At 46.8% G+C, this 72,089-nt stretch overlaps 1 long non-coding RNA gene across 1 annotated transcript; it reads left to right on the top strand.

Moving 5' to 3' along the window:
- Positions 1 to 44,270: 44,270 nt before the first annotated feature.
- Positions 44,271 to 53,242, top strand: LOC309621239. The gene is made up of 2 exons (XR_014239846.1): positions 44,271 to 44,342; positions 53,189 to 53,242. It is a non-coding gene; the product is annotated as an uncharacterized lncRNA (long non-coding RNA).
- Positions 53,243 to 72,089: the final 18,847 nt, after the last annotated feature.

Here is a 72,089-nt window from a genome sequence, read left to right as displayed (position 1 = left end):
ATCTTATCCTAGTGTCTAAACTCTTCTCCATGGCTGGACCCCCAAATAATATTCCTTTACGTGCTAAGGGGTATCTAGAGAGTGGGATAGGTTTAATAACTACCCTAACTCTAACGCGTACCCTAACCCTAACCCCTACCCTAACCCTAACACGTACCCTAATCCGAACCCGTAACCTAAACCGAGCCAAAACCCTAACACTAACCCTAACCCTATCCCTAACCCATACCCTACGCCGTACCCGCACCCCTCCCCGAACCCATACCCTAAGCCGTACCCTAAGCCTATCCCTAAGCCTAACCCTAACCCTAGACTACCCTTGACTGCTTCTGCCTCCAATAGAGTTCCTAAGCACTAGTGTTTGAAGAAACAGCTTAAAAAGAGAATCCTAATGTGATTTCTTTATAATGGGTGTGTTCCTTATTTATCCTAGTGTCTAAACTCTTCTCCATGGCTGGACCCCCAAATAATATTCCTTTACGTGCTAAGGGGTATCTAGAGAGTGGGATAGGTTTAATAACTACCCTAACCCTAATGCGTACCCTAACCCTAACCCCTACCCTAACCCTAACACGTACCCTAATCCTAACCCGTACCCTAAACCAAGCCCTAACCGTAACACTAACCCTAACCCTAACCCTAACCCATACCCTACGCCGTACCCTCACCCCTCCCCGAACCCGTACCCTAAGGCGTACCCTAAGCACAACCCTAAGCCTAACCCTAACCCTAGGCTACCCTTGACTGCTTCTGCCTCCAATTGATTTCCTAAGGAGTAGTGTTTTTAGGAACAGCTTAAAAAGAGAATCCTAATGTGATTTCTTTATAATGGGTGTGTTCCTTATCTTATCCTAGTGTCTAAACTCTTCTCCATGGGTGGACCCCCAAATAATATTCCTTTACGTGCTAAGGGGTACCTAGAGAGTGGGATAGGTTTACTAACTACCCTAGCCCTAACGCGTACCCTAACCCTAACCCCTACCCTAACCCTAACACGTAACCTAATCCTAACCCGTACACTAAACCGAGCCCTAACCCTAAAACTAACCCTAACCCTAACCCTAACCCATACCCTACGCCGTACCCGCACCCCTCCCCGAACCCGTACCCTAAGCCGTACCCTAAGCCTAACCCTAAGCCTAACCCTAACCCTAGGCTACCCTTGACTGCTTCTGCCTCCAATAGATTTCCTAAGCACTAGTGTTTTAAGGAACAGCTTAAAAAGACAATCCTAATGTGATTTCTTTATAATGGGTGTGTTCCTTATTTATCCTAGTGTCTAAACTCTTCTCCATGGCTGGACCCCCAAATAATATTCCTTTACGTGCTAAGGGGTACCTAGAGAGTGGGATAGGTTTACTAACTACCCTAGCCCTAACGCGTACCCTAACCCTAACCCCTACCCTAACCCTAACATGTACCCTAATCCTAACCCGTACCCTAAACCGAGCCCTAACCCTAAAACTAACCCTAAGCCTAACCCTAACCCATACGCTACGCCATACACGAACCCCTCCCCGAACCCGTACCCTAAGCCGTACCCTAAGCCTAACCCTAAGCCTAACCCTAACCCTAGGCTACCCTTGACTGCTTCTGCCTCCAATAGATTTCCTAAGCACTAGTGTTTTATGGAACAGCTTAAAAAGAGAATCCTAATGTGATTTCTTTATAATGGGTGTGTTCCTTATTTATCCTAGTGTCTAAACTCTTCTCCATGGCTGGACCCCCAAATAATATTCTTTACGTGCTAAGGGGTCTCTAGAGAGTGGGATAGGTTTAATAACTACCCTCACCCTAACGCGTACCCTAACCCTAACCCCTACCCTAACCCTAACACGTACCCTAATCCTAACCCGTACCCTAAACCGAGCCCTAACCCTAACACTAACACTAACCCTAACCCTAACCCATACCCTACGCCGAACCCGCACCCCTCCCCGAACCCGAACCCTAAGCCGTACACTAAGCCTAACCCTAACCCTAGGCTACCCTTGACTGCTTCTGCCTCCAATAGATTTCCTAAGCACTAGTGTTTTAAGGAACAGCTTAAAAAGAGAATCCTAATGTGATTTCTTTATAATGGGTGTGTTCCTTATCTTATCCTAGTGTCTAAGCTCTTCTCCATGGCTGGACCCCCAAATAATATTCCTGTACTTTCTAAGGGGTATCTAGAGAGTGGGATAGGTTTAATAACTACCCTAACCCTAACGCGTACCCTAAACCTAACCCCTACCCTAACCCTAACACGTACCCTAATCCTAACCCGTACCTAAACCGAGCCCTAACACTAACACTAACCCTAACCCTAACCCTAACCCATACCCTACGCCGTACCCGAACCCCTCCCCGAACCCGTACCCTAAGCCGTACCCTAACCCTAACCCTAAGCCTAACCCTATCCCTAGGCTACCCTTGACTGCTTCTGCCTCCAATAGATTTCCTAAGCACTAGTGTTTGAAGGAACAGCTTAAAAAGAGAATCCTAATGTGATTTCTTTATAATGGGTGTGTTCCTTATTTATCCTAGTGTCTAAACTCTTCTCCATGGCTGGACCCCCAAATAATATTCCTTTACGTGCTAAGGGGTATCTAGAGAGTGGGATAGGTTTAATAACTACCCTAACCCTAACGCGTACCCTAACCCTAACACCTAACCTAACCCTAACACGTACCCTAATCCTAACCCGTAACCTAAACCAAGCCCTAACCCTAACACTAACCCTAACCCTAACCCTAAACCATACCCTACGCCGTACCCACACCCCTCCCCGAACCCGTACCCTAAGGTGTACCCTAAGCCTAACCCTAAGCCTAACCCTAACCCTAGGCTACCCTTGACTGCTTCTGCCTCCAGTAGATTTCCTAAGCACTAGTGTTTTAAGGAACAGCTTAAAAAGAGAATCCTAATGTGATTTCTTTATAATGGGTGTGTTCCTTATCTTATCCTAGTGTCTAGACTCTTCTCCATGGCTGGACCCCCAAATAATATTCCTTTACGTGCTAAGGGGTATCTAGAGAGTGGGATAGGTTTAATAACTACCCTAACTCTAACGCGTACCCTAACCCTAACCCCTACCCTAACCCTAACACGTACCCTAATCCGAACCCGTAACCTAAACCGAGCCAAAACCCTAACACTAACCCTAACCCTATCCCTAACCCATACCCTACGCCGTACCCGCACCCCTCCCCGAACCCATACCCTAAGCCGTACCCTAAGCCTATCCCTAAGCCTAACCCTAACCCTAGGCTATCCTTGACTTCTTCTGCCTCCAATAGATTTCCTAAGCACTAGTGTTTTAAGAAACAGCTTAAAAAGAGAATCCTAATGTGATTTCTTTATAATGGGTGTGTTCCTTATTTATCCTAGTGTCTAAACTCTTCTCCATGGCTGGACCCCCAAATAATATTCCTTTACGTGCTAAGGGGTATCTAGAGAGTGGGATAGGTTTAATAACTACCCTAACCCTAACGCGTACCCTAACCCTAACCCCTACCCTAACCCTATCACGTACCCTAATCCTAACCCATACCCTAAACCGAGCCCTAACCCTAACACTAACCCTAACCCTAACCCTAACACTAACCCATACCCTACGCCGTACCCGAACCCCTCCCCGAACCCGTACCCTAAGCCGTACCCTAACCCTAACCCTAAGCCTAACCCTAACCCTAGGCTACCCTTGACTGCTTCTGCCTCCAATAGATTTCCTAAGCACTAGTGTTTTAAGGACCAGCATAAAAAGAGAATCGTAATGTGATTTCTTTATAATGGGTGTGTTCCTTATCTTATCCTAGTGTCTAGACTCTTCTCTATGGCTGGACCCCCAAATAATATTCCTTTACGTGCTAAGGGGTATCTAGAGAGTGGGATAGGTTTAATAACTACCCTAACTCTAACGCGTACCCTAACCCTAACCCCTACCCTAACCCTAACACGTACCCTAATCCGAACCCGTAACCTAAACCGAGCCAAAACCCTAACACTAACCCTAACCCTATCCCTAACCCATACCCTACGCCGTACCCGCGCCCCTCCCCGAACCCATACCCTAAGCCGTACCCTAAGCCTATCCCTGAGCCTAACCCTAACCCTAGGCTACCCTTGACTGCTTCTGCCTCCAATAGATTTCCTAAGCACTAGTGTTTTAAGGAACAGCTTAAAAAGAGAATCCTAATGTGATTTCTTTATAATGGGTGTGTTCCTTATTTATCCTAGTGTCTAAACTCTTCTCCATGGCTGGACCCCCAAATAATATTCCTTTACGTGCTAAGGGGTATCTAGAGAGTGGGATAGGTTTAATAACTACCCTAACCCTAACGCGTACCCTAACCCTAACCCCTACCCTAACCCTATCACGTACCCTACTCCTAACCCATACCCTAAACCGAGCCCTAACCCTAACACTAACCCTAACCCTAACCCTAACACTAACCCATACCCTACGCTGTACCCGAACCCCTCCCCGAACCCGTACCCTAAGCCGTACCCTAACCCTAACCCTAAGCCTAACCCTAACCCTAGGCTACCCTTGACTGCTTCTGCCTCCAATAGATTTCCTAAGCACTAGTGTTTTAAGGAACAGCTTAAAAAGAGAATCCTAATGTGATTTCTTTATAATGGGTGTGTTCCTTATCTTATCCTAGTGTCTAAACTCTTCTCCATGGCTGGACCCCCATGTAATATTCCTTTACGTGCTAAGGGGTATCTAGAGAGTGGGATAGGTTTACTAACTACCCTAGCCCTAACGCGTACCCTAACCCTAACCCCTACCCTAACCCTAACACGTACCCTAATCCTAACCCGTACCCTAAACCGAGCCCTAACCCTAAAACTAACCCTAAGCCTAAGCCTAACCCATACCCTATGCCGTACCCGCACCCCTCCCCGAACCCGTACCCTAAGCCGTACCCTAAGCCTAACCCTAAGCCTAACCCTAACCCTAGGCTACCCTTGACTGCTTCTGCCTCCAATAGATTTCCGAAGCACTAGTGTTTTAAGGAACAGCTTAAAAAGAGAATCCTAATGTGATTTCTTTATAATGGGAGTGTTCCTTATTTATCCTAGTGTCTAAACTCTTCTCCATGGCTGGACCACCAAATAATATTCCTTTACGTGCTAAGGGGTATCTAGAGAGTTGGATAGGTTTAATAACTACCCTAACCCTAATGCGTACCCTAACCCTAACCCCTACCCTAACCCTAACACGTACCCTAATCCTAACCCGTACCCTAAACCGAGCCCTAACCCTAACACTAACCCTAACCCTAACCCTAACCCATACCCTACGCCGTACCCGCACCCCTCCCCGAACCCGTACCCTAAGCCGTACCCTAAGCCTAACCCTAAGCCTAACCCTAACCCTAGGCTACCCTTGACTGCTTCTGCCTCCAATAGATTTCCTAAGCACTAGTGTTTTAAGGAACAGCTTAAAAAGAGAATCCTAATGTGATTTCTTTATAATGGGTGTGTTCCTTATCTTATCCTAGTGTCTAATCTCTTCTCCATGGCTGGACCCCAAATAATATTCCTTTACGTGCTAAGGGGTATCTAGAGAGTGGGATAGGTTTAATAACTACCCTAACCCTAACGCGTACCCTAACCCTAACCCCTACCCTAACCCTAATACGTACCCTAATCCTAACCCGTACCCTAAACCGAGCCCTAACCCTAACACTAACCCTAACCCTAACCCTAACCCATACCCTACGCCGTACCCGAACCCCTCCCTGAACCCGTACCCTACGCCGTACCCTAACCCTAACCCTAAGCCTAACCCTATTCCTAGGCTACCCTTGACTGCTTCTGCCTCCATTAGAGTTCCTAAGCACTAGTGTTTGAAGGAACAGCTGAAAAAGAGAATCCTAATGTGATTTCTTTATAATGGGTGTGTTCCTTATCTTATCCTAGTGTCTAAACTCTTCTCCATGGCTGGACCCCCAAATAATATTCCTTTACGTGCTAAGGGGTATCTAGAGAGTGGGATAGGTTTAATAACTACCCTAACCCTAATGCGTACCCCAACCCTAACCCCTACCCTAACCCTAACACGTACCCTAATCCTAACCCGTAACCTAAACCAAGCCCTAACCCTAACACTAACCCTAACCCTAACCCTAACCCATACCCTACGCCGTACCCTCACCCCTCCCCGAACCCGTACCCTAAGGCGTACCCTAAGCACAACCCTAAGCCTAACCCTAACCCTAGGCTACCCTTGACTGCTTCTGCCTCCAATTGATTTCCTAAGGAGTAGTGTTTTAAGGAACAGCTTAAAAAGAGAATCCTAATGTGATTTCTTTATAATGGGTGTGTTCCTTATCTTATCCTAGTGTCTAAACTCTTCTCCATGGGTGGACCCCCAAATAATATTCCTTTACGTGCTAAGGGGTTCCTAGAGAGTGGGATAGGTTTACTAACTACCCTAGCCCTAACGCGTACCCTAACCCTAACCCCTACCCTAACCCTAACACGTACCCTAATCCTAACCCGTACCCTAAACCGAGCCCTAACCCTAAAACTAACCCTAACCCTAACCCTAACCCATACCCTACGCCGTACCCGCACCCCTCCCCGAACCCGTACCCTAAGCCGTACCCTAAGCCTAACCCTAAGCCTAACCCTAAACCTAGGCTACCCTTGACTGCTTCTGCCTCCAATAGATTTCCTAAGCACTAGTGTTTTAAGGAACAGCTTAAAAAGACAATCCTAATGTGATTTCTTTATAATGGGTGTGTTCCTTATTTATCCTAGTGTCTAAACTCTTCTCCATGGCTGGACCCCCAAATAATACTCCTTTACGTGCTAAGGGGTATCTAGAGAGTGGGATAGGTTTACTAACTACCCTAGCCCTAACGCGTACCCTAACCCTAACCCCTACCCTAACCCTAACATGTACCCTAATCCTAACCCGTACCCTAAACCGAGCCCTAACCCTAAAACTAACCCTAAGCCTAACCCTAACCCATACGCTACGCCATACACGAACCCCTCCCCGAACCCGTACCCTAAGCCGTACCCTAAGCCTAACCCTAAGGCTAACCCTAACCCTAGGCTACCCTTGACTGCTTCTGCCTCCAATAGATTTCCTAAGCACTAGTGTTTTAAGGAACAGCTTAAAAAGAGAATCCTAATGTGATTTCTTTATAATGGGTGTGTTCCTTATTTATCCTAGTGTCTAAACTCTTCTCCATGGCTGGACCCCCAAATAATATTCTTTACGTGCTAAGGGGTATCTAGAGAGTGGGATAGGTTTAATAACTACCCTAACCCTAACGCGTACCCTAACCCTAACCCCTACCCTAACCCTAACACGTACCCTAATCCTAACCCGTACCCTAAACCGAGCCCTAACCCTAACACTAACCCTAACCCTAACCCTAACCCATACCCTACGCCGTACCCGAACCCCTCCCTGAACCCGTACCCTACGCCGTACCCTAACCCTAACCCTAAGCCTAACCCTATTCCTAGGCTACCCTTGACTGCTTCTGCCTCCAATAGAGTTCCTAAGCACTAGTGTTTGAAGGAACAGCTTAAAAAGAGAATCCTAATGTGATTTCTTTATAATGGGTGTGTTCCTTATTTATCCTAGTGTCTAAACTCTTCTCCATGGCTGGACCCCCAAATAATATTCTTTACGTGCTAAGGGGTATCTAGAGAGTGGGATAGGTTTAATAACTACCCTAACCCTAACGCGTACCCTAACCCTAACCCCTACCCTAACCCTAACACGTACCCTAATCCTAACCCGTACCCTAAACCGAGCCCTAACCCTAACACTAACCCTAACCCTAACCCTAACCCATACCCTACGCCGTACCCGAACCCCTCCCTGAACCCGTACCCTACGCCGTACCCTAACCCTAACCCTAAGCCTAACCCTATTCCTAGGCTACCCTTGACTGCTTCTGCCTCCAATAGAGTTCCTAAGCACTAGTGTTTGAAGGAACAGCTTAAAAAGAGAATCCTAATGTGATTTCTTTATAATGGGTGTGTTCCTTATTTATCCTAGTGTCTAAACTCTTCTCCATGGCTGGACCCCCAAATAATATTCCTTTACGTGCTAAGGGGTATCTAGAGAGTGGGATAGGTTTAATAACTACCCTAACCCTAATGCGTACCCTAACCCTAACCCCTACCCTAACCCTAACACGTACCCTAATCCTAACCCGTAACCTAAACCAAGCCCTAACCCTAACACTAACCCTAACCCTAACCCTAACCCATACCCTACGCCGTACCCTCACCCCTCCCCGAACCCGTACCCTAAGGCGTACCCTAAGCACAACCCTAAGCCTAACCCTAACCCTAGGCTACCCTTGACTGCTTCTGCCTCCAATTGATTTCCTAAGGAGTAGTGTTTTAAGGAACAGCTTAAAAAGAGAATCCTAATGTGATTTCTTTATAATGGGTGTGTTCCTTATCTTATCCTAGTGTCTAAACTCTTCTCCATGGGTGGACCCCCAAATAATATTCCTTTACGTGCTAAGGGGTTCCTAGAGAGTGGGATAGGTTTACTAACTACCCTAGCCCTAACGCGTACCCTAACCCTAACCCCTACCCTAACCCTAACACGTACCCTAATCCTAACCCGTACCCTAAACCGAGCCCTAACCCTAAAACTAACCCTAACCCTAACCCTAACCCATACCCTACGCCGTACCCACACCCCTCCCCGAACCCGTACCCTAAGCCGTACCCTAAGCCTAACCCTAAGCCTAACCCTAACCCTAGGCTACCCTTGACTGCTTCTGCCTCCAATAGATTTCCTAAGCACTAGTGTTTTAAGGAACAGCTTAAAAAGACAATCCTAATGTGATTTCTTTATAATGGGTGTGTTCCTTATTTATCCTAGTGTCTAAACTCTTCTCCATGGCTGGACCCCCAAATAATACTCCTTTACGTGCTAAGGGGTATCTAGAGAGTGGGATAGGTTTACTAACTACCCTAGCCCTAACGCGTACCCTAACCCTAACCCCTACCCTAACCCTAACATGTACCCTAATCCTAACCCGTACCCTAAACCGAGCCCTAACCCTAAAACTAACCCTAAGCCTAACCCTAACCCATACGCTACGCCATACACGAACCCCTCCCCGAACCCGTACCCTAAGCCGTACCCTAAGCCTAACCCTAAGCCTAACCCTAACCCTAGGCTACCCTTGACTGCTTCTGCCTCCAGTAGATTTCCTAAGCACTAGTGTTTTAAGGAACAGCTTAAAAAGAGAATCCTAATGTGATTTCTTTATAATGGGTGTGTTCCTTATTTATCCTAGTGTCTAAACTCTTCTCCATGGCTGGACCCCCAAATAATATTCTTTACGTGCTAAGGGGTATCTAGAGAGTGGGATAGGTTTAATAACTACCCTAACCCTAACGCGTACCCTAACCCTAACCCCTACCCTAACCCTAACACGTACCCTAATCCTAACCCGTACCCTAAACCGAGCCCTAACCCTAACACTAACCCTAACCCTAACCCTAACCCATACCCTACGCCGTACCCGAACCCCTCCCCGAACCCGTACCCTAAGCCGTACCCTAACCCTAACCCTAAGCCTAACCCTAACCCTAGGCTACCCTTGACTGCTTCTGCCTCCAATAGATTTCCTAAGCACTAGTGTTTTAAGGAACAGCTTAAAAAGAGAATCCTAATGTGATTTCTTTATAATGGGTGTGTTCCTTATCTTATCCTAGTGTCTAGAGTCTTCTCCATGGCTGGACCCCCAAATAATATTCCTTTACGTGCTAAGGGGTATCTAGAGAGTGGGATAGGTTTAATAACTACCCTAACTCTAACGCGTACCCTAACCCTAACCCCTACCCTAACCCTAACACGTACCCTAATCCGAACCCGTAACCTAAACCGAGCCAAAACCCTAACACTAACCCTAACCCTATCCCTAACCCATACCCTACGCCGTACCCGCACCCCTCCCCGAACCCATACCCTAAGCCGTACCCTAAGCCTATCCCTAAGCCTAACCCTAACCCTAGACTACCCTTGACTGCTTCTGCCTCCAATAGAGTTCCTAAGCACTAGTGTTTGAAGAAACAGCTTAAAAAGAGAATCCTAATGTGATTTCTTTATAATGGGTGTGTTCCTTATTTATCCTAGTGTCTAAACTCTTCTCCATGGCTGGACCCCCAAATAATATTCCTTTACGTGCTAAGGGGTATCTAGAGAGTGGGATAGGTTTAATAACTACCCTAACCCTAATGCGTACCCTAACCCTAACCCCTACCCTAACCCTAACACGTACCCTAATCCTAACCCGTACCCTAAACCAAGCCCTAACCGTAACACTAACCCTAACCCTAACCCTAACCCATACCCTACGCCGTACCCTCACCCCTCCCCGAACCCGTACTCTAAGGCGTACCCTAAGCACAACCCTAAGCCTAACCCTAACCCTAGGCTACCCTTGACTGCTTCTGCCTCCAATTGATTTCCTAAGGAGTAGTGTTTTAAGGAACAGCTTAAAAAGAGAATCCTAATGTGATTTCTTTATAATGGGTGTGTTCCTTATCTTATCCTAGTGTCTAAACTCTTCTCCATGGCTGGACCCCCAAATAATATTCCTTTACGTGCTAAGGGGTATCTAGAGAGTGGGATAGGTTTAATAACTACCCTAACTCTAACGCGTACCCTAACCCTAACCCCTACCCTAACCCTAACACGTACCCTAATCCGAACCCGTAACCTAAACCGAGCCAAAACCCTAACACTAACCCTAACCCTATCCCTAACCCATACCCTACGCCGTACCCGCACCCCTCCCCGAACCCATACCCAAAGCCGTACCCTAAGCCTATCCCTAAGCCTAACCCTAACCCTAGACTACCCTTGACTGCTTCTGCCTCCAATTGATTTCCTAAGCACTAGTGTTTTAAGGAACAGCTTAAAAAGAGAATCCTAATGTGATTTCTTTATAATGGGTGTGTTCCTTATCTTATCCTAGTGTCTAAGCTCTTCTCCATGGCTGGACCCCCAAATAATATTCCTGTACTTTCTAAGGGGTATCTAGAGAGTGGGATAGGTTTAATAACTACCCTAACCCTAACGCGTACCCTAAACCTAACCCCTACCCTAACCCTAACACGTACCCTAATCCTAACCCGTACCTAAACCGAGCCCTAACACTAACACTAACCCTAACCCTAACCCTAACCCATACCCTACGCCGTACCCGAACCCCTCCCCGAACCCGTACCCTAAGCCGTACCCTAACCCTAACCCTAAGCCTAACCCTATCCCTAGGCTACCCTTGACTGCTTCTGCCTCCAATAGATTTCCTAAGCACTAGTGTTTGAAGGAACAGCTTAAAAAGAGAATCCTAATGTGATTTCTTTATAATGGGTGTGTTCCTTATTTATCCTAGTGTCTAAACTCTTCTCCATGGCTGGACCCCCAAATAATATTCCTTTACGTGCTAAGGGGTATCTAGAGAGTGGGATAGGTTTAATAACTACCCTAACCCTAACGCGTACCCTAACCCTAACACCTAACCTAACCCTAACACGTACCCTAATCCTAACCCGTAACCTAAACCAAGCCCTAACCCTAACACTAACCCTAACCCTAACCCTAAACCATACCCTACGCCGTACCCACACCCCTCCCCGAACCCGTACCCTAAGGTGTACCCTAAGCCTAACCCTAAGCCTAACCCTAACCCTAGGCTACCCTTGACTGCTTCTGCCTCCAGTAGATTTCCTAAGCACTAGTGTTTTAAGGAACAGCTTAAAAAGAGAATCCTAATGTGATTTCTTTATAATGGGTGTGTTCCTTATCTTATCCTAGTGTCTAGACTCTTCTCCATGGCTGGACCCCCAAATAATATTCCTTTACGTGCTAAGGGGTATCTAGAGAGTGGGATAGGTTTAATAACTACCCTAACTCTAACGCGTACCCTAACCCTAACCCCTACCCTAACCCTAACACGTACCCTAATCCGAACCCGTAACCTAAACCGAGCCAAAACCCTAACACTAACCCTAACCCTATCCCTAACCCATACCCTACGCCGTACCCGCACCCCTCCCCGAACCCATACCCTAAGCCGTACCCTAAGCCTATCCCTAAGCCTAACCCTAACCCTAGGCTATCCTTGACTTCTTCTGCCTCCAATAGATTTCCTAAGCACTAGTGTTTTAAGAAACAGCTTAAAAAGAGAATCCTAATGTGATTTCTTTATAATGGGTGTGTTCCTTATTTATCCTAGTGTCTAAACTCTTCTCCATGGCTGGACCCCCAAATAATATTCCTTTACGTGCTAAGGGGTATCTAGAGAGTGGGATAGGTTTAATAACTACCCTAACCCTAACGCGTACCCTAACCCTAACCCCTACCCTAACCCTATCACGTACCCTAATCCTAACCCATACCCTAAACCGAGCCCTAACCCTAACACTAACCCTAACCCTAACCCTAACACTAACCCATACCCTACGCCGTACCCGAACCCCTCCCCGAACCCGTACCCTAAGCCGTACCCTAACCCTAACCCTAAGCCTAACCCTAACCCTAGGCTACCCTTGACTGCTTCTGCCTCCAATAGATTTCCTAAGCACTAGTGTTTTAAGGAACAGCTTAAAAAGAGAATCCTAATGTGATTTCTTTATAATGGGTGTGTTCCTTATCTTATCCTAGTGTCTAGACTCTTCTCTATGGCTGGACCCCCAAATAATATTCCTTTACGTGCTAAGGGGTATCTAGAGAGTGGGATAGGTTTAATAACTACCCTAACTCTAACGCGTACCCTAACCCTAACCCCTACCCTAACCCTAACACGTACCCTAATCCGAACCCGTAACCTAAACCGAGCCAAAACCCTAACACTAACCCTAACCCTATCCCTAACCCATACCCTACGCCGTACCCGCGCCCCTCCCCGAACCCATACCCTAAGCCGTACCCTAAGCCTATCCCTGAGCCTAACCCTAACCCTAGGCTACCCTTGACTGCTTCTGCCTCCAATAGATTTCCTAAGCACTAGTGTTTTAAGGAACAGCTTAAAAAGAGAATCCTAATGTGATTTCTTTATAATGGGTGTGTTCCTTATTTATCCTAGTGTCTAAACTCTTCTCCATGGCTGGACCCCCAAATAATATTCCTTTACGTGCTAAGGGGTATCTAGAGAGTGGGATAGGTTTAATAACTACCCTAACCCTAACGCGTACCCTAACCCTAACCCCTACCCTAACCCTATCACGTACCCTACTCCTAACCCATACCCTAAACCGAGCCCTAACCCTAACACTAACCCTAACCCTAACCCTAACACTAACCCATACCCTACGCTGTACCCGAACCCCTCCCCGAACCCGTACCCTAAGCCGTACCCTAACCCTAACCCTAAGCCTAACCCTAACCCTAGGCTACCCTTGACTGCTTCTGCCTCCAATAGATTTCCTAAGCACTAGTGTTTTAAGGAACAGCTTAAAAAGAGAATCCTAATGTGATTTCTTTATAATGGGTGTGTTCCTTATCTTATCCTAGTGTCTAAACTCTTCTCCATGGCTGGACCCCCATGTAATATTCCTTTACGTGCTAAGGGGTATCTAGAGAGTGGGATAGGTGTACTAACTACCCTAGCCCTAACGCGTACCCTAACCCTAACCCCTACCCTAACCCTAACACGTACCCTAATCCTAACCCGTACCCTAAACCGAGCCCTAACCCTAAAACTAACCCTAAGCCTAAGCCTAACCCATACCCTATGCCGTACCCGCACCCCTCCCCGAACCCGTACCCTAAGCCGTACCCTAAGCCTAACCCTAAGCCTAACCCTAACCCTAGGCTACCCTTGACTGCTTCTGCCTCCAATAGATTTCCTAAGCACTAGTGTTTTAAGGAACAGCTTAAAAAGAGAATCCTAATGTGATTTCTTTATAATGGGTGTGTTCCTTATCTTATCCTAGTGTCTAATCTCTTCTCCATGGCTGGACCCCCAAATAATATTCCTTTACGTGCTAAGGGGTATCTAGAGAGTGGGATAGGTTTAATAACTACCCTAACCCTAACGCGTACCCTAACCCTAACCCCTACCCTAACCCTAACACGTACCCTAATCCTAACCCGTACCCTAAACCGAGCCCTAACCCTAACACTAACCCTAACCCTGACCCTAACCCATACCCTACGCCGTACCCGAACCCCTCCCTGAACCCGTACCCTACGCCGTACCCTAACCCTAACCCTAAGCCTAACCCTATTCCTAGGCTACCCTTGACTGCTTCTGCCTCCAATAGAGTTCCTAAGCACTAGTGTTTGAAGGAACAGCTGAAAAAGAGAATCCTAATGTGATTTCTTTATAATGGGTGTGTTCCTTATCTTATCCTAGTGTCTAAACTCTTCTCCATGGCTGGACCCCCAAATAATATTCCTTTACGTGCTAAGGGGTATCTAGAGAGTGGGATAGGTTTAATAACTACCCTAACCCTAATGCGTACCCCAACCCTAACCCCTACCCTAACCCTAACACGTACCCTAATCCTAACCCGTAACCTAAACCAAGCCCTAACCCTAACACTAACCCTAACCCTAACCCTAACCCATACCCTACGCCATACCCTCACCCCTCCCCGAACCCGTACCCTAAGGCGTACCCTAAGCACAACCCTAAGCCTAACCCTAACCCTAGGCTACCCTTGACTGCTTCTGCCTCCAATTGATTTCCTAAGGAGTAGTGTTTTAAGGAACAGCTTAAAAAGAGAATCCTAATGTGATTTCTTTATAATGGGTGTGTTCCTTATCTTATCCTAGTGTCTAAACTCTTCTCCATGGGTGGACCCCCAAATAATATTCCTTTACGTGCTAAGGGGTTCCTAGAGAGTGGGATAGGTTTACTAACTACCCTAGCCCTAACGCGTACCCTAACCCTAACCCCTACCCTAACCCTAACACGTACCCTAATCCTAACCCGTACCCTAAACCGAGCCCTAACCCTAAAACTAACCCTAACCCTAACCCTAACCCATACCCTACGCCGTACCCGCACCCCTCCCCGAACCCGTACCCTAAGCCGTACCCTAAGCCTAACCCTAAGCCTAACCCTAAACCTAGGCTACCCTTGACTGCTTCTGCCTCCAATAGATTTCCTAAGCACTAGTGTTTTAAGGAACAGCTTAAAAAGACAATCCTAATGTGATTTCTTTATAATGGGTGTGTTCCTTATTTATCCTAGTGTCTAAACTCTTCTCCATGGCTGGACCCCCAAATAATACTCCTTTACGTGCTAAGGGGTATCTAGAGAGTGGGATAGGTTTACTAACTACCCTAGCCCTAACGCGTACCCTAACCCTAACCCCTACCCTAACCCTAACATGTACCCTAATCCTAACCCGTACCCTAAACCGAGCCCTAACCCTAAAACTAACCCTAAGCCTAACCCTAACCCATACGCTACGCCATACACGAACCCCTCCCCGAACCCGTACCCTAAGCCGTACCCTAAGCCTAACCCTAAGGCTAACCCTAACCCTAGGCTACCCTTGACTGCTTCTGCCTCCAATAGATTTCCTAAGCACTAGTGTTTCAAGGAACAGCTTAAAAAGAGAATCCTAATGTGATTTCTTTATAATGGGTGTGTTCCTTATTTATCCTAGTGTCTAAACTCTTCTCCATGGCTGGACCCCCAAATAATATTCTTTACGTGCTAAGGGGTCTCTAGAGAGTGGGATAGGTTTAATAACTACCCTCACCCTAACGCGTACCCTAACCCTAACCCCTACCCTAACCCTAACACGTACCCTAATCCTAACCCGTACCCTAAACCGAGCCCTAACCCTAACACTAACACTAACCCTAACCCTAACCCATACCCTACGCCGAACCCGCACCCCTCCCCGAACCCGAACCCTAAGCCGTACACTAAGCCTAACCCTAACCCTAGGCTACCCTTGACTGCTTCTGCCTCCAATAGATTTCCTAAGCACTAGTGTTTTAAGGAACAGCTTAAAAAGAGAATCCTAATGTGATTTCTTTATAATGGGTGTGTTCCTTATCTTATCCTAGTGTCTAAACTCTTCTCCATGGCTGGACCCCCAAATAATATTCCTGTACTTTCTAAGGGGTATCTAGAGAGTGGGATAGGTTTAATAACTACCCTAACCCTAACGCGTACCCTAAACCTAACCCCTACCCTAACCCTAACACGTACCCTAATCCTAACCCGTACCCTAAACCGAGCCCTAACCCTAACACTAACCCTAACCCTAACCCTAACCCATACCCTACGCCGTACCCGAACCCCTCCCCGAACCCGTACCCTAAGCCGTACCCTAACCCTAACCCTAAGCCTAACCCTATCCCTAGGCTACCCTTGACTGCTTCTGCCTCCAATAGATTTCCTAAGCACTAGTGTTTGAAGGAACAGCTTAAAAAGAGAATCCTAATGTGATTTCTTTATAATGGGTGTGTTCCTTATTTATCCTAGTGTCTAAACTCTTCTCCATGGCTGGACCCCCAAATAATATTCCTTTACGTGCTAAGGGGTATCTAGAGAGTGGGATAGGTTTAATAACTACCCTAACCCTAACGCGTACCCTAACCCTAACACCTAACCTAACCCTAACACGTACCCTAATCCTAACCCGTAACCTAAACCAAGCCCTAACCCTAACACTAACCCTAACCCTAACCCTAAACCATACCCTACGCCGTACCCGCACCCCTCCCCGAACCCGTACTCTAAGGTGTACCCTAAGCCTAACCCTAAGCCTAACCCTAACCCTAGGCTACCCTTGACTGCTTCTGCCTCCAGTAGATTTCCTAAGCACTAGTGTTTTAAGGAACAGCTTAAAAAGAGAATCCTAATGTGATTTCTTTATAATGGGTGTGTTCCTTATCTTATCCTAGTGTCTAGACTCTTCTCCATGGCTGGACCCCCAAATAATATTCCTTTACGTTCTAAGGGGTATCTAGAGAGTGGGATAGGTTTAATAACTACCCTAACTCTAACGCGTACCCTAACCCTAAACCCTACCCTAACCCTAACACGTACCCTAATCCGAACCCGTAACCTAAACCGAGCCAAAACCCTAACACTAACCCTAACCCTATCCCTAACCCATACCCTACGCCGTACCCGCACCCCTCCCCGAACCCATACCCTAAGCCGTACCCTAAGCCTATCCCTAAGCCTAACCCTAACCCTAGGCTACCCTTGACTGCTTCTGCCTCCAATAGATTTCCTAAGCACTAGTGTTTTAAGGAACAGCATAAAAAGAGAATCCTAATGTGATTTCTTTATAATGGGTGTGTTCCTTATTTATCCTAGTGTCTAAACTCTTCTCCATGGCTGGACCCCCAAATAATATTCCTTTACGTGCTAAGGGGTATCTAGAGAGTGGGATAGGTTTAATAACTACCCTAACCCTAACGCGTACCCTAACCCTAACCCCTACCCTAACCCTATCACGTACCCTAATCCTAACCCATACCCTAAACCGAGCCCTAACCCTAACACTAACCCTAACCCTAACCCTAACACTAACCCATACCCTACGCCGTACCCGAACCCCTCCCCGAACCTGTACCCTAAGCCGTACCCTAACCCTAACCCTAAGCCTAACCCTAACCCTAGGCTACCCTTGACTGCTTCTGCCTCCAATAGATTTCCTAAGCACTAGTGTTTTAAGGAACAGCTTAAAAAGAGAATCCTAATGTGATTTCTTTATAATGGGTGTGTTCCTTATCTTATCCTAGTGTCTAGAGTCTTCTCCATGGCTGGACCCCCAAATAATATTCCTTTACGTGCTAAGGGGTATCTAGAGAGTGGGATAGGTTTAATAACTACCCTAACTCTAACGCGTACCCTAACCCTAACCCCTACCCTAACCCTAACACGTACCCTAATCCGAACCCGTAACCTAAACCGAGCCAAAACCCTAACACTAACCCTAACCCTATCCCTAACCCATACCCTACGCCGTACCCGCACCCCTCCCCGAACCCATACCCTAAGCCGTACCCTAAGCCTATCCCTAAGCCTAACCCTAACCCTAGACTACCCTTGACTGCTTCTGCCTCCAATAGAGTTCCTAAGCACTAGTGTTTGAAGAAACAGCTTAAAAAGAGAATCCTAATGTGATTTCTTTATAATGGGTGTGTTCCTTATTTATCCTAGTGTCTAAACTCTTCTCCATGGCTGGACCCCCAAATAATATTCCTTTACGTGCTAAGGGGTATCTAGAGAGTGGGATAGGTTTAATAACTACCCTAACCCTAATGCGTACCCTAACCCTAACCCCTACCCTAACCCTAACACGTACCCTAATCCTAACCCGTACCCTAAACCAAGCCCTATCCGTAACACTAACCCTAACCCTAACCCTAACCCATACCCTACGCCGTACCCTCACCCCTCCCCGAACCCGTACTCTAAGGCGTACCCTAAGCACAACCCTAAGCCTAACCCTAACCCTAGGCTACCCTTGACTGCTTCTGCCTCCAATTGATTTCCTAAGGAGTAGTGTTTTAAGGAACAGCTTAAAAAGAGAATCCTAATGTGATTTCTTTATAATGGGTGTGTTCCTTATCTTATCCTAGTGTCTAAACTCTTCTCCTTGGCTGGACCCCCAAATAATATTCCTTTACGTGCTAAGGGGTATCTAGAGAGTGGGATAGGTTTAATAACTACCCTAACTCTAACGCGTACCCTAACCCTAACCCCTACCCTAACCCTAACACGTACCCTAATCCGAACCCGTAACCTAAACCGAGCCAAAACCCTAACACTAACCCTAACCCTATCCCTAACCCATACCCTACGCCGTACCCGCACCCCTCCCCGAACCCATACCCTAAGCCGTACCCTAAGCCTATCCCTAAGCCTAACCCTAACCCTAGACTACCCTTGACTGCTTCTGCCTCCAATAGAGTTCCTAAGCACTAGTGTTTGAAGAAACAGCTTAAAAAGAGAATCCTAATGTGATTTCTTTATAATGGGTGTGTTCCTTATTTATCCTAGTGTCTAAACTCTTCTCCATGGCTGGACCCCCAAATAATATTCCTTTACGTGCTAAGGGGTATCTAGAGAGTGGGATAGGTTTAATAACTACCCTAACCCTAATGCGTACCCTAACCCTAACCCCTACCCTAACCCTAACACGTACCCTAATCCTAACCCGTACCCTAAACCAAGCCCTAACCGTAACACTAACCCTAACCCTAACCCTAACCCATACCCTACGCCGTACCCTCACCCCTCCCCGAACCCGTACCCTAAGGCGTACCCTAAGCACAACCCTAAGCCTAACCCTAACCCTAGGCTACCCTTGACTGCTTCTGCCTCCAATTGATTTCCTAAGGAGTAGTGTTTTAAGGAACAGCTTAAAAAGAGAATCCTAATGTGATTTCTTTATAATGGGTGTGTTCCTTATCTTATCCTAGTGTCTAAACTCTTCTCCATGGCTGGACCCCCAAATAATATTCCTTTACGTGCTAAGGGGTATCTAGAGAGTGGGATAGGTTTAATAACTACCCTAACTCTAACGCGTACCCTAACCCTAACCCCTACCCTAACCCTAACACGTACCCTAATCCGAACCCGTAACCTAAACCGAGCCAAAACCCTAACACTAACCCTAACCCTATCCCTAACCCATACCCTACGCCGTACCCGCACCCCTCCCCGAACCCATACCCTAAGCCGTACCCTAAGCCTATCCCTAAGCCTAACCCTAACCCTAGACTACCCTTGACTGCTTCTGCCTCCAATAGAGTTCCTAAGCACTAGTGTTTGAAGAAACAGCTTAAAAAGAGAATCCTAATGTGATTTCTTTATAATGGGTGTGTTCCTTATTTATCCTAGTGTCTAAACTCTTCTCCATGGCTGGACCCCCAAATAATATTCCTTTACGTGCTAAGGGGTATCTAGAGAGTGGGATAGGTTTAATAACTACCCTAACCCTAATGCGTACCCTAACCCTAACCCCTACCCTAACCCTAACACGTACCCTAATCCTAACCCGTACCCTAAACCAAGCCCTAACCGTAACACTAACCCTAACCCTAACCCTAACCCATACCCTACGCCGTACCCTCACCCCTCCCCGAACCCGTACCCTAAGGCGTACCCTAAGCACAACCCTAAGCCTAACCCTAACCCTAGGCTACCCTTGACTGCTTCTGCCTCCAATTGATTTCCTAAGGAGTAGTGTTTTTAGGAACAGCTTAAAAAGAGAATCCTAATGTGATTTCTTTATAATGGGTGTGTTCCTTATCTTATCCTAGTGTCTAAACTCTTCTCCATGGGTGGACCCCCAAATAATATTCCTTTACGTGCTAAGGGGTACCTAGAGAGTGGGATAGGTTTACTAACTACCCTAGCCCTAACACGTACCCTAACCCTAACCCCTACCCTAACCCTAACACGTAACCTAATCCTAACCCGTACACTAAACCGAGCCCTAACCCTAAAACTAACCCTAACCCTAACCCTAACCCATACCCTACGCCGTACCCGCACCCCTCCCCGAACCCGTACCCTAAGCCGTACCCTAAGCCTAACCCTAAGCCTAACCCTAACCCTAGGCTACCCTTGACTGCTTCTGCCTCCAATAGATTTCCTAAGCACTAGTGTTTTAAGGAACAGCTTAAAAAGACAATCCTAATGTGATTTCTTTATAATGGGTGTGTTCCTTATTTATCCTAGTGTCTAAACTCTTCTCCATGGCTGGACCCCCAAATAATATTCCTTTACGTGCTAAGGGGTACCTAGAGAGTGGGATAGGTTTACTAACTACCCTAGCCCTAACGCGTACCCTAACCCTAACCCCTACCCTAACCCTAACATGTACCCTAATCCTAACCCGTACCCTAAACCGAGCCCTAACCCTAAAACTAACCCTAAGCCTAACCCTAACCCATACGCTACGCCATACACGAACCCCTCCCCGAACCCGTACCCTAAGCCGTACCCTAAGCCTAACCCTAAGCCTAACCCTAACCCTAGGCTACCCTTGACTGCTTCTGCCTCCAATAGATTTCCTAAGCACTAGTGTTTTATGGAACAGCTTAAAAAGAGAATCCTAATGTGATTTCTTTATAATGGGTGTGTTCCTTATTTATCCTAGTGTCTAAACTCTTCTCCATGGCTGGACCCCCAAATAATATTCTTTACGTGCTAAGGGGTCTCTAGAGAGTGGGATAGGTTTAATAACTACCCTCACCCTAACGCGTACCCTAACCCTAACCCCTACCCTAACCCTAACACGTACCCTAATCCTAACCCGTACCCTAAACCGAGCCCTAACCCTAACACTAACACTAACCCTAACCCTAACCCATACCCTACGCCGAACCCGCACCCCTCCCCGAACCCGAACCCTAAGCCGTACACTAAGCCTAACCCTAACCCTAGGCTACCCTTGACTGCTTCTGCCTCCAATAGATTTCCTAAGCACTAGTGTTTTAAGGAACAGCTTAAAAAGAGAATCCTAATGTGATTTCTTTATAATGGGTGTGTTCCTTATCTTATCCTAGTGTCTAAGCTCTTCTCCATGGCTGGACCCCCAAATAATATTCCTGTACTTTCTAAGGGGTATCTAGAGAGTGGGATAGGTTTAATAACTACCCTAACCCTAACGCGTACCCTAAACCTAACCCCTACCCTAACCCTAACACGTACCCTAATCCTAACCCGTACCTAAACCGAGCCCTAACACTAACACTAACCCTAACCCTAACCCTAACCCATACCCTACGCCGTACCCGAACCCCTCCCCGAACCCGTACCCTAAGCCGTACCCTAACCCTAACCCTAAGCCTAACCCTATCCCTAGGCTACCCTTGACTGCTTCTGCCTCCAATAGATTTCCTAAGCACTAGTGTTTGAAGGAACAGCTTAAAAAGAGAATCCTAATGTGATTTCTTTATAATGGGTGTGTTCCTTATTTATCCTAGTGTCTAAACTCTTCTCCATGGCTGGACCCCCAAATAATATTCCTTTACGTGCTAAGGGGTATCTAGAGAGTGGGATAGGTTTAATAACTACCCTAACCCTAACGCGTACCCTAACCCTAACACCTAACCTAACCCTAACACGTACCCTAATCCTAACCCGTAACCTAAACCAAGCCCTAACCCTAACACTAACCCTAACCCTAACCCTAAACCATACCCTACGCCGTACCCACACCCCTCCCCGAACCCGTACCCTAAGGTGTACCCTAAGCCTAACCCTAAGCCTAACCCTAACCCTAGGCTACCCTTGACTGCTTCTGCCTCCAGTAGATTTCCTAAGCACTAGTGTTTTAAGGAACAGCTTAAAAAGAGAATCCTAATGTGATTTCTTTATAATGGGTGTGTTCCTTATCTTATCCTAGTGTCTAGACTCTTCTCCATGGCTGGACCCCCAAATAATATTCCTTTACGTGCTAAGGGGTATCTAGAGAGTGGGATAGGTTTAATAACTACCCTAACTCTAACGCGTACCCTAACCCTAACCCCTACCCTAACCCTAACACGTACCCTAATCCGAACCCGTAACCTAAACCGAGCCAAAACCCTAACACTAACCCTAACCCTATCCCTAACCCATACCCTACGCCGTACCCGCACCCCTCCCCGAACCCATACCCTAAGCCGTACCCTAAGCCTATCCCTAAGCCTAACCCTAACCCTAGGCTATCCTTGACTTCTTCTGCCTCCAATAGATTTCCTAAGCACTAGTGTTTTAAGAAACAGCTTAAAAAGAGAATCCTAATGTGATTTCTTTATAATGGGTGTGTTCCTTATTTATCCTAGTGTCTAAACTCTTCTCCATGGCTGGACCCCCAAATAATATTCCTTTACGTGCTAAGGGGTATCTAGAGAGTGGGATAGGTTTAATAACTACCCTAACCCTAACGCGTACCCTAACCCTAACCCCTACCCTAACCCTATCACGTACCCTAATCCTAACCCATACCCTAAACCGAGCCCTAACCCTAACACTAACCCTAACCCTAACCCTAACACTAACCCATACCCTACGCCGTACCCGAACCCCTCCCCGAACCCGTACCCTAAGCCGTACCCTAACCCTAACCCTAAGCCTAACCCTAACCCTAGGCTACCCTTGACTGCTTCTGCCTCCAATAGATTTCCTAAGCACTAGTGTTTTAAGGACCAGCATAAAAAGAGAATCGTAATGTGATTTCTTTATAATGGGTGTGTTCCTTATCTTATCCTAGTGTCTAGACTCTTCTCTATGGCTGGACCCCCAAATAATATTCCTTTACGTGCTAAGGGGTATCTAGAGAGTGGGATAGGTTTAATAACTACCCTAACTCTAACGCGTACCCTAACCCTAACCCCTACCCTAACCCTAACACGTACCCTAATCCGAACCCGTAACCTAAACCGAGCCAAAACCCTAACACTAACCCTAACCCTATCCCTAACCCATACCCTACGCCGTACCCGCGCCCCTCCCCGAACCCATACCCTAAGCCGTACCCTAAGCCTATCCCTGAGCCTAACCCTAACCCTAGGCTACCCTTGACTGCTTCTGCCTCCAATAGATTTCCTAAGCACTAGTGTTTTAAGGAACAGCTTAAAAAGAGAATCCTAATGTGATTTCTTTATAATGGGTGTGTTCCTTATTTATCCTAGTGTCTAAACTCTTCTCCATGGCTGGACCCCCAAATAATATTCCTTTACGTGCTAAGGGGTATCTAGAGAGTGGGATAGGTTTAATAACTACCCTAACCCTAACGCGTACCCTAACCCTAACCCCTACCCTAACCCTATCACGTACCCTACTCCTAACCCATACCCTAAACCGAGCCCTAACCCTAACACTAACCCTAACCCTAACCCTAACACTAACCCATACCCTACGCTGTACCCGAACCCCTCCCCGAACCCGTACCCTAAGCCGTACCCTAACCCTAACCCTAAGCCTAACCCTAACCCTAGGCTACCCTTGACTGCTTCTGCCTCCAATAGATTTCCTAAGCACTAGTGTTTTAAGGAACAGCTTAAAAAGAGAATCCTAATGTGATTTCTTTATAATGGGTGTGTTCCTTATCTTATCCTAGTGTCTAAACTCTTCTCCATGGCTGGACCCCCATGTAATATTCCTTTACGTGCTAAGGGGTATCTAGAGAGTGGGATAGGTTTACTAACTACCCTAGCCCTAACGCGTACCCTAACCCTAACCCCTACCCTAACCCTAACACGTACCCTAATCCTAACCCGTACCCTAAACCGAGCCCTAACCCTAAAACTAACCCTAAGCCTAAGCCTAACCCATACCCTATGCCGTACCCGCACCCCTCCCCGAACCCGTACCCTAAGCCGTACCCTAAGCCTAACCCTAAGCCTAACCCTAACCCTAGGCTACCCTTGACTGCTTCTGCCTCCAATAGATTTCCGAAGCACTAGTGTTTTAAGGAACAGCTTAAAAAGAGAATCCTAATGTGATTTCTTTATAATGGGAGTGTTCCTTATTTATCCTAGTGTCTAAACTCTTCTCCATGGCTGGACCACCAAATAATATTCCTTTACGTGCTAAGGGGTATCTAGAGAGTTGGATAGGTTTAATAACTACCCTAACCCTAATGCGTACCCTAACCCTAACCCCTACCCTAACCCTAACACGTACCCTAATCCTAACCCGTACCCTAAACCGAGCCCTAACCCTAACACTAACCCTAACCCTAACCCTAACCCATACCCTACGCCGTACCCGCACCCCTCCCCGAACCCGTACCCTAAGCCGTACCCTAAGCCTAACCCTAAGCCTAACCCTAACCCTAGGCTACCCTTGACTGCTTCTGCCTCCAATAGATTTCCTAAGCACTAGTGTTTTAAGGAACAGCTTAAAAAGAGAATCCTAATGTGATTTCTTTATAATGGGTGTGTTCCTTATCTTATCCTAGTGTCTAATCTCTTCTCCATGGCTGGACCCCAAATAATATTCCTTTACGTGCTAAGGGGTATCTAGAGAGTGGGATAGGTTTAATAACTACCCTAACCCTAACGCGTACCCTAACCCTAACCCCTACCCTAACCCTAATACGTACCCTAATCCTAACCCGTACCCTAAACCGAGCCCTAACCCTAACACTAACCCTAACCCTAACCCTAACCCATACCCTACGCCGTACCCGAACCCCTCCCTGAACCCGTACCCTACGCCGTACCCTAACCCTAACCCTAAGCCTAACCCTATTCCTAGGCTACCCTTGACTGCTTCTGCCTCCAATAGAGTTCCTAAGCACTAGTGTTTGAAGGAACAGCTGAAAAAGAGAATCCTAATGTGATTTCTTTATAATGGGTGTGTTCCTTATCTTATCCTAGTGTCTAAACTCTTCTCCATGGCTGGACCCCCAAATAATATTCCTTTACGTGCTAAGGGGTATCTAGAGAGTGGGATAGGTTTAATAACTACCCTAACCCTAATGCGTACCCCAACCCTAACCCCTACCCTAACCCTAACACGTACCCTAATCCTAACCCGTAACCTAAACCAAGCCCTAACCCTAACACTAACCCTAACCCTAACCCTAACCCATACCCTACGCCGTACCCTCACCCCTCCCCGAACCCGTACCCTAAGGCGTACCCTAAGCACAACCCTAAGCCTAACCCTAACCCTAGGCTACCCTTGACTGCTTCTGCCTCCAATTGATTTCCTAAGGAGTAGTGTTTTAAGGAACAGCTTAAAAAGAGAATCCTAATGTGATTTCTTTATAATGGGTGTGTTCCTTATCTTATCCTAGTGTCTAAACTCTTCTCCATGGGTGGACCCCCAAATAATATTCCTTTACGTGCTAAGGGGTTCCTAGAGAGTGGGATAGGTTTACTAACTACCCTAGCCCTAACGCGTACCCTAACCCTAACCCCTACCCTAACCCTAACACGTACCCTAATCCTAACCCGTACCCTAAACCGAGCCCTAACCCTAAAACTAACCCTAACCCTAACCCTAACCCATACCCTACGCCGTACCCGCACCCCTCCCCGAACCCGTACCCTAAGCCGTACCCTAAGCCTAACCCTAAGCCTAACCCTAAACCTAGGCTACCCTTGACTGCTTCTGCCTCCAATAGATTTCCTAAGCACTAGTGTTTTAAGGAACAGCTTAAAAAGACAATCCTAATGTGATTTCTTTATAATGGGTGTGTTCCTTATTTATCCTAGTGTCTAAACTCTTCTCCATGGCTGGACCCCCAAATAATACTCCTTTACGTGCTAAGGGGTATCTAGAGAGTGGGATAGGTTTACTAACTACCCTAGCCCTAACGCGTACCCTAACCCTAACCCCTACCCTAACCCTAACATGTACCCTAATCCTAACCCGTACCCTAAACCGAGCCCTAACCCTAAAACTAACCCTAAGCCTAACCCTAACCCATACGCTACGCCATACACGAACCCCTCCCCGAACCCGTACCCTAAGCCGTACCCTAAGCCTAACCCTAAGGCTAACCCTAACCCTAGGCTACCCTTGACTGCTTCTGCCTCCAATAGATTTCCTAAGCACTAGTGTTTTAAGGAACAGCTTAAAAAGAGAATCCTAATGTGATTTCTTTATAATGGGTGTGTTCCTTATTTATCCTAGTGTCTAAACTCTTCTCCATGGCTGGACCCCCAAATAATATTCTTTACGTGCTAAGGGGTATCTAGAGAGTGGGATAGGTTTAATAACTACCCTAACCCTAACGCGTACCCTAACCCTAACCCCTACCCTAACCCTAACACGTACCCTAATCCTAACCCGTACCCTAAACCGAGCCCTAACCCTAACACTAACCCTAACCCTAACCCTAACCCATACCCTACGCCGTACCCGAACCCCTCCCTGAACCCGTACCCTACGCCGTACCCTAACCCTAACCCTAAGCCTAACCCTATTCCTAGGCTACCCTTGACTGCTTCTGCCTCCAATAGAGTTCCTAAGCACTAGTGTTTGAAGGAACAGCTTAAAAAGAGAATCCTAATGTGATTTCTTTATAATGGGTGTGTTCCTTATTTATCCTAGTGTCTAAACTCTTCTCCATGGCTGGACCCCCAAATAATATTCTTTACGTGCTAAGGGGTATCTAGAGAGTGGGATAGGTTTAATAACTACCCTAACCCTAACGCGTACCCTAACCCTAACCCCTACCCTAACCCTAACACGTACCCTAATCCTAACCCGTACCCTAAACCGAGCCCTAACCCTAACACTAACCCTAACCCTAACCCTAACCCATACCCTACGCCGTACCCGAACCCCTCCCTGAACCCGTACCCTACGCCGTACCCTAACCCTAACCCTAAGCCTAACCCTATTCCTAGGCTACCCTTGACTGCTTCTGCCTCCAATAGAGTTCCTAAGCACTAGTGTTTGAAGGAACAGCTTAAAAAGAGAATCCTAATGTGATTTCTTTATAATGGGTGTGTTCCTTATTTATCCTAGTGTCTAAACTCTTCTCCATGGCTGGACCCCCAAATAATATTCCTTTACGTGCTAAGGGGTATCTAGAGAGTGGGATAGGTTTAATAACTACCCTAACCCTAATGCGTACCCTAACCCTAACCCCTACCCTAACCCTAACACGTACCCTAATCCTAACCCGTAACCTAAACCAAGCCCTAACCCTAACACTAACCCTAACCCTAACCCTAACCCATACCCTACGCCGTACCCTCACCCCTCCCCGAACCCGTACCCTAAGGCGTACCCTAAGCACAACCCTAAGCCTAACCCTAACCCTAGGCTACCCTTGACTGCTTCTGCCTCCAATTGATTTCCTAAGGAGTAGTGTTTTAAGGAACAGCTTAAAAAGAGAATCCTAATGTGATTTCTTTATAATGGGTGTGTTCCTTATCTTATCCTAGTGTCTAAACTCTTCTCCATGGGTGGACCCCCAAATAATATTCCTTTACGTGCTAAGGGGTTCCTAGAGAGTGGGATAGGTTTACTAACTACCCTAGCCCTAACGCGTACCCTAACCCTAACCCCTACCCTAACCCTAACACGTACCCTAATCCTAACCCGTACCCTAAACCGAGCCCTAACCCTAAAACTAACCCTAACCCTAACCCTAACCCATACCCTACGCCGTACCCACACCCCTCCCCGAACCCGTACCCTAAGCCGTACCCTAAGCCTAACCCTAAGCCTAACCCTAACCCTAGGCTACCCTTGACTGCTTCTGCCTCCAATAGATTTCCTAAGCACTAGTGTTTTAAGGAACAGCTTAAAAAGACAATCCTAATGTGATTTCTTTATAATGGGTGTGTTCCTTATTTATCCTAGTGTCTAAACTCTTCTCCATGGCTGGACCCCCAAATAATACTCCTTTACGTGCTAAGGGGTATCTAGAGAGTGGGATAGGTTTACTAACTACCCTAGCCCTAACGCGTACCCTAACCCTAACCCCTACCCTAACCCTAACATGTACCCTAATCCTAACCCGTACCCTAAACCGAGCCCTAACCCTAAAACTAACCCTAAGCCTAACCCTAACCCATACGCTACGCCATACACGAACCCCTCCCCGAACCCGTACCCTAAGCCGTACCCTAAGCCTAACCCTAAGCCTAACCCTAACCCTAGGCTACCCTTGACTGCTTCTGCCTCCAGTAGATTTCCTAAGCACTAGTGTTTTAAGGAACAGCTTAAAAAGAGAATCCTAATGTGATTTCTTTATAATGGGTGTGTTCCTTATTTATCCTAGTGTCTAAACTCTTCTCCATGGCTGGACCCCCAAATAATATTCTTTACGTGCTAAGGGGTATCTAGAGAGTGGGATAGGTTTAATAACTACCCTAACCCTAACGCGTACCCTAACCCTAACCCCTACCCTAACCCTAACACGTACCCTAATCCTAACCCGTACCCTAAACCGAGCCCTAACCCTAACACTAACCCTAACCCTAACCCTAACCCATACCCTACGCCGTACCCGAACCCCTCCCCGAACCCGTACCCTAAGCCGTACCCTAACCCTAACCCTAAGCCTAACCCTAACCCTAGGCTACCCTTGACTGCTTCTGCCTCCAATAGATTTCCTAAGCACTAGTGTTTTAAGGAACAGCTTAAAAAGAGAATCCTAATGTGATTTCTTTATAATGGGTGTGTTCCTTATCTTATCCTAGTGTCTAGAGTCTTCTCCATGGCTGGACCCCCAAATAATATTCCTTTACGTGCTAAGGGGTATCTAGAGAGTGGGATAGGTTTAATAACTACCCTAACTCTAACGCGTACCCTAACCCTAACCCCTACCCTAACCCTAACACGTACCCTAATCCGAACCCGTAACCTAAACCGAGCCAAAACCCTAACACTAACCCTAACCCTATCCCTAACCCATACCCTACGCCGTACCCGCACCCCTCCCCGAACCCATACCCTAAGCCGTACCCTAAGCCTATCCCTAAGCCTAACCCTAACCCTAGACTACCCTTGACTGCTTCTGCCTCCAATAGAGTTCCTAAGCACTAGTGTTTGAAGAAACAGCTTAAAAAGAGAATCCTAATGTGATTTCTTTATAATGGGTGTGTTCCTTATTTATCCTAGTGTCTAAACTCTTCTCCATGGCTGGACCCCCAAATAATATTCCTTTACGTGCTAAGGGGTATCTAGAGAGTGGGATAGGTTTAATAACTACCCTAACCCTAATGCGTACCCTAACCCTAACCCCTACCCTAACCCTAACACGTACCCTAATCCTAACCCGTACCCTAAACCAAGCCCTAACCGTAACACTAACCCTAACCCTAACCCTAACCCATACCCTACGCCGTACCCTCACCCCTCCCCGAACCCGTACTCTAAGGCGTACCCTAAGCACAACCCTAAGCCTAACCCTAACCCTAGGCTACCCTTGACTGCTTCTGCCTCCAATTGATTTCCTAAGGAGTAGTGTTTTAAGGAACAGCTTAAAAAGAGAATCCTAATGTGATTTCTTTATAATGGGTGTGTTCCTTATCTTATCCTAGTGTCTAAACTCTTCTCCATGGCTGGACCCCCAAATAATATTCCTTTACGTGCTAAGGGGTATCTAGAGAGTGGGATAGGTTTAATAACTACCCTAACTCTAACGCGTACCCTAACCCTAACCCCTACCCTAACCCTAACACGTACCCTAATCCGAACCCGTAACCTAAACCGAGCCAAAACCCTAACACTAACCCTAACCCTATCCCTAACCCATACCCTACGCCGTACCCGCACCCCTCCCCGAACCCATACCCAAAGCCGTACCCTAAGCCTATCCCTAAGCCTAACCCTAACCCTAGACTACCCTTGACTGCTTCTGCCTCCAATTGATTTCCTAAGCACTAGTGTTTTAAGGAACAGCTTAAAAAGAGAATCCTAATGTGATTTCTTTATAATGGGTGTGTTCCTTATCTTATCCTAGTGTCTAAGCTCTTCTCCATGGCTGGACCCCCAAATAATATTCCTGTACTTTCTAAGGGGTATCTAGAGAGTGGGATAGGTTTAATAACTACCCTAACCCTAACGCGTACCCTAAACCTAACCCCTACCCTAACCCTAACACGTACCCTAATCCTAACCCGTACCTAAACCGAGCCCTAACACTAACACTAACCCTAACCCTAACCCTAACCCATACCCTACGCCGTACCCGAACCCCTCCCCGAACCCGTACCCTAAGCCGTACCCTAACCCTAACCCTAAGCCTAACCCTATCCCTAGGCTACCCTTGACTGCTTCTGCCTCCAATAGATTTCCTAAGCACTAGTGTTTGAAGGAACAGCTTAAAAAGAGAATCCTAATGTGATTTCTTTATAATGGGTGTGTTCCTTATTTATCCTAGTGTCTAAACTCTTCTCCATGGCTGGACCCCCAAATAATATTCCTTTACGTGCTAAGGGGTATCTAGAGAGTGGGATAGGTTTAATAACTACCCTAACCCTAACGCGTACCCTAACCCTAACACCTAACCTAACCCTAACACGTACCCTAATCCTAACCCGTAACCTAAACCAAGCCCTAACCCTAACACTAACCCTAACCCTAACCCTAAACCATACCCTACGCCGTACCCACACCCCTCCCCGAACCCGTACCCTAAGGTGTACCCTAAGCCTAACCCTAAGCCTAACCCTAACCCTAGGCTACCCTTGACTGCTTCTGCCTCCAGTAGATTTCCTAAGCACTAGTGTTTTAAGGAACAGCTTAAAAAGAGAATCCTAATGTGATTTCTTTATAATGGGTGTGTTCCTTATCTTATCCTAGTGTCTAGACTCTTCTCCATGGCTGGACCCCCAAATAATATTCCTTTACGTGCTAAGGGGTATCTAGAGAGTGGGATAGGTTTAATAACTACCCTAACTCTAACGCGTACCCTAACCCTAACCCCTACCCTAACCCTAACACGTACCCTAATCCGAACCCGTAACCTAAACCGAGCCAAAACCCTAACACTAACCCTAACCCTATCCCTAACCCATACCCTACGCCGTACCCGCACCCCTCCCCGAACCCATACCCTAAGCCGTACCCTAAGCCTATCCCTAAGCCTAACCCTAACCCTAGGCTATCCTTGACTTCTTCTGCCTCCAATAGATTTCCTAAGCACTAGTGTTTTAAGAAACAGCTTAAAAAGAGAATCCTAATGTGATTTCTTTATAATGGGTGTGTTCCTTATTTATCCTAGTGTCTAAACTCTTCTCCATGGCTGGACCCCCAAATAATATTCCTTTACGTGCTAAGGGGTATCTAGAGAGTGGGATAGGTTTAATAACTACCCTAACCCTAACGCGTACCCTAACCCTAACCCCTACCCTAACCCTATCACGTACCCTAATCCTAACCCATACCCTAAACCGAGCCCTAACCCTAACACTAACCCTAACCCTAACCCTAACACTAACCCATACCCTACGCCGTACCCGAACCCCTCCCCGAACCCGTACCCTAAGCCGTACCCTAACCCTAACCCTAAGCCTAACCCTAACCCTAGGCTACCCTTGACTGCTTCTGCCTCCAATAGATTTCCTAAGCACTAGTGTTTTAAGGAACAGCTTAAAAAGAGAATCCTAATGTGATTTCTTTATAATGGGTGTGTTCCTTATCTTATCCTAGTGTCTAGACTCTTCTCTATGGCTGGACCCCCAAATAATATTCCTTTACGTGCTAAGGGGTATCTAGAGAGTGGGATAGGTTTAATAACTACCCTAACTCTAACGCGTACCCTAACCCTAACCCCTACCCTAACCCTAACACGTACCCTAATCCGAACCCGTAACCTAAACCGAGCCAAAACCCTAACACTAACCCTAACCCTATCCCTAACCCATACCCTACGCCGTACCCGCGCCCCTCCCCGAACCCATACCCTAAGCCGTACCCTAAGCCTATCCCTGAGCCTAACCCTAACCCTAGGCTACCCTTGACTGCTTCTGCCTCCAATAGATTTCCTAAGCACTAGTGTTTTAAGGAACAGCTTAAAAAGAGAATCCTAATGTGATTTCTTTATAATGGGTGTGTTCCTTATTTATCCTAGTGTCTAAACTCTTCTCCATGGCTGGACCCCCAAATAATATTCCTTTACGTGCTAAGGGGTATCTAGAGAGTGGGATAGGTTTAATAACTACCCTAACCCTAACGCGTACCCTAACCCTAACCCCTACCCTAACCCTATCACGTACCCTACTCCTAACCCATACCCTAAACCGAGCCCTAACCCTAACACTAACCCTAACCCTAACCCTAACACTAACCCATACCCTACGCTGTACCCGAACCCCTCCCCGAACCCGTACCCTAAGCCGTACCCTAACCCTAACCCTAAGCCTAACCCTAACCCTAGGCTACCCTTGACTGCTTCTGCCTCCAATAGATTTCCTAAGCACTAGTGTTTTAAGGAACAGCTTAAAAAGAGAATCCTAATGTGATTTCTTTATAATGGGTGTGTTCCTTATCTTATCCTAGTGTCTAAACTCTTCTCCATGGCTGGACCCCCATGTAATATTCCTTTACGTGCTAAGGGGTATCTAGAGAGTGGGATAGGTGTACTAACTACCCTAGCCCTAACGCGTACCCTAACCCTAACCCCTACCCTAACCCTAACACGTACCCTAATCCTAACCCGTACCCTAAACCGAGCCCTAACCCTAAAACTAACCCTAAGCCTAAGCCTAACCCATACCCTATGCCGTACCCGCACCCCTCCCCGAACCCGTACCCTAAGCCGTACCCTAAGCCTAACCCTAAGCCTAACCCTAACCCTAGGCTACCCTTGACTGCTTCTGCCTCCAATAGATTTCCTAAGCACTAGTGTTTTAAGGAACAGCTTAAAAAGAGAATCCTAATGTGATTTCTTTATAATGGGTGTGTTCCTTATCTTATCCTAGTGTCTAATCTCTTCTCCATGGCTGGACCCCCAAATAATATTCCTTTACGTGCTAAGGGGTATCTAGAGAGTGGGATAGGTTTAATAACTACCCTAACCCTAACGCGTACCCTAACCCTAACCCCTACCCTAACCCTAACACGTACCCTAATCCTAACCCGTACCCTAAACCGAGCCCTAACCCTAACACTAACCCTAACCCTGACCCTAACCCATACCCTACGCCGTACCCGAACCCCTCCCTGAACCCGTACCCTACGCCGTACCCTAACCCTAACCCTAAGCCTAACCCTATTCCTAGGCTACCCTTGACTGCTTCTGCCTCCAATAGAGTTCCTAAGCACTAGTGTTTGAAGGAACAGCTGAAAAAGAGAATCCTAATGTGATTTCTTTATAATGGGTGTGTTCCTTATCTTATCCTAGTGTCTAAACTCTTCTCCATGGCTGGACCCCCAAATAATATTCCTTTACGTGCTAAGGGGTATCTAGAGAGTGGGATAGGTTTAATAACTACCCTAACCCTAATGCGTACCCCAACCCTAACCCCTACCCTAACCCTAACACGTACCCTAATCCTAACCCGTAACCTAAACCAAGCCCTAACCCTAACACTAACCCTAACCCTAACCCTAACCCATACCCTACGCCATACCCTCACCCCTCCCCGAACCCGTACCCTAAGGCGTACCCTAAGCACAACCCTAAGCCTAACCCTAACCCTAGGCTACCCTTGACTGCTTCTGCCTCCAATTGATTTCCTAAGGAGTAGTGTTTTAAGGAACAGCTTAAAAAGAGAATCCTAATGTGATTTCTTTATAATGGGTGTGTTCCTTATCTTATCCTAGTGTCTAAACTCTTCTCCATGGGTGGACCCCCAAATAATATTCCTTTACGTGCTAAGGGGTTCCTAGAGAGTGGGATAGGTTTACTAACTACCCTAGCCCTAACGCGTACCCTAACCCTAACCCCTACCCTAACCCTAACACGTACCCTAATCCTAACCCGTACCCTAAACCGAGCCCTAACCCTAAAACTAACCCTAACCCTAACCCTAACCCATACCCTACGCCGTACCCGCACCCCTCCCCGAACCCGTACCCTAAGCCGTACCCTAAGCCTAACCCTAAGCCTAACCCTAAACCTAGGCTACCCTTGACTGCTTCTGCCTCCAATAGATTTCCTAAGCACTAGTGTTTTAAGGAACAGCTTAAAAAGACAATCCTAATGTGATTTCTTTATAATGGGTGTGTTCCTTATTTATCCTAGTGTCTAAACTCTTCTCCATGGCTGGACCCCCAAATAATACTCCTTTACGTGCTAAGGGGTATCTAGAGAGTGGGATAGGTTTACTAACTACCCTAGCCCTAACGCGTACCCTAACCCTAACCCCTACCCTAACCCTAACATGTACCCTAATCCTAACCCGTACCCTAAACCGAGCCCTAACCCTAAAACTAACCCTAAGCCTAACCCTAACCCATACGCTACGCCATACACGAACCCCTCCCCGAACCCGTACCCTAAGCCGTACCCTAAGCCTAACCCTAAGGCTAACCCTAACCCTAGGCTACCCTTGACTGCTTCTGCCTCCAATAGATTTCCTAAGCACTAGTGTTTCAAGGAACAGCTTAAAAAGAGAATCCTAATGTGATTTCTTTATAATGGGTGTGTTCCTTATTTATCCTAGTGTCTAAACTCTTCTCCATGGCTGGACCCCCAAATAATATTCTTTACGTGCTAAGGGGTCTCTAGAGAGTGGGATAGGTTTAATAACTACCCTCACCCTAACGCGTACCCTAACCCTAACCCCTACCCTAACCCTAACACGTACCCTAATCCTAACCCGTACCCTAAACCGAGCCCTAACCCTAACACTAACACTAACCCTAACCCTAACCCATACCCTACGCCGAACCCGCACCCCTCCCCGAACCCGAACCCTAAGCCGTACACTAAGCCTAACCCTAACCCTAGGCTACCCTTGACTGCTTCTGCCTCCAATAGATTTCCTAAGCACTAGTGTTTTAAGGAACAGCTTAAAAAGAGAATCCTAATGTGATTTCTTTATAATGGGTGTGTTCCTTATCTTATCCTAGTGTCTAAACTCTTCTCCATGGCTGGACCCCCAAATAATATTCCTGTACTTTCTAAGGGGTATCTAGAGAGTGGGATAGGTTTAATAACTACCCTAACCCTAACGCGTACCCTAAACCTAACCCCTACCCTAACCCTAACACGTACCCTAATCCTAACCCGTACCCTAAACCGAGCCCTAACCCTAACACTAACCCTAACCCTAACCCTAACCCATACCCTACGCCGTACCCGAACCCCTCCCCGAACCCGTACCCTAAGCCGTACCCTAACCCTAACCCTAAGCCTAACCCTATCCCTAGGCTACCCTTGACTGCTTCTGCCTCCAATAGATTTCCTAAGCACTAGTGTTTGAAGGAACAGCTTAAAAAGAGAATCCTAATGTGATTTCTTTATAATGGGTGTGTTCCTTATTTATCCTAGTGTCTAAACTCTTCTCCATGGCTGGACCCCCAAATAATATTCCTTTACGTGCTAAGGGGTATCTAGAGAGTGGGATAGGTTTAATAACTACCCTAACCCTAACGCGTACCCTAACCCTAACACCTAACCTAACCCTAACACGTACCCTAATCCTAACCCGTAACCTAAACCAAGCCCTAACCCTAACACTAACCCTAACCCTAACCCTAAACCATACCCTACGCCGTACCCGCACCCCTCCCCGAACCCGTACTCTAAGGTGTACCCTAAGCCTAACCCTAAGCCTAACCCTAACCCTAGGCTACCCTTGACTGCTTCTGCCTCCAGTAGATTTCCTAAGCACTAGTGTTTTAAGGAACAGCTTAAAAAGAGAATCCTAATGTGATTTCTTTATAATGGGTGTGTTCCTTATCTTATCCTAGTGTCTAGACTCTTCTCCATGGCTGGACCCCCAAATAATATTCCTTTACGTTCTAAGGGGTATCTAGAGAGTGGGATAGGTTTAATAACTACCCTAACTCTAACGCGTACCCTAACCCTAAACCCTACCCTAACCCTAACACGTACCCTAATCCGAACCCGTAACCTAAACCGAGCCAAAACCCTAACACTAACCCTAACCCTATCCCTAACCCATACCCTACGCCGTACCCGCACCCCTCCCCGAACCCATACCCTAAGCCGTACCCTAAGCCTATCCCTAAGCCTAACCCTAACCCTAGGCTACCCTTGACTGCTTCTGCCTCCAATAGATTTCCTAAGCACTAGTGTTTTAAGGAACAGCATAAAAAGAGAATCCTAATGTGATTTCTTTATAATGGGTGTGTTCCTTATTTATCCTAGTGTCTAAACTCTTCTCCATGGCTGGACCCCCAAATAATATTCCTTTACGTGCTAAGGGGTATCTAGAGAGTGGGATAGGTTTAATAACTACCCTAACCCTAACGCGTACCCTAACCCTAACCCCTACCCTAACCCTATCACGTACCCTAATCCTAACCCATACCCTAAACCGAGCCCTAACCCTAACACTAACCCTAACCCTAACCCTAACACTAACCCATACCCTACGCCGTACCCGAACCCCTCCCCGAACCTGTACCCTAAGCCGTACCCTAACCCTAACCCTAAGCCTAACCCTAACCCTAGGCTACCCTTGACTGCTTCTGCCTCCAATAGATTTCCTAAGCACTAGTGTTTTAAGGAACAGCTTAAAAAGAGAATCCTAATGTGATTTCTTTATAATGGGTGTGTTCCTTATCTTATCCTAGTGTCTAGAGTCTTCTCCATGGCTGGACCCCCAAATAATATTCCTTTACGTGCTAAGGGGTATCTAGAGAGTGGGATAGGTTTAATAACTACCCTAACTCTAACGCGTACCCTAACCCTAACCCCTACCCTAACCCTAACACGTACCCTAATCCGAACCCGTAACCTAAACCGAGCCAAAACCCTAACACTAACCCTAACCCTATCCCTAACCCATACCCTACGCCGTACCCGCACCCCTCCCCGAACCCATACCCTAAGCCGTACCCTAAGCCTATCCCTAAGCCTAACCCTAACCCTAGACTACCCTTGACTGCTTCTGCCTCCAATAGAGTTCCTAAGCACTAGTGTTTGAAGAAACAGCTTAAAAAGAGAATCCTAATGTGATTTCTTTATAATGGGTGTGTTCCTTATTTATCCTAGTGTCTAAACTCTTCTCCATGGCTGGACCCCCAAATAATATTCCTTTACGTGCTAAGGGGTATCTAGAGAGTGGGATAGGTTTAATAACTACCCTAACCCTAATGCGTACCCTAACCCTAACCCCTACCCTAACCCTAACACGTACCCTAATCCTAACCCGTACCCTAAACCAAGCCCTATCCGTAACACTAACCCTAACCCTAACCCTAACCCATACCCTACGCCGTACCCTCACCCCTCCCCGAACCCGTACTCTAAGGCGTACCCTAAGCACAACCCTAAGCCTAACCCTAACCCTAGGCTACCCTTGACTGCTTCTGCCTCCAATTGATTTCCTAAGGAGTAGTGTTTTAAGGAACAGCTTAAAAAGAGAATCCTAATGTGATTTCTTTATAATGGGTGTGTTCCTTATCTTATCCTAGTGTCTAAACTCTTCTCCATGGCTGGACCCCCAAATAATATTCCTTTACGTGCTAAGGGGTATCTAGAGAGTGGGATAGGTTTAATAACTACCCTAACTCTAACGCGTACCCTAACCCTAACCCCTACCCTAACCCTAACACGTACCCTAATCCGAACCCGTAACCTAAACCGAGCCAAAACCCTAACACTAACCCTAACCCTATCCCTAACCCATACCCTACGCCGTACCCGCACCCCTCCCCGAACCCATACCCTAAGCCGTACCCTAAGCCTATCCCTAAGCCTAACCCTAACCCTAGACTACCCTTGACTGCTTCTGCCTCCAATAGAGTTCCTAAGCACTAGTGTTTGAAGAAACAGCTTAAAAAGAGAATCCTAATGTGATTTCTTTATAATGGGTGTGTTCCTTATTTATCCTAGTGTCTAAACTCTTCTCCATGGCTGGACCCCCAAATAATATTCCTTTACGTGCTAAGGGGTATCTAGAGAGTGGGATAGGTTTAATAACTACCCTAACCCTAATGCGTACCCTAACCCTAACCCCTACCCTAACCCTAACACGTACCCTAATCCTAACCCGTACCCTAAACCAAGCCCTAACCGTAACACTAACCCTAACCCTAACCCTAACCCATACCCTACGCCGTACCCTCACCCCTCCCCGAACCCGTACCCTAAGGCGTACCCTAAGCACAACCCTAAGCCTAACCCTAACCCTAGGCTACCCTTGACTGCTTCTGCCTCCAATTGATTTCCTAAGGAGTAGTGTTTTTAGGAACAGCTTAAAAAGAGAATCCTAATGTGATTTCTTTATAATGGGTGTGTTCCTTATCTTATCCTAGTGTCTAAACTCTTCTCCATGGGTGGACCCCCAAATAATATTCCTTTACGTGCTAAGGGGTACCTAGAGAGTGGGATAGGTTTACTAACTACCCTAGCCCTAACGCGTACCCTAACCCTAACCCCTACCCTAACCCTAACACGTAACCTAATCCTAACCCGTACACTAAACCGAGCCCTAACCCTAAAACTAACCCTAACCCTAACCCTAACCCATACCCTACGCCGTACCCGCACCCCTCCCCGAACCCGTACCCTAAGCCGTACCCTAAGCCTAACCCTAAGCCTAACCCTAACCCTAGGCTACCCTTGACTGCTTCTGCCTCCAATAGATTTCCTAAGCACTAGTGTTTTAAGGAACAGCTTAAAAAGACAATCCTAATGTGATTTCTTTATAATGGGTGTGTTCCTTATTTATCCTAGTGTCTAAACTCTTCTCCATGGCTGGACCCCCAAATAATATTCCTTTACGTGCTAAGGGGTACCTAGAGAGTGGGATAGGTTTACTAACTACCCTAGCCCTAACGCGTACCCTAACCCTAACCCCTACCCTAACCCTAACATGTACCCTAATCCTAACCCGTACCCTAAACCGAGCCCTAACCCTAAAACTAACCCTAAGCCTAACCCTAACCCATACGCTACGCCATACACGAACCCCTCCCCGAACCCGTACCCTAAGCCGTACCCTAAGCCTAACCCTAAGCCTAACCCTAACCCTAGGCTACCCTTGACTGCTTCTGCCTCCAATAGATTTCCTAAGCACTAGTGTTTTAAGGAACAGCTTAAAAAGAGAATCCTAATGTGATTTCTTTATAATGGGTGTGTTCCTTATTTATCCTAGTGTCTAAACTCTTCTCCATGGCTGGACCCCCAAATAATATTCTTTACGTGCTAAGGGGTCTCTAGAGAGTGGGATAGGTTTAATAACTACCCTCACCCTAACGCGTACCCTAACCCTAACCCCTACCCTAACCCTAACACGTACCCTAATCCTAACCCGTACCCTAAACCGAGCCCTAACCCTAACACTAACACTAACCCTAACCCTAACCCATACCCTACGCCGAACCCGCACCCCTCCCCGAACCCGAACCCTAAGCCGTACACTAAGCCTAACCCTAACCCTAGGCTACCCTTGACTGCTTCTGCCTCCAATAGATTTCCTAAGCACTAGTGTTTTAAGGAACAGCTTAAAAAGAGAATCCTAATGTGATTTCTTTATAATGGGTGTGTTCCTTATCTTATCCTAGTGTCTAAGCTCTTCTCCATGGCTGGACCCCCAAATAATATTCCTGTACTTTGTAAGGGGTATCTAGAGAGTGGGATAGGTTTAATAACTACCCTAACCCTAACGCGTACCCTAAACCTAACCCCTACCCTAACCCTAACACGTACCCTAATCCTAACCCGTACCTAAACCGAGCCCTAACACTAACACTAACCCTAACCCTAACCCTAACCCATACCCTACGCCGTACCCGAACCCCTCCCCGAACCCGTACCCTAAGCCGTACCCTAACCCTAACCCTAAGCCTAACCCTATCCCTAGGCTACCCTTGACTGCTTCTGCCTCCAATAGATTTCCTAAGCACTAGTGTTTGAAGGAACAGCTTAAAAAGAGAATCCTAATGTGATTTCTTTATAATGGGTGTGTTCCTTATTTATCCTAGTGTCTAAACTCTTCTCCATGGCTGGACCCCCAAATAATATTCCTTTACGTGCTAAGGGGTATCTAGAGAGTGGGATAGGTTTAATAACTACCCTAACCCTAACGCGTACCCTAACCCTAACACCTAACCTAACCCTAACACGTACCCTAATCCTAACCCGTAACCTAAACCAAGCCCTAACCCTAACACTAACCCTAACCCTAACCCTAAACCATACCCTACGCCGTACCCACACCCCTCCCCGAACCCGTACCCTAAGCCGTACCCTAAGCCTAACCCTAAGCCTAACCCTAACCCTAGGCTACCCTTGACTGCTTCTGCCTCCAGTAGATTTCCTAAGCACTAGTGTTTTAAGGAACAGCTTAAAAAGAGAATCCTAATGTGATTTCTTTATAATGGGTGTGTTCCTTATCTTATCCTAGTGTCTAGACTCTTCTCCATGGCTGGACCCCCAAATAATATTCCTTTACGTGCTAAGGGGTATCTAGAGAGTGGGATAGGTTTAATAACTACCCTAACTCTAACGCGTACCCTAACCCTAACCCCTACCCTAACCCTAACACGTACCCTAATCCGAACCCGTAACCTAAACCGAGCCAAAACCCTAACACTAACCCTAACCCTATCCCTAACCCATACCCTACGCCGTACCCGCACCCCTCCCCGAACCCATACCCTAAGCCGTACCCTAAGCCTATCCCTAAGCCTAACCCTAACCCTAGGCTATCCTTGACTTCTTCTGCCTCCAATAGATTTCCTAAGCACTAGTGTTTTAAGAAACAGCTTAAAAAGAGAATCCTAATGTGATTTCTTTATAATGGGTGTGTTCCTTATTTATCCTAGTGTCTAAACTCTTCTCCATGGCTGGACCCCCAAATAATATTCCTTTACGTGCTAAGGGGTATCTAGAGAGTGGGATAGGTTTAATAACTACCCTAACCCTAACGCGTACCCTAACCCTAACCCCTACCCTAACCCTATCACGTACCCTAATCCTAACCCATACCCTAAACCGAGCCCTAACCCTAACACTAACCCTAACCCTAACCCTAACACTAACCCATACCCTACGCCGTACCCGAACCCCTCCCCGAACCCGTACCCTAAGCCGTACCCTAACCCTAACCCTAAGCCTAACCCTAACCCTAGGCTACCCTTGACTGCTTCTGCCTCCAATAGATTTCCTAAGCACTAGTGTTTTAAGGAACAGCTTAAAAAGAGAATCCTAATGTGATTTCTTTATAATGGGTGTGTTCCTTATCTTATCCTAGTGTCTAGACTCTTCTCTATGGCTGGACCCCCAAATAATATTCCTTTACGTGCTAAGGGGTATCTAGAGAGTGGGATAGGTTTAATAACTACCCTAACTCTAACGCGTACCCTAACCCTAACCCCTACCCTAACCCTAACACGTACCCTAATCCGAACCCGTAACCTAAACCGAGCCAAAACCCTAACACTAACCCTAACCCTATCCCTAACCCATACCCTACGCCGTACCCGCGCCCCTCCCCGAACCCATACCCTAAGCCGTACCCTAAGCCTATCCCTGAGCCTAACCCTAACCCTAGGCTACCCTTGACTGCTTCTTCCTCCAATAGATTTCCTAAGCACTAGTGTTTTAAGGAACAGCTTAAAAAGAGAATCCTAATGTGATTTCTTTATAATGGGTGTGTTCCTTATTTATCCTAGTGTCTAAACTCTTCTCCATGGCTGGACCCCCAAATAATATTCCTTTACGTGCTAAGGGGTATCTAGAGAGTGGGATAGGTTTAATAACTACCCTAACCCTAACGCGTACCCTAACCCTAACCCCTACCCTAACCCTATCACGTACCCTACTCCTAACCCATACCCTAAACCGAGCCCTAACCCTAACACTAACCCTAACCCTAACCCTAACACTAACCCATACCCTACGCTGTACCCGAACCCCTCCCCGAACCCGTACCCTAAGCCGTACCCTAACCCTAACCCTAAGCCTAACCCTAACCCTAGGCTACCCTTGACTGCTTCTGCCTCCAATAGATTTCCTAAGCACTAGTGTTTTAAGGAACAGCTTAAAAAGAGAATCCTAATGTGATTTCTTTATAATGGGTGTGTTCCTTATCTTATCCTAGTGTCTAAACTCTTCTCCATGGCTGGACCCCCATGTAATATTCCTTTACGTGCTAAGGGGTATCTAGAGAGTGGGATAGGTTTACTAACTACCCTAGCCCTAACGCGTACCCTAACCCTAACCCCTACCCTAACCCTAACACGTACCCTAATCCTAACCCGTACCCTAAACCGAGCCCTAACCCTAAAACTAACCCTAAGCCTAAGCCTAACCCATACCCTATGCCGTACCCGCACCCCTCCCCGAACCCGTACCCTAAGCCGTACCCTAAGCCTAACCCTAAGCCTAACCCTAACCCTAGGCTACCCTTGACTGCTTCTGCCTCCAATAGATTTCCTAAGCACTAGTGTTTTAAGGAACAGCTTAAAAAGAGAATCCTAATGTGATTTCTTTATAATGGGAGTGTTCCTTATTTATCCTAGTGTCTAAACTCTTCTCCATGGCTGGACCACCAAATAATATTCCTTTACGTGCTAAGGGGTATCTAGAGAGTTGGATAGGTTTAATAACTACCCTAACCCTAATGCGTACCCTAACCCTAACCCCTACCCTAACCCTAACACGTACCCTAATCCTAACCCGTACCCTAAACCGAGCCCTAACCCTAACACTAACCCTAACCCTAACCCTAACCCATACCCTACGCCGTACCCGCACCCCTCCCCGAACCCGTACCCTAAGCCGTACCCTAAGCCTAACCCTAAGCCTAACCCTAACCCTAGGCTACCCTTGACTGCTTCTGCCTCCAATAGATTTCCTAAGCACTAGTGTTTTAAGGAACAGCTTAAAAAGAGAATCCTAATGTGATTTCTTTATAATGGGTGTGTTCCTTATCTTATCCTAGTGTCTAATCTCTTCTCCATGGCTGGACCCCCAAATAATATTCCTTTACGTGCTAAGGGGTATCTAGAGAGTGGGATAGGTTTAATAACTACCCTAACCCTAACGCGTACCCTAACCCTAACCCCTACCCTAACCCTAACACGTACCCTAATCCTAACCCGTACCCTAAACCGAGCCCTAACCCTAACACTAACCCTAACCCTAACCCTAACCCATACCCTACGCCGTACCCGAACCCCTCCCTGAACCCGTACCCTACGCCGTACCCTAACCCTAACCCTAAGCCTAACCCTATTCCTAGGCTACCCTTGACTGCTTCTGCCTCCAATAGAGTTCCTAAGCACTAGTGTTTGAAGGAACAGCTGAAAAAGAGAATCCTAATGTGATTTCTTTATAATGGGTGTGTTCCTTATCTTATCCTAGTGTCTAAACTCTTCTCCATGGCTGGACCCCCAAATAATATTCCTTTACGTGCTAAGGGGTATCTAGAGAGTGGGATAGGTTTAATAACTACCCTAACCCTAATGCGTACCCCAACCCTAACCCCTACCCTAACCCTAACACGTACCCTAATCCTAACCCGTAACCTAAACCAAGCCCTAACCCTAACACTAACCCTAACCCTAACCCTAACCCATACCCTACGCCGTACCCTCACCCCTCCCCGAACCCGTACCCTAAGGCGTACCCTAAGCACAACCCTAAGCCTAACCCTAACCCTAGGCTACCCTTGACTGCTTCTGCCTCCAATTGATTTCCTAAGGAGTAGTGTTTTAAGGAACAGCTTAAAAAGAGAATCCTAATGTGATTTCTTTATAATGGGTGTGTTCCTTATCTTATCCTAGTGTCTAAACTCTTCTCCATGGGTGGACCCCCAAATAATATTCCTTTACGTGCTAAGGGGTTCCTAGAGAGTGGGATAGGTTTACTAACTACCCTAGCCCTAACGCGTACCCTAACCCTAACCCCTACCCTAACCCTAACACGTACCCTAATCCTAACCCGTACCCTAAACCGAGCCCTAACCCTAAAACTAACCCTAACCCTAACCCTAACCCATACCCTACGCCGTACCCGCACCCCTCCCCGAACCCGTACCCTAAGCCGTACCCTAAGCCTAACCCTAAGCCTAACCCTAAACCTAGGCTACCCTTGACTGCTTCTGCCTCCAATAGATTTCCTAAGCACTAGTGTTTTAAGGAACAGCTTAAAAAGACAATCCTAATGTGATTTCTTTATAATGGGTGTGTTCCTTATTTATCCTAGTGTCTAAACTCTTCTCCATGGCTGGACCCCCAAATAATACTCCTTTACGTGCTAAGGGGTATCTAGAGAGTGGGATAGGTTTACTAACTACCCTAGCCCTAACGCGTACCCTAACCCTAACCCCTACCCTAACCCTAACATGTACCCTAATCCTAACCCGTACCCTAAACCGAGCCCTAACCCTAAAACTAACCCTAAGCCTAACCCTAACCCATACGCTACGCCATACACGAACCCCTCCCCGAACCCGTACCCTAAGCCGTACCCTAAGCCTAACCCTAAGGCTAACCCTAACCCTAGGCTACCCTTGACTGCTTCTGCCTCCAATAGATTTCCTAAGCACTAGTGTTTTAAGGAACAGCTTAAAAAGAGAATCCTAATGTGATTTCTTTATAATGGGTGTGTTCCTTATTTATCCTAGTGTCTAAACTCTTCTCCATGGCTGGACCCCCAAATAATATTCTTTACGTGCTAAGGGGTATCTAGAGAGTGGGATAGGTTTAATAACTACCCTAACCCTAACGCGTACCCTAACCCTAACCCCTACCCTAACCCTAACACGTACCCTAATCCTAACCCGTACCCTAAACCGAGCCCTAACCCTAACACTAACCCTAACCCTAACCCTAACCCATACCCTACGCCGTACCCGAACCCCTCCCTGAACCCGTACCCTACGCCGTACCCTAACCCTAACCCTAAGCCTAACCCTATTCCTAGGCTACCCTTGACTGCTTCTGCCTCCAATAGAGTTCCTAAGCACTAGTGTTTGAAGGAACAGCTTAAAAAGAGAATCCTAATGTGATTTCTTTATAATGGGTGTGTTCCTTATTTATCCTAGTGTCTAAACTCTTCTCCATGGCTGGACCCCCAAATAATATTCCTTTACGTGCTAAGGGGTATCTAGAGAGTGGGATAGGTTTAATAACTACCCTAACCCTAATGCGTACCCTAACCCTAACCCCTACCCTAACCCTAACACGTACCCTAATCCTAACCCGTAACCTAAACCAAGCCCTAACCCTAACACTAACCCTAACCCTAACCCTAACCCATACCCTACGCCGTACCCTCACCCCTCCCCGAACCCGTACCCTAAGGCGTACCCTAAGCACAACCCTAAGCCTAACCCTAACCCTAGGCTACCCTTGACTGCTTCTGCCTCCAATTGATTTCCTAAGGAGTAGTGTTTTAAGGAACAGCTTAAAAAGAGAATCCTAATGTGATTTCTTTATAATGTGTGTGTTCCTTATCTTATCCTAGTGTCTAAACTCTTCTCCATGGGTGGACCCCCAAATAATATTCCTTTACGTGCTAAGGGGTTCCTAGAGAGAGGGATAGGTTTACTAACTACCCTAGCCCTAACGCGTACCCTAACCCTAACCCCTACCCTAACCCTAACACGTACCCTAATCCTAACCCGTACCCTAAACCGAGCCCTAACCCTAAAACTAACCCTAACCCTAACCCTAACCCATACCCTACGCCGTACCCACACCCCTCCCCGAACCCGTACCCTAAGCCGTACCCTAAGCCTAACCCTAAGCCTAACCCTAACCCTAGGCTACCCTTGACTGCTTCTGCCTCCAATAGATTTCCTAAGCACTAGTGTTTTAAGGAACAGCTTAAAAAGACAATCCTAATGTGATTTCTTTATAATGGGTGTGTTCCTTATTTATCCTAGTGTCTAAACTCTTCTCCATGGTTGGACCCCCAAATAATACTCCTTTACGTGCTAAGGGGTATCTAGAGAGTGGGATAGGTTTACTAACTACCCTAGCCCTAACGCGTACCCTAACCCTAACCCCTACCCTAACCCTAACATGTACCCTAATCCTAACCCGTACCCTAAACCGAGCCCTAACCCTAAAACTAACCCTAAGCCTAACCCTAACCCATACGCTACGCCATACACGAACCCCTCCCCGAACCCGTACCCTAAGCCGTACCCTAAGCCTAACCCTAAGCCTAACCCTAACCCTAGGCTACCCTTGACTGCTTCTGCCTCCAATAGATTTCCTAAGCACTAGTGTTTTAAGGAACAGCTTAAAAAGAGAATCCTAATGTGATTTCTTTATAATGGGTGTGTTCCTTATTTATCCTAGTGTCTAAACTCTTCTCCATGGCTGGACCCCCAAATAATATTCTTTACGTGCTAAGGGGTCTCTAGAGAGTGGGATAGGTTTAATAACTACCCTCACCCTAACGCGTACCCTAACCCTAACCCCTACCCTAACCCTAACACGTACCCTAATCCTAACCCGTAACCTAAACCAAGCCCTAACCCTAACACTAACCCTAACCCTAACCCTAAACCATACCCTACGCCGTACCCGCACCCCTCCCCGAACCCGTACCCTAAGGTGTACCCTAAGCCTAACCCTAAGCCTAACCCTAACCCTAGGCTACCCTTGACTGCTTCTGCCTCCAGTAGATATCCTAAGCACTAGTGTTTTAAGGAACAGCTGAAAAAGAGAATCCTAATGTGATTTCTTTATAATGGGTGTGTTCCTTATCTTATCCTAGTGTCTAGACTCTTCTCCATGGCTGGACCCCCAAATAATATTCCTTTACGTGCTAAGGGGTATCTAGAGAGTGGGATAGGTTTAATAACTACCCTAACTCTAACGCGTACCCTAACCCTAACCCCTACCCTAACCCTAACACGTACCCTAATCCGAACCCGTAACCTAAACCGAGCCAAAACCCTAACACTAACCCTAACCCTATCCCTAACCCATACCCTACGCCGTACCCGCACCCCTCCCCGAACCCATACCCTAAGCCGTACCCTAAGCCTATCCCTAAGCCTAACCCTAACCCTAGGCTACCCTTGACTGCTTCTGCCTCCAATAGATTTCCTAAGCACTAGTGTTTTAAGAAACAGCTTAAAAAGAGAATCCTAATGTGATTTCTTTATAATGGGTGTGTTCCTTATTTATCCTAGTGTCTAAACTCTTCTCCATGGCTGGACCCCCAAATAATATTCCTTTACGTGCTAAGGGGTATCTAGAGAGTGGGATAGGTTTAATAACTACCCTAACCCTAACGCGTACCCTAACCCTAACCCCTACCCTAACCCTATCACGTACCCTAATCCTAACCCATACCCTAAACCGAGCCCTAACCCTAACACTAACCCTAACCCTAACCCTAACACTAACCCATACCCTACGCCGTACACGAACCCCTCCCCGAACCCGTACCCTAAGCCGTACCCTAACCCTAACCCTAAGCCTAACCCTAACCCTAGGCTACCCTTGACTGCTTCTGCCTCCAATAGATTTCCTAAGCACTAGTGTTTTAAGGAACAGCTTAAAAAGAGAATCCTAATGTGATTTCTTTATAATGGGTGTGTTCCTTATCTTATCCTAGTGTCTAGACTCTTCTCCATGGCTGGACCCCCAAATAATATTCCTTTACGTGCTAAGGGGTATCTAGAGAGTGGGATAGGTTTAATAACTACCCTAACTCTAACGCGTACCCTAACCCTAACCCCTACCCTAACCCTAACACGTACCCTAATCCGAACCCGTAACCTAAACGGAGCCAAAACCCTAACACTAACCCTAACCCTATCCCTAACCCATACCCTACGCCGTACCCGCACCCCTCCCCGAACACATACCCTAAGGCGTACCCTAAGCCTATCCCTGAGCCTAACCCTAACCCTAGGCTACCCTTGACTGCTTCTGCCTCCAATAGATTTCCTAAGCACTAGTGTTTTAAGGAACAGCTTAAAAAGAGAATCCTAATGTGATTTCTTTATAATGGGTGTGTTCCTTATTTATCCTAGTGTCTAAACTCTTCTCCATGGCTGGACCCCCAAATAATATTCCTTTACGTGCTAAGGGGTATCTAGAGAGTGGGATAGGTTTAATAACTACCCTCACCCTAACGCGTACCCTAACCCTAACCCCTACCCTAACCCTAAAACGTACCCTAATCCTAACCCGTACCCTAAACCGAGCCCTAACCCTAACACTAACACTAACCCTAACCCTAACCCATACCCTACGCCGAACCCGCACCCCTCCCCGAACCCGAACCCTAAGCCGTACACTAAGCCTAACCCTAACCCTAGGCTACCCTTGACTGCTTCTGCCTCCAATAGATTTCCTAAGCACTAGTGTTTTAAGGAACAGCTTAAAAAGAGAATCCTAATGTGATTTCTTTATAATGGGTGTGTTCCTTATCTTATCCTAGTGTCTAAACTCTTCTCCATGGCTGGACCCCCAAATAATATTCCTGTACTTTCTAAGGGGTATCTAGAGAGTGGGATAGGTTTAATAACTACCCTAACCCTAACGCGTACCCTAAACCTAACCCCTACCCTAACCCTAACACGTACCCTAATCCTAACCCGTACCCTAAACCGAGCCCTAACCCTAACACTAACCCTAACCCTAACCCTAACCCATACCCTACGCCGTACCCGAACCCCTCCCCGAACCCGTACCCTAAGCCGTACCCTAACCCTAACCCTAAGCCTAACCCTATCCCTAGGCTACCCTTGACTGCTTCTGCCTCCAATAGATTTCCTAAGCACTAGTGTTTGAAGGAACAGCTTAAAAAGAGAATCCTAATGTGATTTCTTTATAATGGGTGTGTTCCTTATTTATCCTAGTGTCTAAACTCTTCTCCATGGCTGGACCCCCAAATAATATTCCTTTACGTGCTAAGGGGTATCTAGAGAGTGGGATAGGTTTAATAACTACCCTAACCCTAACGCGTACCCTAACCCTAACACCTAACCTAACCCTAACACGTACCCTAATCCTAACCCGTAACCTAAACCAAGCCCTAACCCTAACACTAACCCTAACCCTAACCCTAAACCATACCCTACGCCGTACCCGCACCCCTCCCCGAACCCGTAGTCTAAGGTGTACCCTAAGCCTAACCCTAAGCCTAACCCTAACCCTAGGCTACCCTTGACTGCTTCTGCCTCCAGTAGATTTCCTAAGCACTAGTGTTTTAAGGAACAGCTTAAAAAGAGAATCCTAATGTGATTTCTTTATAATGGGTGTGTTCCTTATCTTATCCTAGTGTCTAGACTCTTCTCCATGGCTGGACCCCCAAATAATATTCCTTTACGTGCTAAGGGGTATCTAGAGAGTGGGATAGGTTTAATAACTACCCTAACTCTAACGCGTACCCTAACCCTAAACCCTACCCTAACCCTAACACGTACCCTAATCCGAACCCGTAACCTAAACCGAGCCAAAACCCTAACACTAACCCTAACCCTATCCCTAACCCATACCCTACGCCGTACCCGCACCCCTCCCCGAACCCATACCCTAAGCCGTACCCTAAGCCTATCCCTAAGCCTAACCCTAACCCTAGGCTACCCTTGACTGCTTCTGCCTCCAATAGATTTCCTAAGCACTAGTGTTTTAAGGAACAGCATAAAAAGAGAATCCTAATGTGATTTCTTTATAATGGGTGTGTTCCTTATTTATCCTAGTGTCTAAACTCTTCTCCATGGCTGGACCCCCAAATAATATTCCTTTACGTGCTAAGGGGTATCTAGAGAGTGGGATAGGTTTAATAACTACCCTAACCCTAACGCGTACCCTAACCCTAACCCCTACCCTAACCCTATCACGTACCCTAATCCTAACCCATACCCTAAACCGAGCCCTAACCCTAACACTAACCCTAACCCTAACCCTAACACTAACCCATACCCTACGCCGTACCCGAACCCCTCCCCGAACCCGTACCCTAAGCCGTACCCTAACCCTAACCCTAAGCCTAACCCTAACCCTAGGCTACCCTTGACTGCTTCTGCCTCCAATAGATTTCCTAAGCACTAGTGTTTTAAGGAACAGCTTAAAAAGAGAATCCTAATGTGATTTCTTTATAATGGGTGTGTTCCTTATCTTATCCTAGTGTCTAGAGTCTTCTCCATGGCTGGACCCCCAAATAATATTCCTTTACGTGCTAAGGGGTATCTAGAGAGTGGGATAGGTTTAATAACTACCCTAACTCTAACGCGTACCCTAACCCTAACCCCTACCCTAACCCTAACACGTACCCTAATCCGAACCCGTAACCTAAACCGAGCCAAAACCCTAACACTAACCCTAACCCTATCCCTAACCCATACCCTACGCCGTACCCGCACCCCTCCCCGAACCCATACCCTAAGCCGTACCCTAAGCCTATCCCTAAGCCTAACCCTAACCCTAGACTACCCTTGACTGCTTCTGCCTCCAATAGAGTTCCTAAGCACTAGTGTTTGAAGAAACAGCTTAAAAAGAGAATCCTAATGTGATTTCTTTATAATGGGTGTGTTCCTTATTTATCCTAGTGTCTAAACTCTTCTCCATGGCTGGACCCCCAAATAATATTCCTTTACGTGCTAAGGGGTATCTAGAGAGTGGGATAGGTTTAATAACTACCCTAACCCTAATGCGTACCCTAACCCTAACCCCTACCCTAACCCTAACACGTACCCTAATCCTAACCCGTACCCTAAACCAAGCCCTAACCGTAACACTAACCCTAACCCTAACCCTAACCCATACCCTACGCCGTACCCTCACCCCTCCCCGAACCCGTACTCTAAGGCGTACCCTAAGCACAACCCTAAGCCTAACCCTAACCCTAGGCTACCCTTGACTGCTTCTGCCTCCAATTGATTTCCTAAGGAGTAGTGTTTTAAGGAACAGCTTAAAAAGAGAATCCTAATGTGATTTCTTTATAATGGGTGTGTTCCTTATCTTATCCTAGTGTCTAAACTCTTCTCCATGGCTGGACCCCCAAATAATATTCCTTTACGTGCTAAGGGGTATCTAGAGAGTGGGATAGGTTTAATAACTACCCTAACTCTAACGCGTACCCTAACCCTAACCCCTACCCTAACCCTAACACGTACCCTAATCCGAACCCGTAACCTAAACCGAGCCAAAACCCTAACACTAACCCTAACCCTATCCCTAACCCATACCCTACGCCGTACCCGCACCCCTCCCCGAACCCGTACCCTAAGCCGTACCCTAAGCCTATCCCTAAGCCTAACCCTAAGCCTAGACTACCCTTGACTGCTTCTGCCTCCAATAGAGTTCCTAAGCACTAGTGTTTGAAGAAACAGCTTAAAAAGAGAATCCTAATGTGATTTCTTTATAATGGGTGTGTTCCTTATTTATCCTAGTGTCTAAACTCTTCTCCATGGCTGGACCCCCAAATAATATTCCTTTACGTGCTAAGGGGTATCTAGAGAGTGGGATAGGTTTAATAACTACCCTAACCCTAATGCGTACCCTAACCCTAACCCCTACCCTAACCCTAACACGTACCCTAATCCTAACCCGTACCCTAAACCAAGCCCTAACCGTAACACTAACCCTAACCCTAACCCTAACGCATACCCTACGCCGTACCCTCACCCCTCCCCGAACCCGTACCCTAAGGCGTACCCTAAGCACAACCCTAAGCCTAACCCTAACCCTAGGCTACCCTTGATTGCTTCTGCCTCCAATTGATTTCCTAAGGAGTAGTGTTTTAAGGAACAGCTTAAAAAGAGAATCCTAATGTGATTTCTTTATAATGGGTGTGTTCCTTATCTTATCCTAGTGTCTAAACTCTTCTCCATGGGTGGACCCCCAAATAATATTCCTTTACGTGCTAAGGGGTACCTAGAGAGTGGGATAGGTTTACTAACTACCCTAGCCCTAACGCGTACCCTAACCCTAACCCCTACCCTAACCCTAACACGTACCCTAATCCTAACCCGTACCCTAAACCGAGCCCTAACCCTAAAACTAACCCTAACCCTAACCCTAACCCATACCCTACGCCGTACCCGCACCCCTCCCCGAACCCGTACCCTAAGCCGTACCCTAAGCCTAACCCTAAGCCTAACCCTAACCCTAGGCTACCCTTGACTGCTTCTGCCTCCAATAGATTTCCTAAGCACTAGTGTTTTAAGGAACAGCTTAAAAAGACAATCCTAATGTGATTTCTTTATAATGGGTGTGTTCCTTATTTATCCTAGTGTCTAAACTCTTCTCCATGGCTGGACCCCCAAATAATATTCCTTTACGTGCTAAGGGGTACCTAGAGAGTGGGATAGGTTTACTAACTACCCTAGCCCTAACGCGTACCCTAACCCTAACCCCTACCCTAACCCTAACATGTACCCTAATCCTAACCCGTACCCTAAACCGAGCCCTAACCCTAAAACTAACCCTAAGCCTAACCCTAACCCATACGCTACGCCATACACGAACCCCTCCCCGAACCCGTACCCTAAGCCGTACCCTAAGCCTAACCCTAAGCCTAACCCTAACCCTATGCTACCCTTGACTGCTTCTGCCTCCAATAGATTTCCTAAGCACTAGTGTTTTAAGGAACAGCTTAAAAAGAGAATCCTAATGTGATTTCTTTATAATGGGTGTGTTCCTTATTTATCCTAGTGTCTAAACTCTTCTCCATGGCTGGACCCCCAAATAATATTCTTTACGTGCTAAGGGGTCTCTAGAGAGTGGGATAGGTTTAATAACTACCCTCACCCTAATGCGTACCCTAACCCTAACCCCTACCCTAACCCTAACACGTACCCTAATCCTAACCCGTACCCTAAACCGAGCCCTAACCCTAACACTAACACTAACCCTAACCCTAACCCATACCCTACGCCGAACCCGCACCCCTCCCCGAACCCGAACCCTAAGCCGTACACTAAGCCTAACCCTAACCCTAGGCTACCCTTGACTGCTTCTGCCTCCAATAGATTTCCTAAGCACTAGTGTTTTAAGGAACAGCTTAAAAAGAGAATCCTAATGTGATTTCTTTATAATGGGTGTGTTCCTTATCTTATCCTAGTGTCTAAGCTCTTCTCCATGGCTGGACCCCCAAATAATATTCCTGTACTTTCTAAGGGGTATCTAGAGAGTGGGATAGGTTTAATAACTACCCTAACCCTAACGCGTACCCTAAACCTAACCCCTACCCTAACCCTAACACGTACCCTAATCCTAACCCGTACCCTAAACCGAGCCCTAACACTAACACTAACCCTAACCCTAACCCTAACCCATACCCTACGCCGTACCCGAACCCCTCCCCGAACCCGTACCCTAAGCCGTACCCTAACCCTAACCCTAAGCCTAACCCTATCCCTAGGCTACCCTTGACTGCTTCTGCCTCCAATAGATTTCCTAAGCACTAGTGTTTGAAGGAACAGCTTAAAAAGAGAATCCTAATGTGATTTCTTTATAATGGGTGTGTTCCTTATTTATCCTAGTGTCTAAACTCTTCTCCATGGCTGGACCCCCAAATAATATTCCTTTACGTGCTAAGGGGTATCTAGAGAGTGGGATAGGTTTAATAACTACCCTAACCCTAACGCGTACCCTAACCCTAACACCTAACCTAACCCTAACACGTACCCTAATCCTAACCCGTAACCTAAACCAAGCCCTAACCCTAACACTAACCCTAACCCTAACCCTAAACCATACCCTACGCCGTACCCACACCCCTCCCCGAACCCGTACCCTAAGGTGTACCCTAAGCCTAACCCTAAGCCTAACCCTAACCCTAGGCTACCCTTGACTGCTTCTGCCTCCAGTAGATTTCCTAAGCACTAGTGTTTTAAGGAACAGCTTAAAAAGAGAATCCTAATGTGATTTCTTTATAATGGGTGTGTTCCTTATCTTATCCTAGTGTCTAGACTCTTCTCCATGGCTGGACCCCCAAATAATATTCCTTTACGTGCTAAGGGGTATCTAGAGAGTGGGATAGGTTTAATAACTACCCTAACTCTAACGCGTACCCTAACCCTAACCCCTACCCTAACCCTAACACGTACCCTAATCCGAACCCGTAACCTAAACCGAGCCAAAACCCTAACACTAACCCTAACCCTATCCCTAACCCATACCCTACGCCGTACCCGCACCCCTCCCCGAACCCATACCCTAAGCCGTACCCTAAGCCTATCCCTAAGCCTAACCCTAACCCTAGGCTATCCTTGACTTCTTCTGCCTCCAATAGATTTCCTAAGCACTAGTGTTTTAAGAAACAGCTTAAAAAGAGAATCCTAATGTGATTTCTTTATAATGGGTGTGTTCCTTATTTATCCTAGTGTCTAAACTCTTCTCCATGGCTGGACCCCCAAATAATATTCCTTTACGTGCTAAGGGGTATCTAGAGAGTGGGATAGGTTTAATAACTACCCTAACCCTAACGCGTACCCTAACCCTAACCCCTACCCTAACCCTATCACGTACCCTAATCCTAACCCATACCCTAAACCGAGCCCTAACCCTAACACTAACCCTAACCCTAACCCTAACACTAACCCATACCCTACGCCGTACCCGAACCCCTCCCCGAACCCGTACCCTAAGCCGTACCCTAACCCTAACCCTAAGCCTAACCCTAACCCTAGGCTACCCTTGACTGCTTCTGCCTCCAATAGATTTCCTAAGCACTAGTGTTTTAAGGAACAGCTTAAAAAGAGAATCCTAATGTGATTTCTTTATAATGGGTGTGTTCCTTATCTTATCCTAGTGTCTAGAGTCTTCTCCATGGCTGGACCCCCAAATAATATTCCTTTACGTGCTAAGGGGTATCTAGAGAGTGGGATAGGTTTAATAACTACCCTAACTCTAACGCGTACCCTAACCCTAACCCCTACCCTAACCCTAACACGTACCCTAATCCGAACCCGTAACCTAAACCGAGCCAAAACCCTAACACTAACCCTAACCCTATCCCTAACCCATACCCTACGCCGTACCCGCACCCCTCCCCGAACCCATACCCTAAGCCGTACCCTAAGCCTATCCCTAAGCCTAACCCTAACCCTAGACTACCCTTGACTGCTTCTGCCTCCAATAGAGTTCCTAAGCACTAGTGTTTGAAGAAACAGCTTAAAAAGAGAATCCTAATGTGATTTCTTTATAATGGGTGTGTTCCTTATTTATCCTAGTGTCTAAACTCTTCTCCATGGCTGGACCCCCAAATAATATTCCTTTACGTGCTAAGGGGTATCTAGAGAGTGGGATAGGTTTAATAACTACCCTAACCCTAATGCGTACCCTAACCCTAACCCCTACCCTAACCCTAACACGTACCCTAATCCTAACCCGTACCCTAAACCAAGCCCTAACCGTAACACTAACCCTAACCCTAACCCTAACCCATACCCTACGCCGTACCCTCACCCCTCCCCGAACCCGTACTCTAAGGCGTACCCTAAGCACAACCCTAAGCCTAACCCTAACCCTAGGCTACCCTTGACTGCTTCTGCCTCCAATTGATTTCCTAAGGAGTAGTGTTTTAAGGAACAGCTTAAAAAGAGAATCCTAATGTGATTTCTTTATAATGGGTGTGTTCCTTATCTTATCCTAGTGTCTAAACTCTTCTCCATGGCTGGACACCCAAATAATATTCCTTTACGTGCTAAGGGGTATCTAGAGAGTGGGATAGGTTTAATAACTACCCTAACTCTAACGCGTACCCTAACCCTAACCCCTACCCTAACCCTAACACGTACCCTAATCCGAACCCGTAACCTAAACCGAGCCAAAACCCTAACACTAACCCTAACCCTATCCCTAACCCATACCCTACGCCGTACCCGCACCCCTCCCCGAACCCATACCCTAAGCCGTACCCTAAGCCTATCCCTAAGCCTAACCCTAACCCTAGACTACCCTTGACTGCTTCTGCCTCCAATAGAGTTCCTAAGCACTAGTGTTTGAAGAAACAGCTTAAAAAGAGAATCCTAATGTGATTTCTTTATAATGGGTGTGTTCCTTATTTATCCTAGTGTCTAAACTCTTCTCCATGGCTGGACCCCCAAATAATATTCCTTTACGTGCTAAGGGGTATCTAGAGAGTGGGATAGGTTTAATAACTACCCTAACCCTAATGCGTACCCTAACCCTAACCCCTACCCTAACCCTAACACGTACCCTAATCCTAACCCGTACCCTAAACCAAGCCCTAACCGTAACACTAACCCTAACCCTAACCCTAACCCATACCCTACGCCGTACCCTCACCCCTCCCCGAACCCGTACCCTAAGGCGTACCCTAAGCACAACCCTAAGCCTAACCCTAACCCTAGGCTACCCTTGACTGCTTCTGCCTCCAATTGATTTCCTAAGGAGTAGTGTTTTAAGGAACAGCTTAAAAAGAGAATCCTAATGTGATTTCTTTATAATGGGTGTGTTCCTTATCTTATCCTAGTGTCTAAACTCTTCTCCATGGGTGGACCCCCAAATAATATTCCTTTACGTGCTAAGGGGTACCTAGAGAGTGGGATAGGTTTACTAACTACCCTAGCCCTAACGCGTACCCTAACCCTAACCCCTACCCTAACCCTAACACGTACCCTAATCCTAACCCGTACCCTAAACCGAGCCCTAACCCTAAAACTAACCCTAACCCTAACCCTAACCCATACCCTACGCCGTACCCGCACCCCTCCCCGAACCCGTACCCTAAGCCGTACCCTAAGCCTAACCCTAAGCCTAACCCTAACCCTAGGCTACCCTTGACTGCTTCTGCCTCCAATAGATTTCCTAAGCACTAGTGTTTTAAGGAACAGCTTAAAAAGACAATCCTAATGTGATTTCTTTATAATGGGTGTGTTCCTTATTTATCCTAGTGTCTAAACTCTTCTCCATGGCTGGACCCCCAAATAATATTCCTTTACGTGCTAAGGGGTACCTAGAGAGTGGGATAGGTTTACTAACTACCCTAGCCCTAACGCGTACCCTAACCCTAACCCCTACCCTAACCCTAACATGTACCCTAATCCTAACCCGTACCCTAAACCGAGCCCTAACCCTAAAACTAACCCTAAGCCTAACCCTAACCCATACGCTACGCCATACACGAACCCCTCCCCGAACCCGTACCCTAAGCCGTACCCTAAGCCTAACCCTAAGCCTAACCCTAACCCTAGGCTACCCTTGACTGCTTCTGCCTCCAATAGATTTCCTAAGCACTAGTGTTTTAAGGAACAGCTTAAAAAGAGAATCCTAATGTGATTTCTTTATAATGGGTGTGTTCCTTATTTATCCTAGTGTCTAAACTCTTCTCCATGGCTGGACCCCCAAATAATATTCTTTACGTGCTAAGGGGTCTCTAGAGAGTGGGATAGGTTTAATAACTACCCTCACCCTAACGCGTACCCTAACCCTAACCCCTACCCTAACCCTAACACGTACCCTAATCCTAACCCGTACCCTAAACCGAGCCCTAACCCTAACACTAACACTAACCCTAACCCTAACCCATACCCTACGCCGAACCCGCACCCCTCCCCGAACCCGAACCCTAAGCCGTACACTAAGCCTAACCCTAACCCTAGGCTACCCTTGACTGCTTCTGCCTCCAATAGATTTCCTAAGCACTAGTGTTTTAAGGAACAGCTTAAAAAGAGAATCCTAATGTGATTTCTTTATAATGGGTGTGTTCCTTATCTTATCCTAGTGTCTAAGCTCTTCTCCATGGCTGGACCCCCAAATAATATTCCTGTACTTTCTAAGGGGTATCTAGAGAGTGGGATAGGTTTAATAACTACCCTAACCCTAACGCGTACCCTAAACCTAACCCCTACCCTAACCCTAACACGTACCCTAATCCTAACCCGTACCCTAAACCGAGCCCTAACACTAACACTAACCCTAACCCTAACCCTAACCCATACCCTACGCCGTACCCGAACCCCTCCCCGAACCCGTACCCTAAGCCGTACCCTAACCCTAACCCTAAGCCTAACCCTATCCCTAGGCTACCCTTGACTGCTTCTGCCTCCAATAGATTTCCTAAGCACTAGTGTTTGAAGGAACAGCTTAAAAAGAGAATCCTAATGTGATTTCTTTATAATGGGTGTGTTCCTTATTTATCCTAGTGTCTAAACTCTTCTCCATGGCTGGACCCCCAAATAATATTCCTTTACGTGCTAAGGGGTATCTAGAGAGTGGGATAGGTTTAATAACTACCCTAACCCTAACGCGTACCCTAACCCTAACACCTAACCTAACCCTAACACGTACCCTAATCCTAACCCGTAACCTAAACCAAGCCCTAACCCTAACACTAACCCTAACCCTAACCCTAAACCATACCCTACGCCGTACCCACACCCCTCCCCGAACCCGTACCCTAAGGTGTACCCTAAGCCTAACCCTAAGCCTAACCCTAACCCTAGGCTACCCTTGACTGCTTCTGCCTCCAGTAGATTTCCTAAGCACTAGTGTTTTAAGGAACAGCTTAAAAAGATAATCCTAATGTGATTTCTTTATAATGGGTGTGTTCCTTATCTTATCCTAGTGTCTAGACTCTTCTCCATGGCTGGACCCCCAAATAATATTCCTTTACGTGCTAAGGGGTATCTAGAGAGTGGGATAGGTTTAATAACTACCCTAACTCTAACGCGTACCCTAACCCTAACCCCTACCCTAACCCTAACACGTACCCTAATCCGAACCCGTAACCTAAACCGAGCCAAAACCCTAACACTAACCCTAACCCTATCCCTAACCCATACCCTACGCCGTACCCGCACCCCTCCCCGAACCCATACCCTAAGCCGTACCCTAAGCCTATCCCTAAGCCTAACCCTAACCCTAGGCTATCCTTGACTTCTTCTGCCTCCAATAGATTTCCTAAGCACTAGTGTTTTAAGAAACAGCTTAAAAAGAGAATCCTAATGTGATTTCTTTATAATGGGTGTGTTCCTTATTTATCCTAGTGTCTAAACTCTTCTCCATGGCTGGACCCCCAAATAATATTCCTTTACGTGCTAAGGGGTATCTAGAGAGTGGGATAGGTTTAATAACTACCCTAACCCTAACGCGTACCCTAACCCTAACCCCTACCCTAACCCTATCACGTACCCTAATCCTAACCCATACCCTAAACCGAGCCCTAACCCTAACCCTAACCCTAACACTAACCCATACCCTACGCCGTACCCGAACCCCTCCCCGAACCCGTACCCTAAGCCGTACCCTAACCCTAACCCTAAGCCTAACCCTAACCCTAGGCTACCCTTGACTGCTTCTGCCTCCAATAGATTTCCTAAGCACTAGTGTTTTAAGGAACAGCTTAAAAAGAGAATCCTAATGTGATTTCTTTATAATGGGTGTGTTCCTTATCTTATCCTAGTGTCTAGACTCTTCTCTATGGCTGCACCCCCAAATAATATTCCTTTACGTGCTAAGGGGTATCTAGAGAGTGGGATAGGTTTAATAACTACCCTAACTCTAACGCGTACCCTAACCCTAACCCCTACCCTAACCCTAACACGTACCCTAATCCGAACCCGTAACCTAAACCGAGCCAAAACCCTAACACTAACCCTAACCCTATCCCTAACCCATACCCTACGCCTTACCCGCGCCCCTCCCCGAACCCATACCCTAAGCCGTACCCTAAGCCTATCCCTGAGCCTAACCCTAACCCTAGGCTACCCTTGACTGCTTCTGCCTCCAATAGATTTCCTAAGCACTAGTGTTTTAAGGAACAGCTTAAAAAGAGAATCCTAATGTGATTTCTTTATAATGGGTGTGTTCCTTATTTATCCTAGTGTCTAAACTCTTCTCCATGGCTGGACCCCCAAATAATATTCCTTTACGTGCTAAGGGGTATCTAGAGAGTGGGATAGGTTTAATAACTACCCTAACCCTAACGCGTACCCTAACCCTAACCCCTACCCTAACCCTATCACGTACCCTACTCCTAACCCATACCCTAAACCGAGCCCTAACCCTAACACTAACCCTAACCCTAACCCTAACACTAACCCATACCCTACGCCGTACCCGAACCCCTCCCCGAACCCGTACCCTAAGCCGTACCCTAACCCTAACCCTAAGCCTAACCCTAACCCTAGGCTACCCTTGACTGCTTCTGCCTCCAATAGATTTCCTAAGCACTAGTGTTTTAAGGAACAGCTTAAAAAGAGAATCCTAATGTGATTTCTTTATAATGGGTGTGTTCCTTATCTTATCCTAGTGTCTAAACTCTTCTCCATGGCTGGACCCCCATGTAATATTCCTTAACGTGCTAAGGGGTATCTAGAGAGTGGGATAGGTTTACTAACTACCCTAGCCCTAACGCGTACCCTAACCCTAACCCCTACCCTAACCCTAACACGTACCCTAATCCTAACCCGTACCCTAAACCGAGCCCTAACCCTAAAACTAACCCTAAGCCTAAGCCTAACCCATACCCTATGCCGTACCCGCACCCCTCCCCGAACCCGTACCCTAAGCCGTACCCTAAGCCTAACCCTAAGCCTAACCCTAACCCTAGGCTACCCTTGACTGCTTCTGCCTCCAATAGATTTCCTAAGCACTAGTGTTTTAAGGAACAGCTTAAAAAGAGAATCCTAATGTGATTTCTTTATAATGGGTGTGTTCCTTATTTATCCTAGTGTCTAAACTCTTCTCCATGGCTGGACCACCAAATAATATTCCTTTACGTGCTAAGGGGTATCTAGAGAGTTGGATAGGTTTAATAACTACCGTAACCCTAATGCGTACCCTAACCCTAACCCCTACCCTAACCCTAACACGTACCCTAATCCTAACCCGTACCCTAAACCGAGCCCTAACCCTAACACTAACCCTAACCCTAACCCTAACCCATACCCTACGCCGTACCCGCACCCCTCCCCGAACCCGTACCCTAAGCCGTACCCTAAGCCTAACCCTAAGCCTAACCCTAACCCTAGGCTACCCTTGACTGCTTCTGCCTCCAATAGATTTCCTAAGCACTAGTGTTTTAAGGAACAGCTTAAAAAGAGAATCCTAATGTGATTTCTTTATAATGGGTGTGTTCCTTATCTTATCCTAGTGTCTAATCTCTTCTCCATGGCTGGACCCCCAAATAATATTCCTTTACGTGCTAAGGGGTATCTAGAGAGTGGGATAGGTTTAATAACTACCCTAACCCTAACGCGTACCCTAACCCTAACCCCTACCCTAACCCTAACACGTACCCTAATCCTAACCCGTACCCTAAACCGAGCCCTAACCCTAACACTAACCCTAACCCTAACCCTAACCCATACCCTACGCCGTACCCGAACCCCTCCCTGAACCCGTACCCTACGCCGTACCCTAACCCTAACCCTAAGCCTAACCCTATTCCTAGGCTACCCTTGACTGCTTCTGCCTCCAATAGAGTTCCTAAGCACTAGTGTTTGAAGGAACAGCTGAAAAAGAGAATCCTAATGTGATTTCTTTATAATGGGTGTGTTCCTTATCTTATCCTAGTGTCTAAACTCTTCTCCATGGCTGGACCCCCAAATAATATTCCTTTACGTGCTAAGGGGTATGTAGAGAGTGGGATAGGTTTAATAACTACCCTAACCCTAATGCGTACCCTAACCCTAACCCCTACCCTAACCCTAACACGTACCCTAATCCTAACCCGTAACCTAAACCAAGCCCTAACCCTAACACTAACCCTAACCCTAACCCTAACCCATACCCTACGCCGTACCCTCACCCCTCCCCGAACCCGTACCCTAAGGCGTACCCTAAGCACAACCCTAAGCCTAACCCTAACCCTAGGCTACCCTTGACTGCTTCTGCCTCCAATTGATTTCCTAAGGAGTAGTGTTTTAAGGAACAGCTTAAAAAGAGAATCCTAATGTGATTTCTTTATAATGGGTGTGTTCCTTATCTTATCCTAGTGTCTAAACTCTTCTCCATGGGTGGACCCCCAAATAATATTCCTTTACGTGCTAAGGGGTTCCTAGAGAGTGGGATAGGTTTACTAACTACCCTAGCCCTAACGCGTACCCTAACCCTAACCCCTACCCTAACCCTAACACGTACCCTAATCCTAACCCGTACCCTAAACCGAGCCCTAACCCTAAAACTAACCCTAACCCTAACCCTAACCCATACCCTACGCCGTACCCGCACCCCTCCCCGAACCCGTACCCTAAGCCGTACCCTAAGCCTAACCCTAAGCCTAACCCTAACCCTAGGCTACCCTTGACTGCTTCTGCCTCCAATAGATTTCCTAAGCACTAGTGTTTTAAGGAACAGCTTAAAAAGACAATCCTAATGTGATTTCTTTATAATGGGTGTGTTCCTTATTTATCCTAGTGTCTAAACTCTTCTCCATGGCTGGACCCCCAAATAATACTCCTTTACGTGCTAAGGGGTATCTAGAGAGTGGGATAGGTTTACTAACTACCCTAGCCCTAACGCGTACCCTAACCCTAACCCCTACCCTAACCCTAACATGTACCCTAATCCTAACCCGTACCCTAAACCGAGCCCTAACCCTAAAACTAACCCTAAGCCTAACCCTAACCCATACGCTACGCCATACACGAACCCCTCCCCGAACCCGTACCCTAAGCCGTACCCTAAGCCTAACCCTAAGCCTAACCCTAACCCTAGGCTACCCTTGACTGCTTCTGCCTCCAATAGATTTCCTAAGCACTAGTGTTTTAAGGAACAGCTTAAAAAGAGAATCCTAATGTGATTTCTTTATAATGGGTGTGTTCCTTATTTATCCTAGTGTCTAAACTCTTCTCCATGGCTGGACCCCCAAATAATATTCTTTACGTGCTAAGGGGTATCTAGAGAGTGGGATAGGTTTAATAACTACCCTAACCCTAACGCGTACCCTAACCCTAACCCCTACCCTAACCCTAACACGTACCCTAATCCTAACCCGTACCCTAAACCGAGCCCTAACCCTAACACTAACCCTAACCCTAACCCTAACCCATACCCTACGCCGTACCCGAACCCCTCCCTGAACCCGTACCCTACGCCGTACCCTAACCCTAACCCTAAGCCTAACCCTATTCCTAGGCTACCCTTGACTGCTTCTGCCTCCAATAGAGTTCCTAAGCACTAGTGTTTGAAGGAACAGCTTAAAAAGAGAATCCTAATGTGATTTCTTTATAATGGGTGTGTTCCTTATTTATCCTAGTGTCTAAACTCTTCTCCATGGCTGGACCCCCAAATAATATTCCTTTACGTGCTAAGGGGTATCTAGAGAGTGGGATAGGTTTAATAACTACCCTAACCCTAATGCGTACCCTAACCCTACCCCCTACCCTAACCCTAACACGTACCCTAATCCTAACCCGTAACCTAAACCAAGCCCTAACCCTAACACTAACCCTAACCCTAACCCTAACCCATACCCTACGCCGTACCCTCACCCCTCCCCGAACCCGTACCCTAAGGCGTACCCTAAGCACAACCCTAAGCCTAACCCTAACCCTAGGCTACCCTTGACTGCTTCTGCCTCCAATTGATTTCCTAAGGAGTAGTGTTTTAAGGAACAGCTTAAAAAGAGAATCCTAATGTGATTTCTTTATAATGGGTGTGTTCCTTATCTTATCCTAGTGTCTAAACTCTTCTCCATGGGTGGACCCCCAAATAATATTCCTTTACGTGCTAAGGGGTTCCTAGAGAGAGGGATAGGTTTACTAACTACCCTAGCCCTAACGCGTACCCTAACCCTAACCCCTACCCTAACCCTAACACGTACCCTAATCCTAACCCGTACCCTAAACCGAGCCCTAACCCTAAAACTAACCCTAACCCTAACCCTAACCCATACCCTACGCCGTACCCACACCCCTCCCCGAACCCGTACCCTAAGCCGTACCCTAAGCCTAACCCTAAGCCTAACCCTAACCCTAGGCTACCCTTGACTGCTTCTGCCTCCAATAGATTTCCTAAGCACTAGTGTTTTAAGGAACAGCTTAAAAAGACAATCCTAATGTGATTTCTTTATAATGGGTGTGTTCCTTATTTATCCTAGTGTCTAAACTCTTCTCCATGGCTGGACCCCCAAATAATACTCCTTTACGTGCTAAGGGGTATCTAGAGAATGGGATAGGTTTAATAACTACCCTAACCCTAATGCGTACCCTAACCCTAACACCTACCCTAACCCTAACACGTACCCTAATCCTAACCCGTACCCTAAACCGAGCCCTAACCCTAACACTAACCCTAACCCTAACCCTAACCCATACCCTACGCCGTACCCGCACCCCTCCCCGAACCCGTACCCTAAGCCGTACCCTAAGCCTAACCCTAAGCCTAACCCTAACCCTAGGCTACCCTTGACTGCTTCTGCCTCCAATAGATTTCCTAAGCACTAGTGTTTGAAGGAACAGCTTAAAAAGAGAATCCTAATGTGATTTCTTTATAATGGGTGTGTTCCTTATTTATCCTAGTGTCTAAACTCTTCTCCATGGCTGGACCCCCAAATAATATTCCTTTACGTGCTAAGGGGTATCTAGAGAGTGGGATAGGTTTAATAACTACCCTAACCCTAACGCGTACCCTAACCCTAACCCCTACCCTAACCCTAACACGTACCCTAATCCTAACCCGTACCCTAAACCGAGCCCTAACCCTAACACTAACCCTAACCCTAACCCTAACCCATACCCTACGCCATAACCCCACCCCTCCCCTAACCCGTACCCTAAGGTGTACCCTAAGCCTAACCCTAAGCCTAACCCTAACCCTAGGCTACCCTTGACTGCTTCTGCCTCCAGTAGATTTCCTAAGCACTAGTGTTTTAAGGAACAGCTTAAAAAGAGAATCCTAATGTGATTTCTTTATAATGGGTGTGTTCCTTATCTTATCCTAGTGTCTACACTCTTCTCCATGGCTGGACCCCCAAATAATATTCCTTTACATGCTAAGGGGTATCTAGAGAGTGGGATAGGTTTAATAACTACCCTAACCCTAACGCGTACCCTAACCCTAACCCCTACCCTAACCCTAACACATACCCTAATCCGAACCCGTACCCTAAACCGAGCCCTAACCTTAACACTAACCCTAACCCTAACCCTAACCCATACCCTACGCCGTACCCGCACCCCTCCCCAAACCCGTACCCTAAGCCGTACCCTAACCCTAACCCTAAGCCTAACCCTAACCCTAGGCTACCCTTGACTGCTTCTGCCTCCAATTGATTTCCTAAGCACTAGTGTTTTAAGGAACAGCTTAAAAAGAGAATCCTAATGTGATTTCTTTATAATGGGTGTGTTACTTATCTTATCCTAGTGTCTAAACTCTTCTCCATGGGTGGACCCCCAAATAATATTCCTTTACGTGCTAAGGGGTATCTAGAGAGTGGGATAGGTTTACTAACTACCCTAGCCCTAACGCGTACCCTAACCCTAACCCCTACCCTAACCCTAACACGTACCCTAATCCTAACCCGTACCCTAAACCGAGCCCTAACCCTAAAACTAACCCTAACCCTAACCCTAACCCATACCCTACACCGTACCCGCACCCCTCCCCGAACCCGTACCCTAAGCCGTACCCTAAGCCTAACCCTAAGCCTAACCCTAACCCTATGCTACCCTTGACTGCTTCTGCCTCCAATAGATTTCCTAAGCACTAGTGTTTTAAGGAACAGCTCAAAAAGAGAATCCTAATGTGATTTCTTTATAATGGGTGTGTTCCTTATTTATCCTAGTGTCTAAACTCTTCTCCATGGCTGGACCACCAAATAATATTCCTTTACGTGCTAAGGGGTATCTAGAGAATGGGATAGGTTTAATAACTACCCTAACCCTAATGCGTACCCTAACCCTAACCCCTACCCTAACCCTAACACGTACCCTAATCCTAACCCGTACCCTAAACCGAGCCCTAACCCTAACACTAACCCTAACCCTAACCCTAACCCATACCCTACGCCGTACCCGCACCCCTCCCCGAACCCGTACCCTAAGCCGTACCCTAAGCCTAACCCTAAGCCTAACCCTAACCCTAGGCTACCCTTGACTGCTTCTGCCTCCAATAGATTTCCTAAGCACTAGTGTTTTAAGGAACAGCTTAAAAAGAGAATCCTAATGTGATTTCTTTATAATGGGTGTGTTCCTTATCTTATCCTAGTGTCTAAACTCTTCTCCATGGCTGGACCCCCAAATAATATTCCTTTACGTGCTAAGGGGTATCTAGAGAGTGGGATAGGTTTAATAACTACCCTAACCCTAACGCGTACCCTAACCCTAACCCCTACCCTAACCCTAACACGTACCCTAATCCTAACCCGTACCCTAAACCGAGCCCTAACCCTAACACTAACCCTAACCCTAACCCTAACCCATACCCTACGCCATAACCCCACCCCTCCCCTAACCCGTACCCTAAGGTGTACCCTAAGCCTAACCCTAAGCCTAACCCTAACCCTAGGCTACCCTTGACTGCTTCTGCCTCCAGTAGATTTCCTAAGCACTAGTGTTTTAAGGAACAGCTTAAAAAGAGAATCCTAATGTGATTTCTTTATAATGGGTGTGTTCCTTATCTTATCCTAGTGTCTACACTCTTCTCCATGGCTGGACCCCCAAATAATATTCCTTTACATGCTAAGGGGTATCTAGAGAGTGGGATAGGTTTAATAACTACCCTAACCCTAACGCGTACCCTAACCCTAACCCCTACCCTAACCCTAACACATACCCTAATCCGAACCCGTACCCTAAACCGAGCCCTAACCTTAACACTAACCCTAACCCTAACCCTAACCCATACCCTACGCCGTACCCGCACCCCTCCCCAAACCCGTACCCTAAGCCGTACCCTAACCCTAACCCTAAGCCTAACCCTAACCCTAGGCTACCCTTGACTGCTTCTGCCTCCAATTGATTTCCTAAGCACTAGTGTTTTAAGGAACAGCTTAAAAAGAGAATCCTAATGTGATTTCTTTATAATGGGTGTGTTACTTATCTTATCCTAGTGTCTAAACTCTTCTCCATGGGTGGACCCCCAAATAATATTCCTTTACGTGCTAAGGGGTATCTAGAGAGTGGGATAGGTTTACTAACTACCCTAGCCCTAACGCGTACCCTAACTCTAACCCCTACCCTAACCCTAACACGTACCCTAATCCTAACCCGTACCCTAAACCGAGCCCTAACCCTAAAACTAACCCTAACCCTAACCCTAACCCATACCCTACACCGTACCCGCACCCCTCCCCGAACCCGTACCCTAAGCCGTACCCTAAGCCTAACCCTAAGCCTAACCCTAACCCTATGCTACCCTTGACTGCTTCTGCCTCCAATAGATTTCCTAAGCACTAGTGTTTTAAGGAACAGCTCAAAAAGAGAATCCTAATGTGATTTCTTTATAATGGGTGTGTTCCTTATTTATCCTAGTGTCTAAACTCTTCTCCATGGCTGGACCACCAAATAATATTCCTTTACGTGCTAAGGGGTATCTAGAGAATGGGATAGGTTTAATAACTACCCTAACCCTAATGCGTACCCTAACCCTAACCCCTACCCTAACCCTAACACGTACCCTAATCCTAACCCGTACCCTAAACCGAGCCCTAACCCTAACACTAACCCTAACCCTAACCCTAACCCATACCCTACGCCGTACCCGCACCCCTCCCCGAACCCGTACCCTAAGCCGTACCCTAAGCCTAACCCTAAGCCTAACCCTAACCCTAGGCTACCCTTGACTGCTTCTGCCTCCAATAGATTTCCTAAGCACTAGTGTTTTAAGGAACAGCTTAAAAAGAGAATCCTAATGTGATTTCTTTATAATGGGTGTGTTCCTTATCTTATCCTAGTGTCTAAACTCTTCTCCATGGCTGGACCCCCAAATAATATTCCTTTACGTGCTAAGGGGTATCTAGAGAGTGGGATAGGTTTAATAACTACCCTAACCCTAACGCGTACCCTAACCCTAACCCCTACCCTAACCCTAACACGTACCCTAATCCTAACCCGTACCCTAAACCGAGCCCTAACCCTAACACTAACCCTAACCCTAACCCTAACCCATACCCTACGCCGTACCCGAACCCCTCCCTGAACCCGTACCCTAAGGCGTACCCTAAGCACAACCCTAAGCCTAACCCTAACCCTAGGCTACCCTTGACTGCTTCTGCCTCCAATTGATTTCCTAAGGAGTAGTGTTTTAAGGAACAGCTTAAAAAGAGAATCCTAATGTGATTTCTTTATAATGGGTGTGTTCCTTATCTTATCCTAGTGTCTAAACTCTTCTCCATGGCTGGACCCCCAAATAATATTCCTTTACGTGCTAAGGGGTATCTAGAGAGTGGGATAGGTTTACTAACTACCCTAGCCCTAACGCGTACCCTAACCCTAACCCCTACCCTAACCCTAACGTGTACCCTAATCCTAACCCGTACCCTAAACCGAGCCCTAACCCTAAAACTAACCCTAAGCCTAACCCTAACCCATACGCTACGCCATACACGAACCCCTCCCCGAACCCGTACCCTAAGCCGTACCCTAAGCCTAACCCTAAGCCTAACCCTAACCCTAGGCTACCCTTGACTGCTTCTGCCTCCAATAGATTTCCTAAGCACTAGTGTTTTAAGGAACAGCTTAAAAAGACAATCCTAATGTGATTTCTTTATAATGGGTGTGTTCCTTATTTATCCTAGTGTCTAAACTCTTCTCCATGGCTGGACCCCCAAATAATATTCTTTACGTGCTAAGGGGTCTCTAGAGAGTGGGATAGGTTTAATAACTACCCTCACCCTAACGCGTACCCTAACCCTAACCCCTACCCTAACCCTAACACGTACCCTAATCCTAACCCGTACCCTAAACCGAGCCCTAACCCTAACACTAACACTAACCCTAACCCTAACCCATACCCTACGCCGAACCCGCACCCCTCCCGAACCCGAACCCTAAGCCTAACCCTAAGCCTAACCCTAACCCTAGGCTACCCTTGACTGCTTCTGCCTCCAATAGATTTCCTAAGCACTAGTGTTTTAAGGAACAGCTTAAAAAGAGAATCCTAATGTGATTTCTTTATAATGGGTGTGTTCCTTATCTTATCCTAGTGTCTAAACTCTTCTCCATGGCTGGACCCCCAAATAATATTCCTGTACTTTCTAAGGGGTATCTAGAGAGTGGGATAGGTTTAATAACTACCCTAACCCTAACGCGTACCCTAAACCTAACCCCTACCCTTACCCTAACACGTACCCTAATCCTAACCCGTACCCTAAACCGAGCCCTAACACTAACACTAACCCTAACCCTAACCCTAACCCATACCCTACGCCGTACCCGAACCCCTCCCCGAACCCGTACCCTAAGCCGTACCCTAACCCTAACCCTAAGCCTAACCCTATCCCTAGGCTACCCTTGACTGCTTCTGCCTCCAATAGATTTCCTAAGCACTAGTGTTTTAAGGAACAGCTTAAAAAGAGAATCCTAATGTGATTTCTTTATAATGGGTGTGTTCCTTATTTATCCTAGTGTCTAAACTCTTCTCCATGGCTGGACCCCCAAATAATATTCCTTTACGTGCTAAGGGGTATCTAGAGAGTGGGATAGGTTTAATAACTACCCTAACCCTAACGCGTACCCTAACCCTAACACCTAACCTAACCCTAACACGTACCCTAATCCTAACCCGTAACCTAAACCAAGCCCTAACCCTAACACTAACCCTAACCCTAACCCTAAACCATACCCTACGCCGTACCCACACCCCTCCCCGAACCCGTACCCTAAGGTGTACCCTAAGCCTAACCCTAAGCCTAACCCTAACCCTAGGCTACCCTTGACTGCTTCTGCCTCCAGTAGATTTCCTAAGCACTAGTGTTTTAAGGAACAGCTTAAAAAGAGAATCCTAATGTGATTTCTTTATAATGGGTGTGTTCCTTATCTTATCCTAGTGTCTAGACTCTTCTCCATGGCTGGACCCCCAAATAATATTCCTTTACGTGCTAAGGGGTATCTAGAGAGTGGGATAGGTTTAATAACTACCCTAACTCTAACGCGTACCCTAACCCTAACCCCTACCCTAACCCTAACACGTACCCTAATCCGAACCCGTAACCTAAACCGAGCCAAAACCCTAACACTAACCCTAACCCTATCCCTAACCCATACCCTACGCCGTACCCGCACCCCTCCCCGAACCCATACCCTAAGCCGTACCCTAAGCCTATCCCTAAGCCTAACCCTAACCCTAGGCTACCCTTGACTGCTTCTGCCTCCAATAGATTTCCTAAGCACTAGTGTTTTAAGGAACAGCATAAAAAGAGAATCCTAATGTGATTTCTTTATAATGGGTGTGTTCCTTATTTATCCTAGTGTCTAAACACTTCTCCATGGCTGGACCCCCAAATAATATTCCTTTACGTGCTAAGGGGTATCTAGAGAGTGGGATAGGTTTAATAACTACCCTAACCCTAACGCGTACCCTAACCCTAACCCCTACCCTAACCCTATCACGTACCCTAATCCTAACCCATACCCTAAACCGAGCCCTAACCCTAACACTAACCCTAACCCTAACCCTAACACTAACCCATACCCTACGCTGTACCCGAACCCCTCCCCGAACCCGTACCCTAAGCCGTACCCTAACCCTAACCCTAAGCCTAACCCTAACCCTAGGCTACCCTTGACTGCTTCTGCCTCCAATAGATTTCCTAAGCACTAGTGTTTTAAGGAACAGCTTAAAAAGAGAATCCTAATGTGATTTCTTTATAATGGGTGTGTTCCTTATCTTATCCTAGTGTCTAGACTCTTCTCCATGGCTGGACCCCCAAATAATATTCCTTTACGTGCTAAGGGGTATCTAGAGAGTGGGATAGGTTTAATAACTACCCTAACTCTAACGCGTACCCTAACCCTAACCCCTACCCTAACCCTAACACGTACCCTAATCCGAACCCGTAACCTAAACCGAGCCAAAACCCTAACACTAACCCTAACCCTATCCCTAACCCATACCCTACGCCGTACCCGCACCCCTCCCCGAACCCATACCCTAAGCCGTACCCTAAGCCTATCCCTAAGCCTAACCCTAACCCTAGGCTACCCTTGACTGCTTCTGCCTCCAATAGAGTTCCTAAGCACTAGTGTTTGAAGAAACAGCTTAAAAAGAGAATCCTAATGTGATTTCTTTATAATGGGTGTGTTCCTTATTTATCCTAGTGTCTAAACTCTTCTCCATGGCTGGACCCCCAAATAATATTCCTTTACGTGCTAAGGGGTATCTAGAGAGTGGGATAGGTTTAATAACTACCCTAACCCTAATGCGTACCCTAACCCTAACCCCTACCCTAACCCTAACACGTACCCTAATCCTAACCCGTACCCTAAACCAAGCCCTAAACCTAACACTAACCCTAACCCTAACCCTAACCCATACCCTACGCCGTACCCTCACCCCTCCCCGAACCCGTACCCTAAGGCGTACCCTAAGCACAACCCTAAGCCTAACCCTAACCCTAGGCTACCCTTGACTGCTTCTGCCTCCAATTGATTTCCTAAGGAGTAGTGTTTTAAGGAACAGCTTAAAAAGAGAATCCTAATGTGATTTCTTTATAATGGGTGTGTTCCTTATCTTATCCTAGTGTCTAAACTCTTCTCCATGGGTGGACCCCCAAATAAT

The sequence above is a fragment of the Balaenoptera borealis genome (assembly GCF_965194805.1).
Source record: "Balaenoptera borealis genome assembly, contig: HAP1_SCAFFOLD_73, whole genome shotgun sequence".
Taxonomy (NCBI): Eukaryota; Metazoa; Chordata; class Mammalia; order Artiodactyla; family Balaenopteridae; genus Balaenoptera; species Balaenoptera borealis.
The sequence above is the reverse complement of the archived record's forward strand: the minus strand, read 5'-3'. Positions and strand labels throughout refer to the sequence as shown.